The 60948-nt window shown below is 56.1% G+C and overlaps 1 protein-coding gene across 1 annotated transcript; it reads right to left on the minus strand.

Moving 5' to 3' along the window:
* Window positions 1-4751: 4751 nt before the first annotated feature.
* Window positions 4752-54400, minus strand: VAPB (VAMP associated protein B and C). The gene is made up of 6 exons (XM_045833535.1): window positions 54229-54400; window positions 26384-26536; window positions 13918-14021; window positions 10900-10980; window positions 8898-9074; window positions 4752-6221 (listed from the first exon to the last, which is right to left on the minus strand). Exons 1-6 carry the CDS (start codon window positions 54284-54286, stop codon window positions 6063-6065), a joined length of 732 nt encoding a protein of 243 aa, XP_045689491.1. The 5' UTR covers window positions 54287-54400; the 3' UTR covers window positions 4752-6062.
* Between the last annotated feature and the right edge of the window lie 6548 nt (window positions 54401-60948).

Here is a 60948-nt window from a genome sequence, read left to right on the forward strand (position 1 = left end):
GGTGTTTACTGAGGAGAAACGAGAACGAAGAGGGAACCTGTCCGGTTTCCGTGAGCCCCGGCGCTGGGGACCCCTGAGGAGGGAGCTCCGGGGCGGCAGCCCCACCTGCGGCAGCTGGGGGCGCCCCTGCGGCTCATCGACATGCACACCGGCGTGCGGGGTGGGGAGCCGGCCGGGGGACTGCACCCACATGCATTAGCCCAATGATTAAATATACATCGGCGCCCGTGGGATAATAAAGTAACGGTAATGGGGCATTGTCACAGGATCAATGTTTCCGGGTTTCAGAATAAACATGAGCGTTTATCTAGCCACAGAAACTATTATCCCCCCTCCACCCCGCTCTGCTTTATTCAACTGACATCTTTTAATCAAAGCGATCCATACTGTGGCCGCATTCCAAGGTATCGTAATTGCCAATATTTACGGCGAGTTAGATAATAGCTGTATTTTGGTGGCTAGCTCTTTCGTCCCTCCCTCTGCCGATCGGAGGCTGACATTTTCTAATGAATTAGTTCCATTAGGGGAAAAATCCGAAGTAATTATATTAATCCGGACAAGCTCTCACCCACCTCCACCGGCTTCGCTTGTAACGAGCGTGCACGGCCGTGTGTGTGGGTGTGTGTGTGTGTGTGCATTTGCGTCATCTCAATTTTTCAGAACACCTCTGTAATGAAAATAAATTAAAACGAGAGCTTATTTGTCAGTGGTGTAGATAAGGACGGTCCTCCAAGGGAGGTCTGGGTCCCTCCATGGGGGGGGGTACGGGGGGGCCTCGAGTGCCAGGGCTGATGCCTGGGGGACTTGGACGAGGAGGGGGGTTTGGGGATCCGGCCGGAGACGCTCTTTCCCAGCCTCCCCAGCCTGTCTCTCCAGGGACTCTCCTGGTCGGGGTCTGCTCTTACCGGCTCCCCTGGACTCGCTCCCAGATTGGGGAGCGGTCCGACACCAGCAGCCCAGCACACTGAGCATTTGCTCCCAAACCCCCAGACTCGCTCCCCAGGAGCACAGGACAGATTATCGGCCGTGGGAAAAGGGGAAATGAATCTCTTCACTGTCTGAAGTGTGTTGTGCCAAAAAACAAACAGCGCCTGAAGGAGGGTCTCCCACAGAGACTCCCACAGCCTCCCACGGTCACCTTGAGGATGAGGTCCGATGAGCGAATGTCCCGGAAATGCGCAGGGCAGGGAGGGTGTAGCGACAGCAACTCTGCCCACGAGGTCCCCGCACGCACGGCAGCTCCGCCCGAGGAGGGTTTGAGAGGAAAGGCCGCCAGCAGATGCGGCCAGGGGGCGGGCCCTCGGGTCCCGTGGGACACTCGGAGGCCCTGCGGGCCGGGCTGGCTCTGCGCCCGGGCCCCGGAGACCCCCCTACTCTCCGGGGAAGCAACCCAACCCCATTGCAGCAAGAGCCACAGGGCCCAGGCCCCCTGCAGGTGGGACTCTTCAGTGGTGACTCGTATTCTCTCCACGATTTCACTCAGCTCTTCCCGCCCCTCCTCCAGCTACGGGGGCTCCACGGGAAGGGGCAGGGGAGGCCGGCCGCCCTGGGGCCGAGGGGACCTGGAACCGCTGGCACGGGAAGCAGGGCCTGGGACACCCATGTCATTCACGTGTTCAAGGTGACTTTGCAGCCTAGGTCCCCTTTCTCTCCTTCCTTCTTTCCTTGTAAACCAAGGATGTCACAAACACGGCAGAACCAAAAACTTGTCAACGGGCCAGCTCTCTGGAGAAGGGACCGAGAATGACAAACGGCATGATGTGCTGGCGTGGCCTCCCAAGTTTGCAAATAGGAGATTAGCGTGTGAAAAAAATAGAGGCACCATTGGAAACACAGGGAGCTACTTACATGCGGTCCATCTGCTGCGTGTGCGCACGAGCACGCACACACACACACACACACACACACGGAGCTCATTTTCAAATTAATCTGCAGGGCCATTTAGCCCTGAGCTATCACCGCATTCAGTTCTGGCTGCTCATAGCCCGCGCGTCCGGCGCGGGTATCTTCCGACAGCAGACCCGTGCGTGGGGCTGGTCTGGAAGCCTTCGGGTTTTCGCTGATCACTAGAAGTTCCTCGCTCCACCCACCCCCACCCGCTTTTGTTCTGGGGGTATGAGCCGTGTCTCTAGGCGTCCACTGTCCACCGGTAAAAATCAATTTTGGCTTTATCAGTATTTATGACTGCTGGTGCCAGCAGTTTAGGAGGATTAAAGAGGGAAAACATGCAAACGAGGGGAGAAAAAAATTAAAGACGGGCCTTCACGCCTACGATGCATCGTGCCGAGGGAATGTCCGTTGTCTGTTTAAAAATGCAATCAAATAAAAACGTATGGGACTCTCTGTTACTGCGTATGTCCCTTAGGACTCAGGAGCCCGGTGGCGGGCGTTTCTAAATCAGGGGCACCCCGCTCAGGGGTGCTGCAAAGCCAGCGGCGACCCCCCTGCCTGCAGCGCCCAGCTGGGCTCCCGGCCGGCACCCTTCCCAGTGACGGCCTTGTTGTAAGCTGGTTCGTTCCAAGGATCTCTCGCCCTCTCGGGGGAGAACGGACCAGGGGATAGGACCACACATACCCCTCTTGGCCTTACTCTCGCTTGTCGCCTCCTTCCAGAAAAGACCCTCAAAACGTGTGTGCCTCCCTGGGGTCCAGCCCTCGAGTGTTCTGGCTCTGCAAGCCGCCCTGAACCTCAGTGGAGCTGGCTCCTCCCACAGCCCCTTCCCACAGGCTCTGGCCCGCCCCACCGCCCGGGAGGACTCAGAGAAGAGCCCTCGCGGCCCCGGTCCCCGGGTGACCCTCCCCGGGGAGCTCCCTCACCCCGCTCGGCCAAAACGCCCACGAGCCCATGTGCTCACCAAGTCCGAACCTCTAACAGGGAAAGACTTTATTTACAGGACATCGAGTTGAAAAGAAGAGACGACTTTGGATTCTAAATTTTAATGTCTGGCTGCAAACAAAAGGCCCACTCCCACCTGCTCCTGGGGGTCCATGAAATGCTAAGTCACGTTCACAACGCCAAGCAGAGGAGGCTCCCCGGGCACTCCAAGGGCGGTCACGTGAGGGAGGGAGGCCCCGGCCTCAGGCCGGACCTGCCGGCGGCTGCGGTGGAAGGAGCTTTATCGGAACACGCAGCAGGCGTGTTCCTCCTTTCGTTCCCAGCCTGCAGCCCCCGCCAAGGGGGGTGGACCAGGACTGGGCGAGGCCCTCCCTCCCCATCCCTCCCTCCGAGGCCGAGGCCGGGAGCTCCCAGAGGCTGTGTCAGCATCGCTCCGCTGCGGTGCCCACACCTGCAGCGCCCACACCTGGGCCAATCCTGGTCCGCTCACAGCACACTGACGGGAGAGGGCACATGCCGCCTCACGGCTCATGCCTTCGGCTCCCGGGACCCACGTGGAGAACACGCCGGAGACGGACTGACCCCTGGGCGGCCGTCCCCGTCTGCGAGCCGAGTGCCGTCTGAGTGAGAAGTGGGGGGCCCCTCGGGCAAGAACTCGGGGTGCAGAGGGGACCATGCACGGTGAAGACAGGATGTTACCGACTGAACAGCTGGCAACTCCCGCCGCCCCGAGCCTCCCTGGAGGTCCCAGGATCGCCGGGGCCAAAACCTCGGGCCACCCTGCCCGCCCCCCACCCCAGGCCCTCGGGAAAGTGACTCAGGGTGTGTGACTTGTGAGAGCAGTCTGATTCGTGTGGAAGTTGAAACCCACGCGCCTGCGGCAGCCACGCTCAGCACACCTCCCACCGGTCTCCTCCGCGGGACCCCTTAGCCCAGGGGGCAGGCTCTTCTCCACCGGGGGCCAGGTGCGGGGAGGCGACCAGCTGCTTAAGATCTTCCGCAGTTTCGTCTTACGCTCAGTTTAAGCTACCCCTTCCCGTGTGCGCGCGTGTGTGTGCATATAGACATGCACACGAGGACAGACCCTGTATGTTCCCTTACATATATGATGACGTATGTATGTTCAATTAAACATGTAAGGTCTGTCCAAAGTCCAGCCACTGCTAATACGAGAACAGTTTGCACGGCACCCATGTAACCTGGCGGCCAAGGAGAGTGGGCTGGAATGCACGTGTGTGGACAATGGCGACTTCACTGTACTCGTCAGTGGGGGCGGTAGAAGCTGTTGAGTGAGCCTGTGCACTGTGTGGTCGCCACATTCAGAATGACTGAGCGAGTGACACAGAGAACCTGCGTCCGATTTTGCATTAAACTTGAACGTTCTTCTGCGGAAACTATTCAGACTCAGGAGGCTGCAGCCACGGGCAGCTGGCGATGGGCAGCTTCACCACGACAACACACCCGCTCACGCATCACGTCTCGTGCAGAGTTTTCTGGTGAAACATCAAATCACCCAGGAGACTCGACCCCCTACAGCCCAGATTTGACACTCTGCAACTTCTGGCTTTTCCCCAAACTATAATCACTTTTGAAAGGGAAGAGATTTCAGACCGCCATTGAGGTTCAGGGAAACACGACGGGGCAGCTGATGGTGAGAGGGAGGACGGTGTGGGGTCCCCAGGGGCCTACTTTGAAGGGGACAGAGGCGTCACTCTCCTACGTACGATGTTTCTTGTACCTTCTTCAATAAGTGTCTCTATTTTTCACAGTACGTGGCTGGAAGACTTCTGGACAGACCCCGGACAGATTTTCTCACAAGTAGGACGCACTTTAAGATCAACCTTCTGATGACAAAACAGTGACAACGTAACAGCAACAAATCCTCCCATGCAGCAAATGTGACAGAACGACAAAAGAATTCTTAATTTGGGGGTTTTATTTTAATTTTTTCTTTTTAAGATGCTACACAGTCAAACAGAAGTGGAGTGGTCTTTGCAGCACGACCCCACAGCCCAACTCCCCATCACACGTGACAGACGGACGGACAGACTGACCACCGGAAGGACCCCTCTCGCACCCCTCTGCACTGGACCACTGGCTCCTTCTCCTGACGCCCTGCCTCAGCATCCCGCCCGCTCCCCGGTCCCGACCCCCAGCCCGGCGGCAGGAGACGAGCCCGGGGCCAGGCCGGGCTGCGTGCCGGAGCGGGAGCGCTGGCCGCAGGTTGCGGGGGCCTGGCGCCCCTCTCCTGAGAGAGGGCAATGCGGAGGGGACTGTCGCTGCCGGGAACTTCCCTCCCCGTGACAGTTGTGAGTTGTTTGTGCAGAGAAATCCCTCCCAGCGGCCGCCCCCCAGCCTTCCAACGGACCGCACGCCCACCTGCACACGTGCAGGGCCCCCGGCCCTCCGGCAACGGTGCTGGCTCCGGCCAGCAGCCTCAGGGGGCACGGCTGGTCTCGGGCTGCAGCATTCGTTATAATCTTGTGACAATAAGAAAACATGAGATGAAATACATTAAATAAGTTAAATATGCGTTAAATGTCTCTGAATAACAGCTCAATCCCACTACATGGACCAACAGTAACTCAGCTTGGTCCCTTGAAGAGAACGAAGCACTGACTTTCCTTTCCCAAGTGCTGGGCCGCCCGTGCCCACTCGCGCCCCCGCCCCCCGCCCAGCAAGCCCGTCTGGCGCTACTGCCGCCGCCGCAGCTCAGGGCTTCTCGGCCCCGGCTCTGAACACCAGCCCCGGGAGCCGAGGGCCCGGGCGGCCCGCGGACCAGCATCCTGGGGAGTGCGAGCGGCCAGCGGGGTGGCTGTGGAGGGGACGCACCGCCCCCACGCTGGGCTCCGCCCCCCGAGGGCCGGCGCCGCCGGGCAACAGTGTCGTGTGTTCAGAGAGGTAATCCAGCAACGTGGACCAAGCCTACAAATGTTTAAAATGACATTTACAACATGCCATTATTGTCGTTTAATCATGGTTTCCCTCATCATTAACAAAGGTCATTCTCTTCCCCAATCACGGACTATACATTTTTTACTTTCTAGGAGATCGTTACATTATGTTACATTTGTGTGTGTGCACGCGCGCGCAGGGAGGGGTAATTTAAAGGCAAGACCTGTGAGATGTCATCATACATTAATTTCTTTTTATACACGGTTGTGGCGAGTTTCAATCCCGGGCATGGCGGGCCCACCGCTCCCGTCCACCTCCCGCGCCCGCCGCCTCTACAAGGCGATCTTCCCTATGATGACCCCGACGATGAAGAACAGGACCACCAGCGCGAGCAGCCGGGTGCTGAGGCCCTCCTCCTTGCCCGGCGCGGCGGGCGCGGGGCCCGGGCTGTTGCTCTGCGCCGTCTTCCTCTTCCGGAGCCCGTCTTCCTCCTGCGGGAGCAAAGGCACGTTTCAGGACGCCCGCGCACTGGAGGCGGGAGTCACGCGTACGGCCGAGCACGGAGGGCTCGCACCCCGACTCGGACCACCCCCTCCCCCCCGCCGTGGTGTGGTCCCCTCCTCACGGGGAAGCCCACGGGGGGCCGGCCGGAGGCCGCTACGAGACACCGCCCCTCTCCTCTCCGGTCCCCCCGGGCACTGCCATCAGGGTCCCCCCTGGGCGCTGCCGCCAGTCGCCTTCCCACAGCCTGGACCCAGGCGGGGCGCTCCTCCGCCCCCTCTGCTCAGAGACCAGGGCTCTGAAGAGGGTCCGGCCTGGGCCCGCCCACGGCCCGCCCACCTTTCTGGCCTCGTCCCGGCTGTTCCGCTGCGCCCACAGCCGGCCCTACAGCTGGCTGGATTTTCCCTGTCCACGTAACGGGACTTCTGGAACACGGAAACGTGACTAAACGTGATACGTGCATCTCAAACATTCTCTGCACAGCGCACGGATCTCCCAAAGAGGCACCGTGCACGTGCACAGACACTCGGCACGGCCCCCCAGCTCTGCAGACGTGCAAGGAGCGGGCCGCCCTCCGGCCCCACTGCGCGGCTGGCCCCGCGCTCCGGTGCGTCAGGCGCACCGCGGGCTCCCGAGGCCACTGCTCCTCCGGACCCACACCCCGACCGCCCTCTCCTCTCCTCTCCCCCTTCCATCCCCTCCCGCCCAGCAGCAGGGGCCTGGCAGGCCCTGGAGACGACCAGCAGCCAGTGCACCGCGTGGACCCAGGCCCGGGGGCCGGCTCCCTGCCGCGGCTGCCGTCTGAGGCCGTGCGCGGTCTGTGCCCCGCGCGGCCCCAGTGCTAGCAGGGCGCCCCTGCAGGCCAGGACTGCCCCCGTCTGTGCCAGGCACATGGCAGGGCCTCGGGAAATGTGTTGACCAAGTAAAAGAATGAAAAACCACAAAACAGAAAATCAGTGTCTGGCAGGAGAAAGAATCTTCTAATGTCAAGAATGGTCTGGGAGTATTTTCAAGGTTCCTGCTTGTGGGCATGGCCAGTATCACTGCCTGGTGACAAATGACCAGTGATAGTCCAGTCCCTTCAAAAACAAAAATGGGCACAGCCGAGTACAGCGTCTATTTTACTGGGTTTGTGTAGAAGCTGTTTCTACCCATTCATCACTTTAGATGGCACAGAACTGTTCTGAAGAGAAATGCACTCAAGAAGAGGCTTTAGGCACATCTTAGACTCTCAGCCGAAAAGTGAAGTGTCAGCACGGTGACCTTCCCCCGGACGCTGTCACTGAGTGAGGGGGTGAAGGCTTCTGTAGAGGAGGGGCTGGGGGCCGCGTCCGTCCGAGGGAGGGGAGGGCCGGCCAGTGGAGCTGCGTGTGCGCCGAGCGCCTGGGGCTGCGGGTTCAAGAACGAAACCCAACACACTGCTACGTGCGTGGGGGGCGTGACCAGGGTGGGGGGTAGACCCCTCTCGAAATTTCAGCTGCAACGAAGTCCCTGTGGTCAGAGATGAGAAACGCTCTCCTCGGCCCTGGCTGGCGCAGCTCAGCGGACTGAGCGTGGGCTGCGAACCAAAGTGTCGCAGGTTCGATTCCCAGTCAGGGCAGATGCCTGGGTTGCAGGCCATGACCCCCAGCAACTGCACATTGATGTTTCTCTCTCTCTCTCCCTCCCTTCCCTCTCTAAAAATAAATAAGCAAAATTTTTAAAAAAGAAAAAAAAAGAAACGCTCTCCTCAAGACCAAGTCTGAAACGACTCACTCTCGGAGCTGAAGGAGCCGTAGAGGCGTCTGGTGACCGGTGCTCCGGGGACGCCGTGACCGCGAGGCTCCGGCTGGCTCGGGTCCCACCGGCCGTTCCCACGCTGCACAGGCCTCCCGCCACCCCCCACGCTGCCTGGCCCCGCTCCTCCTTCCCCGGCCGCCTGGCTGCTCTGACAACTCCCCACCTCCAAGCTCCACGGAGGGGCCGCGGTGTGACGAGGGCCTTTGGCTCAGACCCACCAGCATCGTCCAAAGTCAGCCCTGCACCTGCGTTCAAGTGGACCAGAGGTCAGAACCGGCCCCTCAGAGAGAGAACCTCACCCAGTGGGGACGGGGTGGGGTTTGAAAATGGGAATGCCAACAACCATCACTGTTTTAATTTTGGTCTCGAATCTTACTTTCAATTTACACAAATGGAGGGCGGGAGGGCTTTTTTGTGTGTATTTTTGTTTTTTTAACAAGGGGATAAGAGTTTAAATAGTTGAGAAACTTCGGGTTCTTGATGGGGGGAGGGGAGGTGGTGTTCCAGGACTCTGAGAACCGAATGAAAGCTACGGAACTTCTTCCTGGGAGAAAAATGTGCAAACACAAACTCTACAAATTCAGGGGTTCATCAACTTCCCTATCCCAGATCTTTTTAAGATGTTGTTTGTTTATTTTGAGAGAGAGGGCATGGGAGGGAGAAAGAGAGGGAGAGAGACACCGATGTGTGGTTGCCTCGCGCGCCCCCTCCTACTGCGGAGCTTGGCCCACAGCCCAGGCGCGTGGCCTGACCGGGAATGAACAGGTGGCCCTTCGGCTCGCAGGCCGGCGTTCAGCCCACCGAGCCACGCCAGCCACAGCCGCCCCCCAGACCCTAGCGAGGCGGCCCCACTCCCTGGGGACCCGCGGGGAAGGAGAGGCCGTTACCTTGAACTGCCGGTTCTCCTCCCGCAGCCGCTGCACCTCGCCCTGCAGCCGCTTGCACTCGTCCATCAGCCTCTTGACTTCGGCATCGTCCAAGGAAGAGCTCAGCGATTTGGACGCCACTGGTGTTTCTGTCTTTGGTGCAGTTGTGGATATAATTTTATTTATTTCTACATCATGCTGTTCAGAAACACAAACGAAAGCCCACGTGTCACCGACTACGTACTGAAGGGCTTCTCACACACAGTAAGGCGGAGCTCAGCCACAGCGCGCGGGCAGCGTCTCCCGGGCACCGCACGGCCCCGCACTGACCTCTGAGGCAGACCCCTCCATCTGGTATCGTGACGACCCAGCGCGGCTGACCCCAGAACTCACGCACGGGGCACACAACCAAGTTCGGCCGGGACCGGCACTCCCAGGACAGAGAACCGGGCTCCGTGTGCTGTGCTGGCGGGTTCCTGCCGTGCAGAAATCAGCACACGGTGCCTGTGCAGGCGCAGGGGTCATGGACCACAATCACGGTCACCGTGAAGACATGAACGTCCCCAGGACCAGCTGGGCAGGGACGGGAGGCCACAGACGGCCCGGAGGGTGGCTCCCTGCATGAACACGGTGCCGGGAAGCTGGGGGGCGGGGCAGGGGCAGTGCCAGTGCCGCAGGGTTTCGGTCTGCGGGGGCACACATGCCCCCCTCGCCTCCTGCGTGAGGCGCCGTTTTGAGGCTGGGGGGGGTGTCAGTGAGGCGGGGAAGGGTGGGCGTGGAGGCTCGGCTGTGCTGGGGTGACACAGTACCTGGGAACCACTCACCGAGTGCCCACCTTGAGTGTCCAGGTGGCTGCTGGGGGTGTGAGGTCCCGTCTGCAAAACTGACGCAGCACAGAGCAAGGACCAGAACACAGTCCCACAGCGTCCAAGGCCGCCCCTCACACGACACACTGCCCAATGCAGAGGCCCAGCGCAACAAGGCGCGCTGACGCCCGGGCAGGGAGCGTGGGCCACAGGCCCAAAGCGCTCCCACAAATGTGGCAATGTTTGCAAATGTGGCAATGTGGCAAAGCGCTCCTACAAATGTGGCAATGTGTCTTCCAGGGCAATGATCTCAGAGCACTTCCGTCACCTGAGGCCAGCCAGGAACAGCCAAGAGCACCTGACACTCTGCTGAGACTTCCAATTGTGTTTTTAATGCACCTGAAAGTTCTCGGACTGGTCTGAAGGGAGTCCGTACCAGCACTTCAGTGTTCTGCCCCTAGGCTGTACACAAAGGGAGAAGGGGGGAGGGCCCAGAGGAAGCTGCTCCAGCGACTCCCCCCTCCTCACCCCTCCGGCAGCCCAGGAGACTCTCAGTGGGGGCGACCGTGCCCCTCGGGGCACACACGGCAGTGTCAGGAGGCATCTACGGCCACCACACCTAGGGGTGCTGCCAGTACCTGGTGGGCAGAAGCCAAGCGTCCGAGGAGACCCAGGCCAGCCCCACGACCGAGCGCGGGGCCCCAGCGGCCGCACTGTGCGGCCGAGAAGCCCTCCCCGAGAAGGGGTGCCGGGGAGGGAGTGCGCTCGGGGGTGCAGAGGTGGTGCCCAGGGGCCGAGTGGGCTGGGCACCCGCAGGCAGGACTCCGTACAGCGGTGAACCCTCCGTGTTCACCGCCCGTCCCGTCAGCCTCTCGGCAGATGGCAGACCACTCCCCGCCTGCATCTTACCCCGACTGAACGGTGGCTGGTAACTCTGCCTGGTCCCAGACACTCTTTGGGCTTCGTAACATTTCAACAGCCAACAGGCTGCACTTTGCAAGGGGAAAAATTGTTTCAATTAGTTGTCTTTCTGTACAAGTCTTTCAAAGACTGATTTCATGCGGGCCCACTTATTTGTCGACTTCAGCTTTTTTCCCCTTCATACATCAGAAAGAGGAAAATAATTTGCCAACTTAAATCTTGGTTTTGCAGGAGATGGTATGCAAATAAGTATCAGCTTGCAACATTCAATTACTGTTAACTGTAAACATACTTACTGGTTTATCGTTTTCTGCTGGCAATTCAAACACACATCTAAGTTTTGAATCCATAAGGTCTTCCGGTTTTGCCTCCTTCCACTAAAACAATTTAAATTTAATAATCAGGATATTATAAAGCTGCTGGAAGAATAATTTTCTTCCTATAACTGACAATTTCAGAAAAACACTCTTAATGAGAAAGTCCTGATGTATGTCAAATAAAGAACCAGGTCTGCTGAGATTCCAGCATCTCCGACAGGACAAGATTAAATACACTCACTCTCCTGATATTCAGTGCACACCGCAGACCCCGGCCGTGCCGCCTGACCCCCGGAAGCCAGCCAGCGCCCCGCCCGCTGCCTGTCCGCAGGCAGATGTGGGGCGGGGGGCCCACTGCGGGCGTCGGGGGGCCAGCGCTGACCCTGGCTCTTCAGAAGAAGACAGACCTGCTCCGCAGGCACTCCCCGCCCCGCCCCGCCCCGAGGAGGCGCATCCCGTCTGGGAGGGGTTCCGGAGCCGCTCCGCCAGCGCCCGGCAGGGCCTGCTGGCCAGCACGCGCCTCTCCATGGTGCACCCCCCCGCCACGTTCTGTCCGTGTGGACAGCTCCCCTCCTCTGGAAGCGGACGGTGGACTTCGGGTGTCCTGACAACTGCAGGCCGACTGGCACGGCAGGGAGGTTACCGCAGGGAGAAGGGACAGCCCCTGCCGCTGCCCAGGGCCATGTGGGAGGCAGCCAGAGAGAGCAACACAGGCACCGGGGGCCGAAAGTGGGAAACGAGTGGGTGCCTGACAGGGGCCGCCCGAGAAGCCCCGGCGACCCCAGCGGGACAGCGCGCCACGTCCCAGCAGCAGTCAGCGGGGACGCTGCCAACGCGCTTCTGAGTCTGCGTGCCTGTGCGCACGCGCGTGTCAGGGCACCGGGCAAGGGCTGTGCCCGGACGGACGCTGGGGCCACCGGGAGGAAGGCTGCCGGCCGGCGGGACGCTCGCAGGCCTCCGGCCCGCTCAGAGCGTCGCCGGTTCCCTGAGAAGAGCCACCGGGGCCAAGGTGCTCTGACGCCAGGGAGGGCCGGTCGTCCCCACCTCAACCCAGGGACCCAGCGCAGTGTCGCCAAGAGGGAGGGCCCACCAGCACTCAACGCCTCTGACACGACACACACGTGCCGTCGCCCAGCGGCTCTTCCCGCCGCACGACCTTCGGCCCGGGTTCAACCCCGAGGAAGAAACTGCGCAGACGCAGAGTGCGGGGGTCTCCAAGCCCCTAGCCTGGACGCTGAGGCTTCCAGAGCCAACGAGACAGACGAGGCCGCGGCTGCTCTGCCGGAACAAGAGCTCTGGACCACCCGGGGGCCCACGGAAAACCGCGGCAGCGTGGGTTTCTCCGTGACCGCAGCGCTGCGGGTCTCTCCCGGGGCTGCACTAGCAGCGCCTGCCGCACGGAGACCGAGACCGGCCCGCCCTGCGGCACGCGGGGGGCACAGCGTGCGCCCCACACTCGGTGGGGGAGAGGCCGCGTGACAAAAATGGAGTGGGTGTGGCAACATGCCGGACGGTGAGTCTCGGTGAAGGTAACGTGAGTGGTTCCTTTGCCATTTTTTCTGTACATCCAAAGGAGATTAATGCTTTGACATGAAGAAGCACGAGGCTCTCCTTGTCAACAGTGGGTAGGTCAAGGGTGAACAACCTACAGGGCACTCTTCACTTCGGTACGTCCAAACACCTCACGCGGCGTCCTTCGCACAATGCCTCTCAGACGGCGGCAACGGCGAGCACTCGGGGGCGGGCGTCCCCTCCCCCGCAGACCGCCGGCGGCGCCACACACAGCACCTCCACAGCACCCGCGCGCCCACCTGGCCGGCCCGCAGGAGCTGCCCGGGGCCGCAGCGCCAGCGAAGGCCGACCTCCGTGCCCCAGACACCCGCGCCCGCGCCCCGCGCCACGAGCCATGTAGCACCAGCCGGCACGCCGTGGCCGCAGGCCGTCTGCGCCTCCTGCGCGCCCTGCTCCCCTCGATCGCCCCGGCCCACCTGGAAGGGCTCCCCGGCCGAGGATGCGCACGGGGAGCGGTGAGGGCCCCAGCCACGCTCCCGTGAAGAGGAAGAGGGCGCCCCGCCACCAGCCCCTCTGGGAGCCCCACCAGGGGCGCGTCCCGCGGGCACTGCCCGGCACCCCACGGCGCGGGCACGGAGACGGCCGGCCTCCTCTCCCCAGACGAGCGGGAAGGGCTGCGTGCTGAAGCCGGGCACCGCAGCGGTGCGCGGGGCAGGCCTCGGTACCGAACTCACGGAGGGCGGGTGCGAGTCCCAGCCCGCGAGAGTGGGCCCTCCCCTGGGACGCTGGCCGGGCCCCTGGCGGGGGCTGGCGGGCAGGAAGTGGCGGGACACGCCGGCGGCCCCGCCTTCCCCTCCCAGCTGGGAGCGCCTCCTCCTCCACTCCAACGTGCGACGCTCGAGCTGGCCCTGGAGTTCCAATCATGCTCCTTCCTCCAGAAAAATCAGTAACAGGGTGCCATTTATTTATTTTATGAAAATGAAGTCATCTTATTTTTAACAAAATTAAACATGCATTTAAGCAGAAAAAAATGGAAATCTAAAAAAAAAAAAAAAAAAAAGAATCATGCTTACCAGACCCAAGCAAAAAATAAACAAACACATAAATAAATCAAGCATGGGCCGAGGGCACTAAGTTTTGAACTCTCACCCCTCTGGACTCTGGTACCGGGTGGGGACCCTTTTCTGTGGGGCCCAGGGTGGGGAAAAGGGAGAGAACCCGCAAACCATTCAAGACATAGCCCATCAGGACAAGGAAGTGCTAGGGGAAACTGAGGTAGAAAAGTCAGAAAAGAATAGTATTCTGGGAAGTTACATAAAATGTTAAAATCAAAATTTTTAGAAAAACCATAAAGACAGTCAAAGTGCAGCCCCGCCCCGGGAGCCCCGCCCCCCCGAAAGCAGGCCCGACACACTGGAGCGCATGCACCCACAATTCCGCACCTAAGGGGAACCACGGAGAAAGAAAGAAGCGTTCCGTACTTACTACTGCTTCCATATCAGAAGTGTCAGTTGGCGCAAACATAGACTGAACCATAAACTTGTGTTTACTTTTCTCATTGGGATCATAATCGAAAGGCTGTAACATCACTGAGAAAGAAAATAGTTCATTAGGAGCGTCAGACTTGGTTAGCAGCAGCCAGTTGTCAACACTTGCATGTTGGCCGTACAGCAATTTACCCCGTCCCCGGAGCCCGGCGGGCCCCAGGGGAGTGCGCGGGCACGGGGACCAGCACCTTCCCCGCCGCTCAGGTCCCAAGCCCCAGCCCTGCTCAGCTGGGTGACTCGCCCGAGGTCCGAAGCAGGAGGTGGCGGGATGGGGCCTAGGTCTCCTGAATCCCGGCCCACCGACCACGCAGCCCTCACGGAGAGGGGAGCCAGGCGGACACGCCACAGGCCTGCTCTGCTCCGTGCCCAAGTCCAAGGTGGTTATGAACTCCGTAGACCAACCCGAGGCGCGTGAGGAACTGCGTCCGCTGCGCCCGGGGCACCTCGCCCCAAGGCTCCCCCGGAGGGCCGCACCCCATGCTCCGACCAGCTCCCTTAGCACACATACCCCTGCTCGTATGCCGACGGTTACCTTAAAACATGGCACTTGCTACAAGGCTCTGCCTAGCCACGCATCTAGGTAAAGTCTCCGAAACACAGCGCGTTCGCACGTGGGAAAGGCGCCCGGGCCAGGGGCTCACATGGGCGGGGCCTCCCCCACTGCCGGTGACCAGGCTCCGTGCTTCGGGCCGCCGCCTGCTCTCAGACGACACAGCTGAAGCACAGAGAGGTCACCTGCGGAGGAGAGCGCGCCCGGTGTGCATGGTCTGCCTGGAGGGCGGAGCCCTGCCCCCTCCCCCGGAGGGGTGTCCACACCCCTTCTCTGGGTGCTCAGCAGGGCTCTCTTCCCCGCGAACCCCACCTCAGGGCTTCCCCGCTCCTTATTCCAAGGCCTCGGGACCAGCCGTGCGGCCCCGCAGCAGGTGAGGGGCCGCGCCGGGGGACGGCACACGGAGGGAGACGCACGGAGGGAGATGCACGGAGGGAGACAGGGAGACGCGGGAGCCCAGCGATGTGCGCTGACGCGCTCAAGGCCACGGGGTCGACAAAGAGCCAAGTGCAGCCCAGCTCCCCTCTGCCACAAGGGTCTCTCAGCTGGACACGGGTTCCCCCTGCACCCCGGGCCCACACACCTTACAGAACCCGTATGATGGAGAGCAGAAACACAAAGACCCTCCACCCCTCCGGGGGTGCAGGCACCCTTTCTATCTCGGGGACAGAGGGGCCTGGCAGACCCCGACGACGCAGCGGTGCACAGTGCGCACGGGCAGCCGGGCAGCTCTGCGGCCCACACCCCATGGCATGCTCCGGGCTACAGGGGCTGTGCCAGGAGGCTTCAGGACAGAAGTCCGTGGATGTGCAGCCCTTTCAAACCTTGGGGCTCGTACACACATGGCACCACGTCTAGCTACCAACAAAGATCACTGAAATGAGGGTGTTCACCCAAGAACCTGAGGCCCGCAGGGCGACCACCCGCAGAGGGAGCGAAGGCCACTGCAAACGGGGCAGGCGCAGCGGCGACCCCCCCACCCCCCACCCCTGGGGAAAGCGGTCCCCACTGGCAGCTCAGGGCCCGGCTCCCGTGAGCTGGCAAGAGCTCTTCCAGGCAGACCTGGGACCCGGCGGCCCGGCAGCAGGTCAAAACCAAGCGCTCGTCTGGAAGCTACCTCCCCAGTGGCCCTCCACCTCCAGGGGGCAGGGAAGATGACACATGACCACCTCGGGGGTCGACGGGGTCTTTCTTGGACAGGAAATGTCAACTTCGTTTGCAGGCGGGTCACACACAGTCTTCAAACCATGGTCACACCGATGTTCATTTTTTAAAACTTAGAGTGAGCTGGGTTTGAGAATTTCAGGTTTTTGCCTGTCTGCGACGACATCACACTCCAGCACTTTCGTGGGTGGGAAACAAGCAAACTGTCCCACAGACACTCCACGCTCAGCAGGGAGCGGCCCCTGCAGCAGAAACCGCCCCTTCCTGGCCTGGCCACGCGGAGGCCCTGCCCTCTTGTCCGGAGAGCGCCCGGGCGGACCAGGGTTACTCGTGGGGGCCGCCGCCCGGAAGACGAGAGCAACGAGGCAGCGCCGCTCACTTTCAGAGACGCTGGCTCTTTAGCCCGACCACACTGGCCAAACACAGAACTGCTGGGTCCAGAGGACCTCAGGCCCCCCCACTGCACAGCCCGGGAAGCTCTGCCCCCTTCCTCCGGGCCGTGCAGGTGGGAGAGAACAGCCAAGAGGCCTCTGCCCGGCCAGACCGCCGTGCCGAGGAGGGGAGGAGGGCACCCTCACCAGTGCCCGCCACACGCGAGGCCCCACCCACACCGGGCCTATTTCGCAGCCGTCCCATCGAGTGCTCTCAGCGCTCCGGCGAGGCAGCCCGTGCCCGCATCTTCTGGACGAGCAGACCAGGGCTCAGGGAGGCTGTGCGCCCGCACTCGGGGCCCACGCCGGCGTATCAATGGCCAGGCCCGCCGGCGCTCCACCTGGCTCTGCCTCCAGAGTCGGACCTCCGCACCACAGGGTCTGGCAGCCAAAGTCATCCGCAGACCCTCAGGGCCCCCCCACTGGGAGGCCCATGAAGTCAAAACTGCACTCATGAAAACACCAAGGAGTTACGAGCCTTTTCATCTGTGCCGACACCCCGCAGTGCCGGCACAAAAGCGCTGGGTGAACGGCGAGCAGGGAGCAGACGGCGAGCGCCTGTGGGGCCGGCGTCCTCGTATCGGGCGCGGCCACACACGTGTGGCTCCTCCAAAAAGGCCGCTTCCCCTCGGGAACAGCCCCGGCGGAGCTGTGACACAACGCCACGCCCTGACCACGCCTGGCGGCACACCGTCACCCTCCGCCCAGAGAGCCGGGCGCCGTCCGGGGGACCCCTGGGCGGCTGCCTCTTGGACTTGAGAGCCACGCGACTCGGGCCCGGGCCTGGGCAGGTGCGTGCTCGGGCACGAGTGCCGCGAGTCCCTCCACGCGAGGAAACGCACGGTCGCTGGGGCCGGCGATACAGCCCAGGCTGCCAGGCAAGCTCGGAAACGTGCTCCGGCCTCCAAGAGCTTCCCGGCTTCCCCGGCACCTAACCACCCTTCCAGGGAGGCCAGTGGAAATGGTGGCGGGTGTGACTTTCTTGTCACGTGACGACATGCGTCAACACCAGGCGACCTGTGTAGTTCAGCTAACACGGTGTTACACAGCCCAGCCGAAAGTGCGGGAGAGCAGTGCACGTTGTTAGAGAGCCGAGTTCCAGCAGCTCCCGGACGCGGCCTCCGGCCCGACACCGCGCCGAGCCTCGGAAGCGCCCTCACCCAGTGCCGCCGAGGCGTCCGCGAACCACGCCCGCGGTCATCCGACAAGGCTGCCGAGGTGCTCGCCCCGGCTCCGACTGCGCTCTGCGGGGCGTGCGGCTCCCCTCCCGCTCGGCCGTCCGTCACCGGGACGGGACACCTCGCCACGCGCGGGCGGCCTCCAGCGAGCCGGGCGCTGGGGAGGTCTGCAGCGTGTGCTCAATGGCACCAGTCTCCTCGCCACGTCTCGGATGGAACTGATTTATTAACGTGGTTACACACGAGTTAATACTCTTTAAACGTCTCCGTTTCGTTTGCAGTGCGGCGGTGCGGACACAACGCACACACAAAGCCCCGTGGGCCGCCGGCCAGCCTTTGAGAGCCTGGGGCCTGGGCCGGAGGGCCCGAGCGCTGTCGCTCCTCATCGCCCCGCCGCCCGGGGTGGGGGCCCTGCAGGAGGGGACTGCCCTGGTGACCCGGCTCAAGGAGGGGCGCCCCGCTCAAGAGAAGCTGCGGTTAAGAGAGAAAGCAGCTTCACACAAACCCAGCCTTGAGTTCTGGTACGGACCGGGACTCGGTGGCATCGGAGCGCACATGTCCCTCACCGGAAGGGGACAGCGTTCCTGTGCCGTTCCAACCAAACCGCCCTGCGGCGGCCGGCCCCCACGGTGCAGGCCTGAAGCCGGGGGGTCGTCTGCACTCAGACCTCCATGCCAAACGGGAATGTAAGTAAGTGGGTAACGGCGTGACCAATATCCACCCCCTTAAGGGAGCACTGGAGACAGCCAAGGTGGCAGGTCCATACCCCTTCTGGCCTTGACCAGCATGGCTCACCAGGTGAAAGGTCGCCGGTTCGATTCCCAGCCAGGGCCCACTGCCTGGGGTGGGGGCTCAGCCACCAGCTGGTCGGGCGCACAGGAGACGCAACTGATTGACATTTCTCTCCTCCTTTCTCCCTCCCTTCCCCCTCTCTAGAATAAGTAAAATCTTAAAAAGTATATCCATCCCTCTGCAAAGGTGGGCACTTGTGAGACGTGAACACAGTGTCCAGCACACCAGGGAGGCCGGCGGGAGCGGAAAACCGAGCTGCTGGTGAACCACCAGGACCACGGTGGGGAGGGGGGCACTCAGCCCCGCCCCGCAGAAACGACTCTCCTCCTGCCTCGAACAGAAGGAGGTGGCGGCTGCCCACCAGCCCTCCTTTCCTTCGGGGCTCCCGAGTCAGCGAGCAGGAGTGAGGGCCGGCGGCCCAGCGGCCACCCGGCCTGCACCACTTCCTAGGCCCCCGCGGGGCCGGCGCCCGCCTCGCGGCCCCCAGCGCACGCCGGAAGTCTGTCCGTCTCGGCCACTGCCAGCGCGCGTCAGACTCAATGGGCTCTGCCCTATTAGCTGGAGCTTTATGAGAACATGACAGAATAAATGCTGTTAATCGTTTGTTCTTTCGGCTCCGTACATGCAAATTGTGACAGAAATTATGTACTTTTTCCATGACAAGCTATAAAAGAGCTTCCCATTAACTTAATTTATTTCACTTGAATACCAGAGACACTGATGATAAAACCCTCTTAAAAGAACCATCTATCCTACTTTTAAAACGTATCTGCTGATACTACGTTAAAAAGAAGCCTGTTACCAGGAGACAGCCTGGCGACCCGGGCGCCGCTCGCCAGCATTAACACCGTGCGATGCGAGGCCGGCCGCACGCACGGCGGGAGTGGGGTCCTGGGAGGAAAGGGCTCGGGGGTCGTGAGGCGCTGGATCGAAGGGACCAGACTTTCTTCAAAAGAGAAGAAATGCAGACTATACATACACTTAACTCTCTCTCTCTTCTCTCTCTCTCTCTCTCTCTCTCACACACACACACACACTTTGGAGAAATGATGACTTGATTAAATGCAGCGTAAAAGCTTCCTGTGAGAACCCAAGCAAGTCACACACCATTTTCACCTGCATCGTCGTGTTAACAGAGCTAATGAATAAAAGTCTAACGAGCACCACAGCGCGTGCTTTATTACTATTATTTTATCTCAGAATCTTATCTTCAAAATGTCTCTCCTTGTTTTATGTGACCAACCTCAGCTCAGGCCCCCACACGCACCTTGACTCTCCAACCCCGACCCTCCCAGTCTCTCGCGCAGCCAGGTCGCATCACCCTGCAGCCCCGTAAGCCCACAGACGGCCCCTCCCGGGAGGCTTCGTCGCCGTGGCGCTCCTCAGACCAGACCCTCCCACTTCGCAGGGGAAGCCCGCCGGCCCACGCCTGCACAGTCTGCTCTTCGCAGGCCTCCCAGAACGCAACCCAGCAGAATGCAGCCCCTGCTGGTCCCACAGGTGTGTGCCTGGCGCCGGCCCCAGCCCCACCCCACGCCCAAGGGTCCTGTCCTTCCTGAGATCTCCTCTTACCACGCTGCCCCTACCCGGCACGCTCCCCTGGCGGTCCCCTGCTCACACCTCAAGAATCCCACCTGTTGGGGCTCCACCCACCACCAACTGAGAGCTCCTGCACGCTGGCTGGCAGGCCCGGAGAAGGGCCAAGAACACGCACTGCTGACACGTGCCCTGCTGACCCGTGCCCAGCGGACGCTGCCCTGCGGGCCCCAGGAGCCACCCTGGAGCACACACGCTGCCTGCCCTGCGACCCCAGCCCCGGGGCCCCGGCCGGACGGAGGGCCCTCTCACACCCCCCTTGCCCCGGGGACCTTGCTCTGCCGGCCGGCGGGCCGGGCTCCGCACACGCCTCAGCTCCTCCCCACATGTCCGCCTCTTGCACCGAAGAGACCGCGACCAGGACCTCACGCCACGATGTCCCCCATCCTGGGGACTCACCCGCAAGGGACTCACGGCGCTCACTGGGCGAGGGACGTGTCCCCTCTCCCCTGCCGACACCCGCGCTGCCCCTGGAAGCCTCCCTGGGGAAGCACCGAGAGAGGGACCGCTCTGACCCCCAGCCGCCAGCGTCTCCTCTCTCCTGCTGCCCGGGCCACTTCCGTCCGGCCCCGCAGGGCAAGGCCCCGTTCCCAGCCCGCCCTCTGGCCACAGCTGTCCTTCCTCCTTCTTGCCCCACGGTCTGCGCATCGAAAGGCTGCTCTCTGCCAAACGGCACTTTTGGTGTAATAATGAAGCCATAGCTCCACGGTTTCAAACTAATCAAAAGCAACCAGGGCTCGGGACCAGACCAAGACGCCCCGCGCTGACACGACCCGGCGATGTCACTTGATGTCACTCCAGCCTGGAGCGAAGCAGCCGGGCACCAGCTTCCACTGCGCACCCTCGTTATGGGTCCACTTACCATGTCCTTTGGGGGTCTCAGGACACCGAGACCACCACTACTTCCCTGGACCTCTGCCCGTTCAGGGACCCACGGAGGGGACTGTGAGTCTAGCAGGCAAATAATTAACGCTACCTCTTTCTGAATAAGTTAACACTGAACTCCATCCCTGTGTCTTCCCCAGGCCGGTAAAGCCCGCCCGAGAGCGCCGACCCCTCCCAGGCGAATGAGCCCGTCCCGCAGAGAAGCCCGTCCACGCAGAGATGCACATGCGGCCGATGTCACCGGAGGACGGAGTGTGTGTGCCCCGCACAGGCTCTGGTCGGAAGACGGGGCTCGCCCCCTCTTTTTAATGAACACCTCTAAAAACATACACACCTCTTCCAGAGCTCCGCACCCCTCCGGCCCGCCATCACCGCTTTAGAGCGGAAACAGTGCGACCTCTTCCGCCCCGCCCCCCCCCGCCACCGGTGCGCGGGGACACCCGCCGCACCCCACGTATGCCCCAGCGAGGCCTGCGCGCCAGGCGTTCCGGGGCCTCGCGGCGGACACGCAGAGGAGGGTGCCCCACCGGGGCTGCAGCCCCTCCAGGCCCCTCCTGCGCTGCCCAGCTCTCACCGCGTGTTCGCGGTGGGCTCCTGTCCGGTCCCCGCTCTGGCCACCTCTTGCTGCCCCCCCCCCACTCTGCCGTGTGACGGGTAAGTGGACAAATACCCAAAGAGCTGTAACGAGTGAAAAGAACGCGACTTTGTGCGCCCCACAGCCTTGCGGGTGTCTGCTCTGCAGCCGCGCCCCGGCGGCGCCGAAGGCACCTCCAGCTCGGCGGGGACACCCCGCCCCCATGAGCCCTGCTAGCCTTCGAGAACGGGCGGGCCACATCGACTGCATCACACTCAGAAAAAGTGAGACAGAATTTATCTTGAGAAACTTAAATATTACAGTAAACTTGTAAAAAGTCTTCAAAAGCAATAAATAAGCTTATTTTTTGCTGGTAAATTCTTCTTATAAAACCAGAATTTTTCATGTGCTGAAAACGATTAGAGATCCCTGTTAAGTGTGAATGTCAGCTGTTCTCATCCGAGAGCAACACACTTGGTTCAGGAAAACCACTTGTAAAATGTTTCCCTTATCACAGACGGCCGTTCCGAAGCAACGATCACACAAACAGAAGGGCGCCGTGAGGGTGCCCGCCCCGCCCCGCCCCGCCCCACAGTGGGCTCTGCCCCGCCGCCAGTGGGGCAGGGTGGGGGGTGCCCGCTGGCCCTCTCTCTGCGGGCCGTGTGCTTCGTTCGCTCTGGCGCAAACAGCCCGAGTGCCGCAGTCCCCGGCTGGCCGGTCCGGAGTGAGCAGGCAGCTCCACTAAACCGCATCAGCAAAACCTTAAAAGATTAATTGTCAATTGCAATACTACCCAATTTACATTAATTGACCAATGTTTCCATCCAAGAAGAGTTGCTGATATTCATTGTCCTCGGGATTTTACTGGAAGAACTTCATGCCTTAAATGTGATTGAAATAAGTGCTGAAAAGGGCTCTATGTCAGGAATGAATACTGCTCCTTAACTCTTTGAATTTTAATTTAAAGTACAGATTCAGACACTAGAAGATTTGTGTTTGTTTGTCTGTAACCATTTTCAATCCCCAGGGTACACTTAGTAAAGTGTATCCGCACCTAAATATTGGCATCTTTAATGACTCTTTCCGATGCCCCTCCCATTACACAGATATTCTGCATTTCTAATTTGCGTGGTACACAGGCAACCAATGTGCATAATTGCACTGCAAACGGAAGCGTGCTCGCTACTTTAGTGAAATTAGAATTCAGTGAAGGTTATAAAAATATTAAACTTAATATCATATTACAGGAAGCCTAAGTATTTTTGATGGGCCCATAATTTTACCACTTCACCTGCTATATCCGCTGGCAAACATGGTTTGGAATATTAATGGAAAACTCCCTCATTATTAAACTGCAGTATTAAAAAAAAAATCCACAACCACTAACAGCTTACCACAAAGACATTTTCAGAAATTATCTACCTTAAAAATATTTTCCCACTAGACAGTTCAGAGAACAGATTTAATTTTGTACAACCCCCCACTGTTTCAAACAACTCATTAATTCAAAAAGTTCTGTTTTCTTTGCATTTAAAATCTCAGGGGGGAAAAAAATCCAATCTCCTTTTCTCCGATCTCCATTTAACTGTGCCGATTTTGCTGAGATCCAGACCTGAATAATTCAAAACCATCTCTGGTAGATGGTGTGTATCAGGTGTAAGTGGCCAGAACCACGGCCTTCCGGTCCACCTGCCGAGAGCGGAAGCACCTGTGCCCCTCCCACTGCACAGCCTCACCCAGGGGGTCCAGAAGGGGGTCCAGAAGGGGGTCCAGAAGGGGCTCCTCATGGAAGGAGGGGAGACGAGCCCCTGAGCAAAACAAAGAACAAGGAAAAGCTCAAATCACGGACCGAGTGACCAGCTCCAAAATGACAAAGTTCATAAAACAGAGTTGTTGTTGTTGTTTGTAAGAACCCGATGAGGTGATTTTTCATCTTCTGAAGGAAATAGCATGCAAGGTCAGAATCTGGACTTTTGACAAAAAGAAAATGTAAGTTTCACAGCGTGTGTCTTCAAAGACAGACATGCGACAGCTGGAGGTTCTCCCTCCCGTGTCGCACCTTCAGTCCCTCGGGCCAGCCCCGCAGCTCCAGGGGTGGGTGCCACCGGTCCCCCTTCCTCTGCAGCCCCTGCCCTCCCCGAGAATGGCGGGTAATCTCCCCTAACAGCGGTGCGCCCTGAGGGTGTTCGGGAGTGGGAGAGGAACAATGCCTGAGTGGCGCCCTTTGCAGGCAGGTGGCGGTGCGGGTGTGTCGCGGGCAGCGCCGCGCTGGTAGTATCTGCAGTTGACTCGACGGCCGCCTTTCCATAGGTTCTATCTGAAAACCCACTAGCGGCTTTTCACTATACAACAAGTGCAAAAAATATAAAGAAAAAAACACAAATTTCTTCTTAAAATTAGAAAAAGCCCCTAAGTTACTGAGATGTATGCAATTAGAGTGTTTCTAAAAAGGCAACGCAAGCACGCACACTCCACCCCCCACCGGCCAGTTCCCGTGGCGGCTGGCAGAAGCCCTTCTCTGCAGCGCCTCCAGCCGAGGGCGCACGGCAAACGCTCCGAACTCGCCTGGTTGCGGATGAGAAAGCTACAGCCCAGAGAGGTTGATGGCCTGGCCAAAGATCGGCCAGCAAGTTAAACGGCACAGCTGGGCTTCCTAGTCAGGTTTCTGGGGACCCCAAATCCAGTGACCTCTGAGCTGAGTGGATGAGACCACGCTTGGCCACGAGTGCACCCGGGAAGAAGCGAAGGCTGGTCTCTGGACAATCTGCGTGGCTGGCCTCCTGAGGACGGCCTCTTTCCCTAAGGACCCGGGTACACCGCGTGTTCCCCGAGATGGCATCACGTAACTGCATTTCAGAGGACCCTTGAAAAAGCACAGTGCCTTCAACCCCAAGATATGAATGTCTAATAAACGATACAGTAAAACTGCAGCACATGGGCGCCAGCCCCCTGTGCCCATGGGCGAGAGTGTCCCAGAAACGCAGCGACATCTGGCCTCACCCACACGCAGCTCGAGCACTGAAACAGACACACACCGAATAAAAGCTAAGGAATCCTTGTCCGTGTGCAAACAGCTCCTGTCTCATCTAGGAGGAAGACCCGCAGAGGCACGGATATTTCATGACTCAACCGCTTCCCCCAAGTCCAGTCCACGCTGAGCCTGGGCACTGCACGTCTGGTACCCGCCTGCCCGCGAGCGGAGGCCTCCCTGACACTGCCGAGGCAGCTCGGAGCCTCTGGACCGGGAGCCAGGGCACCTGGCCCCTGGCATCAACTCTGCCACTCATCACCCAGGGACTCCAGATGACCACGTCCGCCCTCTGGACCTTTAGTTCTCATCTGCCCCAAGAGGCCACCCCCGCAGTGTCCTGGTCTTCCTTCAGCAGTAATCATAAATCAAAACAAGTGCCCGGGGTCAGTTATTACTTTAAAAAGCATTTCTGTGATGGAGAGGGATAGATCTTTCTAGAAGACACACACACACACGCACACACACACAGAACATCAGCAAGCACAACTACACTGTACAACTGCCTGTTGAGATTATTTTATCCAGAAAGCCGTGTTGCTACTCCCGTATTTACTGCGAAAATTGGTCATTCTCATCTACTGACAACCTCTGCTCAAATGTGGTATGGGCAAGGAGATCGGTGGGGAAGAAAAGTCAACGGAAGAAGGGAATGAAAGATGTGGCTGCCCTTGATTTCAACAGAAAAATGGAAACCAATGTGGGTTTTTATTTATTTTTCAAGACTTTATTTATTTTTAGAGAGAGGGGAAGAGAGGGAGATAGAGAAGGAGAGAAACATCAATGTGTGGCTGCCTCTCGCACGCCCCCCAAGGGGACCTGGCCGACACCCCAGGCATGTGCCCTGACTGGGAATCGAACCGGAGACCCTTTGGTGTGCAGGCCGGCGCTCAATCCACGGAGCCACACCAGCCAGGGCCCCTCCCTCCCTTCAGTCTTGCAGCGCGCTCCCACTCCCAGGCAGAGCCTGGCCTTCGGAGCCAGGCACAGTAACCCACGTCCTGCGGTCCCGGGCCTGTTTCCTGAGCCCTCCATCGCCGGTGCCCTCCTCCCAGGGCAGACGGCAAAAATTACGGGGGAGAACATGTGCACTGGCCCAGCACGCTGCAGACCCTCAGTGAGTATGTGGGCTCCTACCTCCTGACCTCTCCTGGATAAGAAGTCAGTTCGAGGGTGCAGACCAGATCGCGCAGCCTCCGGGAGAAGCGCACGGGGACAGCTGGTGCAGGTGCGCCGCGACGAGGGAGACCAACAGATGCAGGGAGCAAGAGTTTGCAGAGCGATCAGATAATGAAACACCTCCTATCCTTCCAAAGAAGTGAGTCATTTTCTTCTAGGTGTCAAGTGAATAGCCAAATGTATCACAATCAAAATCTGTCATGGAAAAAGCCAGCCAGGTACCCATTCCGAATGAGTAGTGGCTTCTAATGCTACGGAACCCGCTGGGACACGGTCTCCTGGCACTCAGAGGATAAACACACACCCCCGCGGCTCCTTCACAAGCACAAAAGCATTCTTGGGTCCAGACGTTCTAATAAGCTGAAAGTTTATTTCATTTCTAAAATACATTCGACTCAAACCCATCACTTACATCCCCTTAATTCTGAAATCCAATTCTCGGTTTGGGCACTTTACCAGCATCTTTTCAAAAGTTTGACTTGGGAAAATGCACGCACTCTCCGACGGAAGGGGAAAAAGCCATCAGACATGCACAAAACTCACACCCTTGACTATATTCCAATTTCCTCGGCCCTCGTCTCCCCGAGCTTCTCACAACCAGTAAAGTGCAGTTACCAATCATTGGAAATGACACGAGCTTAATGTCAGAAATCATTTAGCTTAAATAAGAAAATAACTCCATTTAGCTTTCTCCCGCAAAGTAAAATTAAGTTTGTTTAGCCCTTTTTTATTTATTGCCAAAGGGCAGATTTAATTTCAAGGGAGTGAAAACCAAACTCATTCTGGAGTCTGAAGTTACCACTTTAATTCTGCTCTACCCACGGAGGCACAAAGGCTGTAGGCATTAAACCGAAGAAGCTTTGGCTGTGGAAGAACGACAGGTGAGTGGGGCCCACTGGGCTGGGAGGGCTGGGGAGAGACGTCCGCCCTCCTGCTCCCCTGCACTGCCAGCAGGAGCTCCAAGAAACCCCACCGGCTCCCGGGGCCTCGGCAGCCCGCCCCTCCAGCCTCCAGGCTCCGGACTTACCGGACACATTAATCGAGGCCCCCGCGTCGATGATCCCGCTGTTGGGCCTCACGCAGTACCTGCGTGGTGCCGTGGTCTTCACTTTGAAGCACACGTTGCGGTCTGTCGGGTTGGCGAGCTTCAGGTTGGTGGTGACAACGTCGGTGAAGGGACCTACAGAACGAGAGACAGAGACTGACCGGGGCGCCTCGCGAGGAGAGTTCAGAGACGGGTGTACAGTCCAGGCTTGGGCGGGTCCGGAACACGGCCAGGGAAGGAAGACTCGAGGCCGACCGGATCCCACCGCCGCAGCAGAGGGGAGCTGAGGGGAGCGCACTCGCGAGGACAGCTGAAGTCCACGGCGTCCTTGCCGTGCCACCGTGCCACCGAGCAGGTGCTCGGACAGGCCTCCCGGCCGGGGGGCTCCTGGGGCCACAGGGGCGGGAGCCGCGCCACCGTCCCTGTCCGCGTGTCCAGACTAGCGGTGGTCGTCGGGCGCTGCCCCGGAGGCTGGGCCCCGGCCCGCGCCGAGCGCCGGCGGCAGAGCGTGCGGACAGCGGCAGCGCGAGAAAGGCCTGGAGGTGCCCTGGTCCGCACGCACGGGACCGCGTCCCGACGACGACGCGCAGGCCCCAGGCGCCGCAGTCCCGCGGGGCGGCCACCCCTGCGGCGTCCTGGGCCAGCCACCCAGGCTGCTGGGGAGACTGGGACGGGGCTCGGTGCCCTCGGGGTGCATTTTATTGTTATTCATTCATTTTCCACTTTGTTAGATTTTTTAATTAAAAAAGTAAAGCATGCTTCCTACCACAAGCCAAACGATAAAAGATGTACGAAGAGGAAGGTAATAAGCTTCCCTTGCCCCCCGAGGTGACAACGTGGGGGACTTTCCACACCGTCCATGTTCACGCGAACAGTGCGTGCATGCGTGGGGGGGGGGGACAAAAACAGGACCGCGCTGCCCACGACACCCTGACGCCTGCTTCTCCGCTGCGTGCCGATCCGTGGCGAACACCTGACTGCCGGGTCACTGAGGAGTCGGGCGGGAAGTGCGAACTGCAGGACCTCTTAGGCCCGTCTCAAACGTCTGCCTCTTCACCGTGTGAATCCGCGGTGTCTTGTTTCTCCAGGCGCGCTCTTCACAGTTACGAGGAGGTGGGGAGGGGTGGGCAGGGGCGCGCCCACCACCTAAAGCGTACACAGAGCTGCTTCACGAGGTGTTCCCTAAGAAACCAGCCGGCCCCGACACTCGAACCCACAACCTGAAAACTTTGCAATGAGACTCTCAAGCCCCCGAGGACAAGGGTGATACTCTCCGGGCTCCTGTATCGCTGGGGCGGTTCCTGGCATCTAGGAAAGGGGTGTGTCTCTATGGAGACACATACACAGAGATGCACGCACCAAGGAGGAAACTACCTCATAGATTACCGCTAGCTAAATTAAAATCTCAGGCTGCTTTCGCTCCTCCAGAGGTGCTCAGGGGATGAAAAATCAATGTGATATGGGCTTAACTTAAATATAAATTAAGAAATCAATAATGATAGAAAGGAAAAACGAAAAAGAAACTCCATTCCGAACTCAAACAAGCCACCGCAAACTACGGCAAAGCTGATTCGGAGACCGTGACTCTGCTCCAGTGTGACTGATGTGCGCCTTAGGGGACAGTCCAGGCAGCGCACGGACTTCACATCTGCTTGTGTGGGACCGTCTGCAGGAAACGCCAGGCGAAGCCAGCGACCCGCACCCCGCCGGCCGTGCTGCACACAGACGCACACCTCTGGTCCCCAGCACCTGCGGCCCCGGCGCCCCGCGGGTCAGGGCCACACCCCTCGCACCTGGCGTCCTCACACTCACTTGCACTGCAGGTGACCTTCCTCCGGCCTCTCACGCCCACTTCCACGGGCAAACGTCAGGTCTTCTGAGGTGGATTAAGTGCCACGCTCAACTGTAGTGTTTATGCATTTCCTACCATTTCATGTGTGCAAAAGTGTGCTACTGCTTTTACTGGTTCCGCGTCCTTGTGCGTGTGTGCACGCGTCCAACGAAGTTTAAGAACAAAGGTGTGTGTGTAGCATGTGTGTATGTAGGAAAGGGAAAGGGAGGAAGAGAAACAGATGTCCTAGTGAGACCACAACTGGTCACTCTCGCACACACGCCGACGGGGACCAGACCCCCTACCCAGGCGCACGCCCCACCCAGGAGCTGCACGGACGACCTCCCCCTTTGTGGGCGGTGCCCGGCCACACTGGCCGGCTGGGGCCCAAGTTCCTCAGTGCACCGAGCTTCGCCCCCCTCACGAGTCCTGTGGGTTGTACGCGCTGTTTTGTGCGGAGTGGTCATTTTCAGGAATGCCCACGTCACATTAGAACGGAGCCCACTCTATCAGTGGACCCTCTGTCGGCTCACCTTCCCCGTAGGTCCTGCCCCCGGTCCTGCTCGCGGGAGCTGGCGAAGCCCTGAGAGGGAGGCGCCGCGCCGGTGCGGCTGCGGCCAGATGTGGGGCACGGCGGGGCCTTGGCGGTGCGTCACCAGCGGACTCCAGCACAAACCACCCTCTCTGCACACCCTACGCCGTCACCCCGTCGAGAACTACAAGTTTATGCACGAGGGCAGGCACCCTGTGGCCCGAGAGGATTTTCAGCTACCCTGAGGGACAGCCAGATGCTGACCACACTCCCTCCGTGGATCAAGTTCTTGGCACGAAGGGCGAAACAGGACGCCTGGTGCTGAGGCAGGGGCCGGGGGTGCAGCCGCCCTGCCCTGCCCCGCCCTGCCCTGCAGGCGTGCAGCCGCCTCGGCACTCGGGGGGACGGGCGGGCTCCGCCAGCCTCGGCTGCTGTGGGCGGAGATCACGTCAGCGGCAGTGAGAGAAAGGAGATACTGCTGGACACAACTCCAGTTCTCAGGGTCAAAGAGAAGAAACCCAGAGACACACTCACCCCAACCACACCCCCCCCCTCCCCCGGCCCTCACCCGGACTCCGCGTGGGCCTCGCTCCCCCTCCAAGAGCCTCACAACGACACCAGGGGAAGAAGACTGACAAAAGTGTGTGTCTTTACGACGACGCACCGAGAAAGGGGTGGGCTTTCGGATACAAAGCCGCAGGGTAAGGAAGGAGCTCCTCGCCGACAGTGCGAAGGTGGTTTGCACACAGACTCTCAGGTCTTCACGCTTTCCGGACGCGAGCGGAAGTCATCGGTCTCCACCAAGCGCTGCCTCAAGGACACGGAGGCGTCTTCAGACCACAACGCCCACAATCGGAAATTACCCACAGACACTAAACCCCCAGATTTTCCTGGGTTTGCAGTCTACGGGGGGCGTCACACAGGGACGCTGGCAGGAGGCCCTCGGATGAAACGGAGAGTCCCCGCGTCCCGCCGGTTCCAGGGCCTCTTCCCCCCACCCGCCCTGCCGGCTGGGGGCCTGGAGTTTCAAAATACAGGGGAGTCCTGAACATCACAGATAGGTCCTGCCACTTTAAGAAAAATGACATATAAAGAAACCAATTTTGCCACAGGCTAATTGATATAAACAAGAGGTCAGTTCCTATGGCATCTCATCAACATTATAGCGAAAGTACCTTGAACAAAACGACATTAATTGAGGAGCTGCTGTATCTGTTTATCCCTTAACACTGACCTTTTCTTCCAGGTACTCCATAAAAAGGGAAACCAAATTTAACTGTAAAGACTAAGCTGTTTTTGGAAACTCCCCCAGTTAATCTATTATACAGCGATCTAAATACTGACTGTTTCAATCTGTACGAATCACATAAAAAGTAATCTAAATTATTAAAAGATACTACTTGTGGTAATAAGAAAAAATAAATATCCCAGATTGCTCCTCAACACTCAATCATGGGCCTTAAGTACTGAGGATTTCTTGGGCTTTCATAGGTTTTCATTTGTAAAAGTCTGGAGGGAAATATACTGAAAATACAGGGCCCAGGAGAAGTAAGGCCGGCTTGAGTGTGGTTGGCAGGGTCATAGTATGGGCGTGGTAATTTACAGTTTTCATGTGAACATTTCACCTAAAACAACATTACGCTGTGCGTGAATGTGATATTGTTATGTTACAGAATTGCATGCTTATGATTTTGTGATGAGAGATTTTGTAATTAAAAAGGGATTTCATTTGTACCGGACCCTGTATATGCAAGTGAGCAACGTGACTGGTAAAACAGCAAAGTCTCACGAGAAAAAAAATCACGACATTTTATAAAAACAGGCCAACCCTTCTCTCCCCACCCCTGGCAATTTACTCGAAGACTTTTATTGAAAATAAATTCTATTCAATTTGAGTAATTATAGGAAATAAACCATGTTAGACTTCTCCTTTTCCCCTGTATTAATGAATTAGAATATACAAAAACCTCAATAAAAATGATGTAAGGACTTATGAGCATCATTCAGATTTTTACTAGTCACTTTCGTTCCATAAAACTGCCATTTCCATTAAAGCATCATGTAAAAAATGGGGTTTTACTATACCAACATGCATATTTATCACCAGTGAGTTTGAACAGCGCTTATACAGTGCAGAGTCAATTTTACAAACTGAAATCTCCTTCCCAAGTTAGACTTGTTTCTTTTTAGAGATGAAAAAGGTGATTAGGTATCTCTAGCACATACTTTTAATAATTTTTCTTTCTAATCTTCTATTCTGATTTCAGATGTTTATATGAAATTAGGAACTAAGCATCGAAAATGTGAAACAGAGGTCAAAAAATGAAGCAACAGGATTTTGGAAGAAGCTGGGACCGTTACGCACATTTTTAGTCTTTCTTCCTTTGGACGACGGGACCGACGGCCTCCAGGGCCTGCAGGGCGCGTGCTCGCTGGGGGCGCGCTCTCGGGGAGCAGACGGGGACGAACGCCGTCAGGGAGCCCCACCGAGTCCCAACTCCTCCACGACCGGGGAGCGAGGCCACCCGCTCAACCCAGGGTTCCGCCCGGTTTGGAGATGAAGCCTCCGAACCTCTGGCTGTAGAGCTCTGCGGGGGCTGAGGCGTCAGGAGACACTCCCAGCCCCACTGAAGAGTTCACTGGAGAGACCCACAGGCTCCTAGAACTTACACAAAACCACCCACCCAGGAATCCGCACCGGAAGGGCCCAATTTGCCTGTGGGTACAGGGGGAAGTGACTGAAAGTTGGTGGAGGGCCAAGCAGGCGACATTGTATCCTCTCAGACCCCTCCCCCAAGACAGCACCACAACCCAGAACGTGGTTTGCCCCACCCAGGTGAACACCTAAGGCCTCGCCCCTTAGTACCTAACAGGTACGCTGAGACAAAAAAATACGGCCCAAATGAAAGAACAGATCAAAGCTCCAAAAATAGAACTAAGTGGTAAAGAGATAGCCAACCTATCAGATGCACAGGTCAAAACACAGGTAATCAAGATGCTCACAGAAATGGTTTAGAATGGTTGCAAAATGGAGGAAAAAGTGCAGGCTATGCAAAGTGAAATGAAGAGAAATATACAGGGAACCAACAGTGGGGGGAAGGTAATCGGGACTTATATAAACAAACATTCAACCAGAACAGAACGAAGAAACAAGAATTCAAAAAATTGAGGAGAGGCTTAGGAACCTCTGGGACAACTTTAAATGTTCCAACACCTGATTCATAGGGGTGCCAGAGGAAAAGAAGAAGAGCAAGAAATTGAAAACTTATTTGAAACATAATGAAGGAGAACTTCCCCAATCTGGCAAAGGAAATAGACTTCCAGGAAGTCCAGGAAGCTCAGAGACTCCCAAAGAAGTTGGACCCAAGGAAGTACACACCAAGGCACATCATCATTACACTACCCAAGACTAACAATAAGGAGAGAATATTCAAAGCAGCAAGAGAAAAGGAGACAGTTACCTGCAAAGGAGTTCTCATAAGACTATCAGCTGATTTCTCAAAAGAGACCTTGCAGGCAAGAAGGGGCTGGAAAGAAGTATTCCAAGTCATGAAAGGCAAGGACCTACATCCAAGATGACTCTATCCAGCAAAACTATCATTTAGAATGGAAAGGCAGATAAAGTGCTTCCCAGATAAGGTCAAGTTAAAGAAGTTCATCATCACCAAGCCCTTCTTATATGAATGTTAAAGGGACTTATCTAAGAAAAAGATGAATAAAACTATGAACAGTAAAATGAGAATAAACTCACAACTATCAACAACTGAACCTAAACAGAACAAAAACGAAACCTAAGCAAACCACTAGAACAGGAACAGAATCACAGAAATGGAGGTCACACGGAGGGTTATCAGTGGGGGAGGGGAGAGGGGAGAATGGGGGAAAAGGTACAGGGAATAAGAAGCATAAATGGAAGGTACAGAACAGACGGGGGGAGGTTAAGAATAGTATGGGAAATGGAGAAGCCAAAGAACTTTTATATACGACCCATGGACATGAACTAAGGTGGGGGGATGCCAGTAGGAGTGGGGTACAGGGCAGAGGAGAATAAAGGGGAGGAAAATGGGACTATAATAACATAATCAATACAATATATTTTTAAAAGTTTTTAAAAATTTAAAGGAAAAATAGCAGAGCAGAATTTTTAAAAATAATTTATTTATTTTTAGAGAGAGGGGAGGGGAAGGAAAAAGAGGGAGAGAAGCATCAATGTGTGGTTGCTTCTCAAACGCCCCCACTGGGCACATGGCCCTCAGCCCAGGCATGCACCCTGACTGGGAATCGAACCAGCAACCATTTTGTTGGCAGCCCAAGCTCAGTCCACTGAGCTACACCAGCCAGGGCATAACAGAATTTTTTTTAAGGGTTAAATATTTAATTTTATTTTTACTCAACCATTCAACTAGAAAGATTATATATATTTATACATACACACGTATATATCTGTCCGGGAAAAGTCCAGCCATTGTTATTACGACGAGAACCATTTGCACGACATCCATGTAACCTGGCAGCCAAGGAGAGTGGACTGGAATGCGCACGCGTGAACAATGACGACTTCACTGTGCTAGTCAGTGGGGCTGTAGACGCCGCTGAGTGAGCATGTGTGCTGTGTGGCCGTCACACTCAGAATGACTGAGTAGAGAAATGAATCTGCATCCAATTTTGCATTAAAAGCTTGAACATTCCTCCGTGGAAACTATTCTGATGACTCAGAAGGCTGCAGCTATGGGCAACTGGTGATGGGCAGCTTCACCACAATGACACGCCCGCTCACGCATCACGTCTCGTGCAGAGTTTTCTGGTGAAACATCAAATCACCCAGGAGACTCGACCCCACTACAGCCCAGATTTGACACTGTAACTTCTGGCTTTTCCCCAAACTACAATCACTTTTGAAAGGGAAGAGACTTCAGACCATCAGCGAGGTTCAGGGAAACACGACGGGGCAGCTGATGGTGAGAGGGAGGACTGTGTGGGGTCCCCAGGGGCCTACTATGAAGGGGACAGAGGCATCGCTCTCCTACATACAACGTTTCTTGTACCTTCTTCAATAAGTGTCTCTATTGTGCATATTACCTGACTGGATACTTTCTGGACAGACCACACACACACACACACACACACACACACGTGTATATATATGTAACGCAAAACCACAGAACTACTAGAAGTTAACAACAACAACAACAAAAATTCTAAATAATCTTGGATTTAGCGATGACTTTTCTAATACAACACCAAAGGTACACTCCATGAAAGAAATAATTGATAAGCTCTACTTCATTAAAATTAAAAACATTCGCTCCATGATGGATACTATCAAGAGAGTAAGAAGAAAAGCAGGAAGCCCTGACCGGTGTGGCTCAGCGGGCTGGACACTGCCCCGCAAAGTGGAAGACTGGGGGTTCGGTTCCTGCTCAGGGCACACGCCTGGGCTGTGGGCGCCGTGCCCGGCCGGAGTGTGCGCGAGCCGTGCCCGATCCACGCTTCCCTCCAACGCTGACGCTTCTCATCCTCTCTCCCTCCCTTTCCCTCTCTCTAAGTATAAGTAAAATCTAAAAGAAGAGAAAAAGACAAGCAAGCCACAGACCGGGAGAAGATATTTGCAAAAGACATTATTTGGAAAAAGAAACCCGTATGTGATAAAGGACTGCCATCAAAAATATACAAAGAACTCTTAAAACACAACAATAAAAAAACAATCAGCCTAATTTAAAATTGGGCGAAAGATCTGAAGAGGCACCTCACCAAAGACACACAGATGGAAAGTAAAACACACAGATGGAGAAATATACAAATAAAAGATGTGGAACATGTCATTAGGAGGCTGCAAATTATAACAGGGATGAAACAACGAAATGCCAATAAACACTCACTAGCACAGCCCAAATCTGCCCGCCTGCTGCGGCGCAGTGGACTGGGTGTTGAGGGCTGGTCTGCGAGAGACAACAGACCCACCCTATCGGTCACACACTGATGCTTCTCTCCCTCGAGAATAAGTAATAAGCTCCCTCGAGAATAAGCTTCCCCCTCTCTCTAAAAATAAGTAAATAAAATCTTAAAAAAAAAAAAAGGAACGGCCAAAATCTGAAACGCTGAACACTGAACGCCAGCCAAGACACGGAACAGGAGCTCTCATTCGTTGCTGATGGGCATACAACGTGGCACAGACACTTTGGAAGACAGTTTGGCTGCTTCTTTAAAAACAAACAAACAACAACAAAAGCCCTTACCATACAACCCAGCCATCGGTCTCACTGCCTGGTATTTGTTCACACTGCCCAAACTGGGAGGCACCCGAGATGTCCTCCAGAAGCAGGTCTGGGGCTAAACCTCGGTCCATCCAGTGGGGTGTCATTCAGTGCTAAAATGGGCCATCGTGCTCAGACATGAGGAACCTTACATGCATATTACTAAAGAAGCTAATCTGAGAAGGCTACATCCTGCAGAACGTTCTGGAAAAGGAAAAGATCCATGGTTACCAGGGTTAAGAGGAAAAGAAAGGCTAAACAGATGGATAATGAATCTATTCTGTATGACACCATAGTGGTGAATACATATTACGCATTTGTCAAAATCCATGAAATACACAACAGCAACACTGCCCCTGATGCGGACCAGGGATCCTGGGTCACAGCGATGCGTCAGTGTGGGCTGACCGACTGGGACAAACGTATCAGGCTCGTGCTGGGTGCTGACAGTGAAGGGGCCAGCATGCGTGCTGGGGTCAGGGGCTTTTAGGAACTCTGTGCTTCCTGCTGCATCTTGCCACGAACCTTAAACTGCTCTAAATGCCCTCCCTCCTTTTTTTTTTTTAAGAGGAAGAAAAAAGAAGCTGGCCTTCATATTAATTCGCTTTTGGTAGCACCCCCAACATTTCTGATATTAAATATTATTGAAATTTTCAAATATGCATGTATATAAGTGAATAAATAACATATGTAAATGAGCGAGATGCTTTCTTTTGCATAGAGATTGCTTTCCTTTCCTTTTTCTAGAGTTCATAAAATTCTGGTGTTAGAAACATTCTTCCTTTGCATTATGCCTCCTGATGTAGCTACAATACTTTGAAACTCAAATTGTGTATGTTATCAAGTAAGTTATACACACCAATTTGATATATAATCTATCAGGTCTCAGCTTTCCAGATATAAACTTAGTTATTAGTTCCACAACAGTTTTTTTTTTTCACTGTGCATAAAAAGAGCTGTATTTTATACTCTTGCAAACACAATTTAGGTACAATATCTCTCCCTTCTTCAACCTTTCCAAAAAACAAGTTACCGTGTTTCACTTCAGCTCTGGAAAGATTACCTCCCGGGAAGGTAATAATGTGTCCCCAGAAGCCTAGGGCTGCGGATGGATTTTGTTAAGACAATAAAACCATGCTCGGGGTTTCAGTGCAGTATGCTCTGTGCATGGGAAGACCACATTAGGACGGGGGACGGACAGGGGAGAGCAGAATCTCACAGACACCCTTCTCACCGGCCCTCTGGCAGTCTGTTTTCATGCGGCGCGTGCTCCTGCTTCCTGCGCTCTCCACTCGTCTGCAATGCACCAACCCTCGCATATTTCTTCCCTTGTTTATGTAAGTCTTTCTCCTCCCGGAACATAAGCTCCACGAACAGAGACTCTTCTGTCCCCCTTGTTCACTACTGACAACCAGCACCCAGAACACTCCCAAACACACAGCAGACGCTCAGGAAACCGGCCGAACGAGGGGACGGCCACGCCGCACTTCTGTCTATTTTGAGCCGAGGCCCTGCATGCACGGCCGGGGGCCGGGTGCGCGGCCACGGAGGCTGCCACTGCACCCTCTCCAGCATCACCGCCCTTCGCATCTTCAGCACAGAGCTGAGGAGCGACTCACATCCCATGTGTCCCCATCCGGGGCAAACTTCCACGTGAGGCTGTTCCTGTCCCACTCATCCCTGGACGCCCTGAGCCCAGGACAGTGCGACCCGTGCATGACACGGGCGCAGCAGATGTGCACAGCGTGCAGCCACGCCAGCCTCCCGAGAGGCGGCCCGCCGCTGCCTCTGGCGCGCTTCCTGCAGCAGATGCCTGCTCTGGGACCTGGGCCCGAGGTCATGAGGAATCTGTGTTCACTACAGGTGGGAGGTGGTGAAAACGTTCCCCGTGTCAACAATGCTTTTATCGTTACTAGCCTACAATAACTTTGTTTAAAGTTGCCCCCTCTAAAAAATGGGAAAAGAAATCGCAGTAACAGATATTCAAAGAGGGCAAGCTCTTAAATAGCCATGAATTCAAGAGTAAGGACACTGGGAGGAGTTTTTTAAAAAAATCTATTTTCTTGATTGAATTGTTAGCTCACACATTAAATCAATGCTTTAGAAACAAATAAAGCTTTGCAACCAATGTGTTTTTAATGGCAGACATTGGATTCCAATATTTCAGCAGAAAGCCTAATTGTGGAGCTCTTATTTTGAAATAACCACACATAAAGAACCCTCACACAGACAGAACTTTCCTGGAGACATCTTGGACTGCGATGTGTTCTGAATTAATAAAGTAACCTCCTTGATATCCTCGGGAGACAGCCAGCAACTGAGAAACATCACACCCGTTATTACAGCAAGAGAAACCAGCACCGCGAGCACTCCCTAACGATGCCATTACGGGCACACCGGAAGCCGGCCTTTCAGACCACTCTCCCGCGCACCAGGCGCCTGGCTCCTCCGAGCAGCAGGAAACAAAGCCGGTCTGCCATGGGGGTAGGAAAGGCGGTATGGAGGCCCAGTGGGTGAGAGCACTACGGAAGATCTAAGATGGAACTCGGGAAAGCTACCCCAAAAAGTCATAATGCTAGACAACAAAGAACAGCCACGGAAACTAAAAGATACCTGTAGCTTATGCTAGTAGACAAACCATCATTATTCAGAATATATAAAGAACCCTGGTTAATAGTAAATGTGCTAAATCCCAAAAGGTGCCCTTTTTGTCACTGAATTCACCTAACATTCCTAATTTTTCTTCAAACAGTAAATTGCTTTAAAAAAATCACGGGCCGGCTTTCTGGGCGGTTTCTGGGGGGGTGCCCTCGGCCAGAGCTCCTCCTCCACATCGGACCCGCTCACTGCTTGTGGGCATGCGCTGTTTGTGAACGCAGACGGGTGCCACATGTGTATCTGCTGGTTTCAATTCTGTCATGTTTCACTTCCGGCCTTCGGCGTGGGTGTGGCAAACCGGGCTTTACTCTCAGTGACGCGCTGGCGACGGCGTGTCTGGTAGTAGCCGGGAAGTAATTCCGTAGCTGAGTTTGCACCCACTGCACACGGATCATTCCTCATTTGTGCCGTGACCCAAATTTCCAGATACCACGCCACAGAATAAAGTTCCTCATCGTTAGGTATAAAACAAGGTGCTAAATCCAATGGGAAAGAACGAACTAGGTCTGCATTCAGCAACAGGCGGGTCTCACGAACACGCTCAGCCACGCGTGCCACAGTGCTGCGTCACGCAAGGGAAGAAACACAACAGCAACCGTCACACCAGCTCCCTCTGCAGGGCAAAAAGAGAGAGGGGCGCAAAGGGGCAGATGCGGGGGTCAGACAAGTCTTTAATTCTCAGTGAAGTTTATTTACTAGAGAATGGTCTAAACAAGTATAACAAGTTACTAAGAGGTATTCTGAATTCAGGTGTTGTTTATTGTATTGTCTGTATTTCTCGGCACTTAACATCTTTTCCACGTAGGAAGAGCTACCTGCACTTCACGGAAGACCCAGGCAGTGTTCCTCCGGGGGGACCCGCTCGCCGGAGCGCCCGCCCGTGCGAGGCGCGGCCCTGAGCTGGGGGCGCTGGAGAGCAAGGGCCTGCACTGAGCACAGAGCAGCGGCAGTCGCGCTAGTTCAAGACCAACACGAACTTCAATTTTTGACCAAATCCACTGTAAGAACTTGGAAGACGAAAAGCCTTTACCCACGTACAGATAAATACTATGACTGTTTTTCTATAATGCAACACTTTTCCTAAATAGAAAAACAGCTACAAGTATTACGTGAGGACTCAGGTTTCACTCAGCAGTAAGACAGATTGTAGTGCAGCGCGAAGATTATTTTAAAACAACAGCACACCTGACTCGTATGAATTTTATACAGCATTTCTAAAAGGATCTTAGACTATTTAATAAACTGAATGTTTTCGATGCACAATCTTTACCCCACTAACAAACATCTAGTCATTTTTCTCTATTTAGAAGACCAAAATTTGTGATTACAATGATCATAAAATAAACAAAAAGATAAGCAATATTCCACTCCAAATAAAATCCCACCTAAATCAGACGGTGGCAAAGCACGAGTCATTTCGTTCCGACGAAGCAGGAGCCAGCACAGGCGCTGGGGAGGGGCATGAGCGATGAGGGGAGGAGGCCCCGGGCTCTCGAGCCTGTGGCTGTGGTTTCAGCTGGACTGAGTTATGGACGAACAGTGTGCACCGGGCACACACAGTTGTTGCCGGTGGAGGTGAGGACGTCCCCCACAGGTCGGACCCTCGGTGGGGGTGACAGACTCCCACCAACGGCGGCGTGTCCCAACACGCAGCAGACACACGTGAGGCACGCCACGCGTGCACTCCGTGCGCCCAGGGGCCAGCGTGAGTTTTCGGTTTGTGAGCAGTGCGGAACGGCAGGACGGGGTGGCGGTCCGTGCGTGACCTGTCCTGGCTCCCTTGCAGGGAGAACCTGCGTGGCTGCGCGGGTGCGCGGCACGACCGACCAGGCCCACAGCTCCTCAAGCCAATTCAACAGGGGCCCGGGGAGCATTCTGTATGTTCCCTGCCTTCTCCTTCAACAGTCATACTCATTCTCCAAAGTTCTGCTCAAATGCCTTCTCTTTGGAAGAGGCGTACCTAACCCCTCAGTCAGAAAAAAACTGCCCCTCCCCGCCCCGTGCCCCAGCCACGGGCAGAGGACCTGCACCTCCGGGCGGACCACGCCTCCCGGTTCACAGTGTCCACACTGCACCCCGCGACGTGCCACTCCCGTGCCCAAACCCACTGCTTCCCGACTCGGGAGAAGCAGCTGCTGTTCACCAGAACGCCTGGCCTCCAGTGGTCACCCTGGTCCTCTCCCCTCCTCTCCCGCCGCCCCACACTTAACCGGCAGCAAGCTCTGCCCACTCCGCCTCCAGGATGGAAGCACCTCTTAGCGCCCGCTCTCCACTGCCGCCACGCTGGTCCCCGCCAGAGTCTCTGCGGGGCTCTCCTGCCCGGGTGCCCGCTGTGCCTAGGGCTTCCACACGGCACCCCGCCCCCAGACCTCCCCCACCCACACCAGCCGTGTCCTCCGAAAGACGGACCCCTGCTCACAGTCCTCCGCAGCCCCCATCTCCCGGCAGGACCCACAGTCCTCCCCGAGGCCTGGAGCCAGCAAAGCCCCCCGGCCGCCTCTCGGAGCCCACCCCTCTGGTACTGCTCCATCCCTCCACGGCGGGAACAATGACCTTGTTGGCCCTCGAATACCCAGGCTCGTGGCCACCTTGGGGCGTGGCACTCGCCTCTCCCTCTGTCTGGAAGGCTATTCCCCCAAACACAAGTGTGACTTGCACACTCATTTTACACAGGGTCTCTGGTTCAGACGTCACCTTCTCAGAGGCAGGGCCCACCCACATGTCCTGTGTCTTTGGGGCACAACCTGCTCCCAAGCAAGCCCTTTACCCTGCAGCTCCCTCGTTCAGCACCCCCAACTCCGCAGCACCCCGGTTCCGTGCCCCCTTTTCATTCGGTGCCCGCCTTCCCCAAAGGGTATGCTCCTGAGGGAAAGGTTTCATCGTGGTCTGTCAAGTTCTGGAACGGTGCTCGGCACTGCGCGGGCACCCAGTGACCGGCACGCAGAGTGCCAGGTACCGCCCTAGGCCTCTGGCTAGAGCCACCCCTGCTGCCCCTGCCCGGAGCCCTGGGAAGACAGGACACGGGCCTGGGGGCCGTTCCAGAACCCCCCAGGGCTGACGAGAACGAGTCTCTGGGGCCAGGGGCTCCGGAATGACGCATCTTGACAAAAACTACCAGATAACAGCGACAGCAGTGGAACATTTACCGGTGCCGGGTCTGCCCCAGGCCCTGTGCATGGGTCGGCTCGTGCAGCCCCTAGAACTCCCCGTGGTGGGGACTCGGAGGAGGCACAGAGAGCCCCTAGAACCCCCCGTGGTGGGGGCTCAGAGGAGGCACAGAGAAGGTGAACAGTTGGTCCAGTGACATGGGACTCCCGCGCAGCAGACCCAGGACTCACACCCGAGCGGTCTGGCCCCCGCATGTCCACTCTGAACCGCGGGGCTGCGCACTGCCTCTCCACGCGCCCAACGGCGGACCACAGGTGACGGGCGATGCTCTGTGAACACGGGAGGGCGGGGAGGGCGGAGAGCTGAGCGCCGAGGAAGCCCGGGGTCTGGGGAGGGGAGGCACACCCACGCTGACCACAGGACGGCCTGGGGTGTGCGGTCCCAGTGCCAAGGGCCCCGACAGGGGACCCGTGTGGTCAGAGTAGCAGGGGCTCGGGGGAGGCTGATGAAGCTGAGAAATGGGGGTAGTGGTGTATATCTTCTTATGCTTTTAAAAGCACACACGTAGTTTAAGTAAGCATAAATTGTGAAAGCGGTCTTAAGCATACCCAAGTCTGCCAACGAGCTCTACATGAGGAAGTGGAAGGGAAAACATTAAAAGTGGTTCTAGGAAGGTAAGTGTGGGGAAGGAAAATGGGTTTCCCTTTTTTTGACCACGGGCTCTAGAAAAAGTCCTCACTGCCTCTGCCAGCATCCAGTGTGAACCAGAGATAAAACACACGTGTGCGTGGCACGTCTGGGTGTGCATCTGAGTGTCTGTCACTCGGGACGGTTTGAAAACACTGCACTCGTTAGAAGAGAAAGTATCAGCTGGGATTTTCTCCGAAAGCATGGCCTGATTTTGAAAGGCTTTGATTCAGCCTAAGAGTTTTGACCACTAACCCATAAGAACTGGGAAGTCGAGGCATGTTTTAAAACAAAGAGATGACATGATCCCATCTCAGTTGTAGAATAATAGCTCTGAAGACCATACACAGGACCGTTCGAAGGGGGCGGGCAGCAGCGAGGAGTCAAGAGACAGAAGGCTGGGGGGTGCGGGGGGGGGGGCAACACTCCGGCGGGAGAGGGCCTGCGCCCGGGCCGGGCCGTGGCAGGGCGGGAGCGCAAGCAGCAGAGGGGCACTGCGGCAGGTGCTGGAGAGCAGGGACGGAGCAGGCGCGAGAGGCGTGGGAAGGGGATGTGAGGTCTGAGTTCGGGACTTATGGCCCCCCGGCGGAGTGCCAGGGCCATTCCCAGGACGTGGAAGACACCGCAGGGGACCACAAGGTCGAGCGCTGACGCAGGTGGGGCACACTGAGTCTGCGGGGCTTTCGAGACCACCCGATGGGCAGGGGCGCGCAAGGAGCGGGCGGGCGGGCGGTCCCGCACTGGGCGGTTCCAGTCTGCGCTAGAGCTGCAGGTGGCGCCAGCGAGATGACGCGCAGAGGAGCCTGGGCACGCCGAGGGGCAGTAAGCCGATAAAACCGTGCAGTTTGCAGGAAAGTCAGAGCCAGGTGTCGCAAAGAGACACCTGGGGAACTGAGAGGGTTTCAGTGGAGGGGTCAAGTCTCAGAATTGAAAGGAAAGCGACGACATAAACGAACAACGGAGACTCGCTGCTTAGAAAAATGTAGCTGTCGTAGGATGAAGACTGGGCATCATTAAGGGGGGGACCAATCTGAAGGAATGGGATTTCTCTTCAGGAACGGAAAACTTAAACATGTTTACAGGCACTGGACAGGAGTGAGGAGAAGAGAAATTCAAGGCACCAGAAACGGAGTCTGACGAATGGGGCCGGACACCACAGAGGACCAGGCAGGTCTGAGTCAGGAACAGCGCGGGCGGAGCCGGTGCTGACCCCGAAGTCCCAGGGGCGGAGGCACGAAAACGCGCGTCTGCAGCCGAGAACAACAGGCCGGCACTCAGCAGGAAGGTCTGCGCATGCCTTCTCCAGGAACTGCGTGCACTGGGCCCGCAGCAGCCTGCCACCCACACAGGCCTGACCGCCCCGCACCGCGGCAAGCTCCCTCCTCCCCTCCTCCGTGCGCTGGGGCCGGACACAGGTAACTCCCTGCACACCTGCGGTGCGCCATGCACCGTGCCAGGCCCTGGGGCCCGGGGACAGAAGACACGGTCCAAACAGGGCAAAGGTCCTGCTGATTACTGGGGAAGGAAGCGCCAAACCCCCTCACTGGGACGAGTGTGGAGGCACGGGGGGGGGGCGCACCGTGCGTGGACAGTGTGGGCAAAGTGGCCTCAAGGAAGTGAGGCGGGCTGGGCCGCGAAGCGGGGGCAGCAGTCGAACGGGGCGCGAGTCACCACCCCGAGTGCCGGACACACTGCCGCCCGAGCCCGCGACCGGGAGGAGGGGGAGGCGGGGCGCAAGCGTGACAACAGAGCCAGGGTGACAGGCGCCCACGGTCTTCCGGGTCTTGTTAAAGAACTTAAACGTTATTCGTCTGGCGCTGGGCAGACACTTAATGATCTTAATCAAGCAAGAGATAAGCTCCGATTTGCGCATCTGAAAGTGCCATCAGTGTGGAGAGGAGAGAGGGCTCAGCCGGGAAGACCAATTAAGAGGCCATCACAGCCATCAGGGGGAATGAGGCAGCCGCAGAGCGGATGCAAGAAAGAAGGGGCGGGCCTGAGGCACGGGCTCTCGGAGTTTGACAACTGTGCAGATGTGGGTGCCACTCGATGAGCTACAGCAGGGAGAGCAGGTCTGGGGAAAAGAAGTGAAACAGAAGGACAAGGAGTACAGTTTGGGCCATGCTGCCGTTGAAGTACCCATGATCCTCCTGTCTGGGGCCTTGGGTCGGGCCTGGGTCATCCCTAAGTGATGACAAAGGCCAAGGGTACCGGTGGAAGAGCTCCACGCGGGGGGAAAAGGAAGACAGGGACGCAGGGAGAGGGAGAGGAAGACAGAAAGGAGAGGAGTAAGAAGAGGGGCAGAGGGAGAGCCTGCAGCCCCCAGCCTGCACCACCAACAGGGCTCCACGAGGAGTGGGCCCACGTGACAGGGGGTGGGAGAAAGCCACGGGAGAGCGGGGAGGGGGGAGGGAAGAGCGCTGAGGAGTAGGATGGCAACAGGCGGCCGCACTACAGGGCGCGCAGGGCGAGAAGAACAGAAGCGCAGCGGCGGACGTGGGGACGGGTACAGGTTCAGCTCCCGGCAACGACTTTAGGAGCAGGCGACGGGAGAGCGTGGAGATCGAGGCCGCTGTCTTCGAAGCTCGCTGGGATCAGCAGTGGCAGACGCGACTGAGGAGCGGCTGTTCTTTTTTACGGTGGAAGGGACGACGCTCAGCGTCTGCTGGAAAGGCCTGCTCGCCAAGCACTGTGCTCATGTTAGGTACATAGAGGAGAGAAGGAACAAAGAGCCAACAAAGACATCTGTTTAAAAACAATGATGAAACAAAGTAAAAGACCCACACGCACTGGCCCAGGGTTCTCGGGACTCCTTGGGTGACCTCTCGTGTTCTTCCACCTCTGCCGTTGTCTGAGCAAAGTTGGAGGTCCGCCGGGCCCCACCCCCACCCCGCCCGCCGGCTGTGATCCCCCGTTCCTCAATTACACGGGAAGTTTTGAGTGCATCTGCAGATTCTCCAAGGAGTGATTCACTGCTTTCCTTCATCCAATTAGTAAAGCAGTGTCTGACTTTAAAAAGGTCAAAAAGCACGGAGTTAGATTTTCAGAGCAGTCCATCAGGATACATTTACATGCCAACAAATCAATCCAACCAACAGAACGAGAATTCAAATAAGCCTCTGCAAGGACAGACCTTTGGTTTTCCAGCAAATCCCTCTTTATTCTCGCCTAGGCTCTGCTGCAAGCGTTCACAGCAAACACTGAAAAGATGGCCAAGTCGGGGCTACAGCCCCTTCTTCGGGGTCACTCTGAGAAGAAAACAATGATGAGAACAGAACATATTCTGTCAATCCCTGCTGGTTAAAACTGGAGAGACGAAGTCCGTCGGAGCTGGCCCTCTGGCGGGGAAGACGAAGCCCCCGGTCCACGAAGCCCCCGGGGGGCGGGGGGGAGACGTGGGCAAAGCCTGCACAAGACACGCCGACCGCAAAACGCGAAGTGACGCAGAAAAACGGGGCGAGAACCCCCCCAAGCACACTCGGGGAAGCTAAAGGAGCGGCGTGCTTCTGCACAGGAACGAGAGGGCCGTGAGCGAAATGCCGCACGTGCAAGCCCACTGCGCGAGGCTCCAGCTGCTGTCCTCAGGGGGGCTCCGTATTTCTTCTTCAGATGAAACAAACTGGAACCTCTCAGAGTCAGGGCTGGAAGAAAAACCAAGACGCACCGAGTTCAAGCCTCCCCGTCCAACAGAAGAGAAAATTAAAGCTGAGGAGGTCAGCTGAATGCCCTAACTAAGCAAGGGCAGCCACCTAAGCCCCCTTTGTCATGCAAAGCACACGAGCTTCCAGAGGAAGGTGGAGACTGACACATTTTTGCCAAGTCCTCGTCCTAGGTTCTCTCTCTCTCTTGCTTTCTTCCTTTTTAATTTATTGATTTTGAAGAGAGAGGAAGGGAGAGAGGAAGGAAAGAGGAAGGGAGGGGAGGAGACTGGGGAGAGGGAGAGAGAGAGAAACATTGATTTGCTGTTCCACTTACTGACGCATTCATTGCTTGTTTCTGTATGTGCCCTGACCAGGGACTGAACCCCCGACCATGGCTATCCAGACACGCATGGCTCTAACAAACTGAGCTAGGGCAGTGCTCTAGTTTCCAAAGTGGAGATGATAATACTGAGTTCTCAAGTAGGTTCCACTCCGTTCCTTCCCCTCTTCCTGCTGCGCTGTCAGCGCTGAGTGCTGTAACTAAAAGGCTAAGACAGTACCCAACTGCCCCACATGGCCCTGATGGCAGACGGAGAGAAAATAAAGGCCTTCAGGCAGGGAGTGCAGTGCCACAAGGGAAGGTGCGGTGTTAACATCAGCACACAGTTTTCAGTACAAATGCATGACGCGACTGAAAGTGGCCGAGTTAGGACACAAGTGCTTGGGGGGGGAGCACTGGCAGAATGTTTCGGTCAGTCACTCTAATGTTCCAGAACTCTGTACTCCGTGCAAGCAGTGCCAAGGAGGCCATTACTAGATTACATTACAATAAGCTCCTTCCTTCTTCTACCTCATTTCTCTTTAAATCCTTTCTCCATTCCCAAGGTCCTATCCCCAGTCCTTTCATCTTCCTAACAACATAAATAAAAAAAATAGAGAGCCTTCCTAGTCAATCACACTCCCATTCATCTTTTAAGGGAAGAAATATAGTCAACATAATGACAAAGAACATGGGCTTTACACTCAAAACGGGCCCTGGTTCAAATTCCAGCTCCACCTCTAACTCAGGTGCACAAATCAGGAATCCAAGCATCGCAGCGGTAGCCCCTTCCTGGGCTCGCTGCAGAATTAGAGGAGCGTCCACAGAAAAATGCCCAGCACGCAGCAGAAGCCCGCCCAACCCCACATCTCAAAGGGCACCTTCCCCGTGAGAGCCGAACCAGGAAGCGGAACGGACGCGGCCTTCCTGAGCCCTAGCGGGGGGAGGGCCGCTCCGCATCCTCTCTCGGAAGACGGTGCCCACGCCGGCCCGGCCTCACGGCCATGCTACCACCTCCCATCGGGCAAGATGGGGCCGCCGGTCCGTAAAGGAGCCCTGAAAGAGGGAGTTGTGAAAAAGGTCCAGGCTCAGTACGTGCCCGACTGGACGGTCATGCATCGTGCACACGGTCACTCCATCCACGCGTGTCTCCCACCCTCCCCAAGCCGACCGTCTGGACGTCAGCTTTAAGGGAAATGACCTCCCACAGCGTAAGACAGCACTTTGGTCGTCCACCTTGAGTTTACTCTCCCAGCATCAGAGAAACCCCTAACCTTACCTAACTCACCTTTATCCGTCTCTCCGCCTAAGGCAGGGGTCTATCAGGAGCACGCGGGACTACAGGCCTGGAAGTTTACAGGCCTGTCCAGTTGAAGGCGGCACCTATAAAGTCATTGATTCAGACATCCTTACCTAAATAAGCGCCCTTTCAGACGTCTCCACTTCCCGCTTTACAAAGCTGCAAGCCTGCCGAAGTCTTCACAGCACGCGAGTTCTGCCCTACCCCCAAACGCAGCAGCGGAACCGCAGAAACTACTCTAAGGCTAATGTTTTATAAGTGCAGCCATTAAACACCATCAAAATCTGATTTTTAAAAAAGTGAATATTCACCAAGTAAATAAAAAAATGATTTGGAGCCATCCATCTGAACTTTTTAAAAAGCATGGGAAGAAATCCCTCTTAAAAATTCCACAGAGACTAATCCTTAATTAAGTAATGCTCTTCATAAATCACCCTGACAGCTACTAACACGTCCTCAACGGTGTTAAATTCTACAGCTCCCTCCCCCAAAAGCGAACCCCTTAATGAGTCCATCTGAAAGAGCTGGTAGGGGTACACCAGGAAGAATCGGCTTCAGTGCAGATACACCTGGGTTAAACCTGACCCACTGCTTACCGCTGTGGCCTCACCCACGGGCAAGCTACCTAGCCACCAGCAACCCACCTCACGGGACAGTGACAGATTAAGTCAGACAAAGAATGCAATGCATTTCCAACAGACCCTAGACTCTGTGAACTGTGTTCTGGAAATTGAGCATTTATCTTCTAGAAATGTTCGTTGTTCCCTTACCTTTCCCCGTGCTTTTCCCCCGTCCCCGCACCTTTCTGCAAAACAAGCGCCAGTACCCCTGGGACCACTGCTCTTAACTCCAGACCCAAACCACTGAGGGTGCGGGGGAGCCCACCACTCCCCCCACAAGTGTGCCTCTGTGCCAAGCCCCCGAGACTGTTTCCTCTTCCTCCCCACGCTCTGAGCACCCTCCATCCAGCCTTGAAAGACAACCCGGAAACGCAGGAGCCAGAAAGGCTCCAAGCCACGTCAGAGCAATTCCAACCTCGGTAGATGGCCCGGGGATCCATCCTGCTATCTTCAAGTAGGACCCAAAAGACAAGAACAACACTCTCAAACTCTTCCCCCGCAAAAAAACTTACAGACGGCCCCTGACTTCCAATAGTTCGACCTAGGATTTTTTTATTTAATGATGGTGTGAAAGTGACACACATCCAGTAGAAACCGCGCTTTGAATTTTGATCTTTTCCCAGGCCAGCACCATGCAGTGCGTCGCTCCCTCGCGGTGCAGGGCGGTGGGGCAGCTCTGCCCGACTGCAGCCGACGGCCGCGCCCCGCGCTCGCCGGGTGTGCCAAGCCGAGCTCCGCTGTTCGGTCAGGTTAGGCGTGCCAACTGCATTTTCTACTCACAACACTGTCAGCTCCCGACGGGTTTATGAGAACACGACCCCACTGTAAGTTGAGGGGCGCCTGTATACCCCTAACCTCCTTTGGCCAAATAAGCTAAGGCTGCAGGAGGCTGCTAAAATGCCCACTGCACGCTAATTCAAACACACTACTGGTGAGTGCACGCCCACCAGCAACTCTTCAGGTGTCCAGCTGGGTGTGCACGCACGCACGCACACACCCAAAGCCTGGCTGACACACTACTCGACACAGATGAAGAGAAATACTAAACTGCCTGTCAAAAAACGACTAGGATAAGGACAAAAGTGGAAAGGATGAAGGAAAACTCTAAGAAGCTGTACCTGTAGTGTCGCTGTTTTGTGCGGTAATGCTAAAACATCACTGAAAGCGGGCCTTCAAGGGTTCCCCACAGGACCATCCAACAGTCTGAACAATTTCTTCCCGTGCAAAGGGGGACCTCAAAACACATCAGGGCACTGTATCTAGATATCAGCAGTTTCTGTAAAAACAACACAGTTAACGCTTTGAAAGACAGACATTCTAGAGATACTATTTGCCAGACTGATGTTTTTTTAAACAATCTTAAAATGACTGTCAAGTTCAGTAACTTTGTTTCCCATAACAAAGCTCTTTAAATAACTCTTGTTTTCAAAAAGCCAGCACCCTGGACTGTCAACTAAAAACCCCGAAGAAGGCTCGCCCGCACTGAGCAAGGGCCACCGCATCCCGGAGCCGCTCTGCTGGGACCCCCTGGAGGGGCCTGGGGTGACGGAAAACGGGGGAGCGGGCTGGGAGCCACAATGCAACTGTGTCTGACACAGCCCGGTGCAACGTAGCCGTGCACAAGGCCCTCACTGTGCTTCGTCAGAGGCCCTCGCGGGCAGCCTTGTCCTGACCAGCGGACCTCGGCACTCTCCGCGTTCCTCCCCACCTCGTCCGCGTTCCTCCCCACCTCGTCCCCGTGCAGAGAGCTGTGCTCATTTGTCCCAATCACGGCCGTCTTTCAGATGGCAACTTTTCCAAAGACAAATGGAGGGTGTGTGAGGCAATCTTGGAGACGATTCCTTATGCAAAACTTCAAGCTTCAGATTCTAAAAACGGAGCCTGAGGGTGGTGTTTGACCCCGGCCCCCACCCCGGCCCCCCGCCCCCCGTCCTCACCTGCTTAGTGGTAATGCTGTGGGGTCGAAGCTCTCCGTGCTTTGCCGTCAGCACTGGAAGGAAAGACGCTGCATAACTTTAATAAAAGGTGCTATTAATGATGTTTACAAGTTCCTCTCCTCAATAAGCATCAATTCAGACTAACTGCTTTCATAAACCCACATGTGGATGCAGAAGCCCCAGGGAGTCGTGAAGGCAACTGCGATGCCCGTCCCGCCCACGTGCCCCAAGGAGCCTGCACGGCGTCCCAAGCACCGTGAGCACCGCCAGGAGCTCGCCGCGTGCTCCTCAAGGAGTCAAGCGTCAAGACAAGTGAGTGGCTGAAAGGAAGGCAACTTCTAGTTCTTTCTGTCTCCCAGCAACAAAACTCCTCTAAGTAAAGAGTCTGATCTGTGGAGATACAAGCCTGACCCAAGTTTAGCAAGTTTAATGCCATTTGCTTCTGATGAGCAAGCTGGTGACCAATGAAATAAATGGGGACAGTCTACGCGGGACAGCTCTAACCCCCCTCCATAAAGAACCTCAGGCACACCGCCGACACCCTGTTGTGCCGTCAACCGTGGTCATGCAACGTAACGGAGATCAGTGCTACACGGAAACCAGAGAATCAACGCTGTACTTAGCATCTGAAAGATAATTACTGCACTGAACTGCCTGTATGTACAGGGTTTTAGGTCTCTGCTTCCTAAACAACGTGAAGTTACACATTACCGTGTTTTTAGGACCATAAGATGCACCTAGGTTTTAGAGGAAGAAAATAGGGAAAAAAATCTTGAAGCAAAAAAATGTGGCAAAATATTTAATAACATAAATAACTTAGCACCCCCCCCACCACAGCGAGCCAGGTAAGCTACATTCAGACTATAAGACGCACCCCCATTTTCCTCCCAAATGGGTTGGGGGAGCGTCTTATAGTCTGAAAAATACGGTAACTTAAGGGGCAAACTCGTGATTCTACATAGGCTTTCCCTACACAAAAGACAGTGCCTCCGACCCACGTCCCGTCTGCAGTGCTCACATTCCGTTCCCTCCCCAAGGTGGTACCCAGCCACACCAGTCCATCGGCAGTACCCTGCCTGACATCCACAGTGACCAACAGCACGGCCGCCGAGACTTCTCGAAGGCCTCTGGTTTGGTCTCAGAATAGAGCAAAGGTAATCGTGTCCACAGTTGGTTTAAACCTTGACCCCTCAGCTCGGAAGGCTGGCTAGAGGTCATTCCCACGTGAGAGCACCACGGTGGTGGGAGGGCCGAGAGACGTGCTAGGATGTGAAGGGGGCCGAAGAAGCTTGGACAGTGACCAAAACACAGAAGACGCACTGTTTACCGTGGATGCGATCTGAGGGGAGGGGAGGGAGAGGAGAAAGAAGAACAGACCCCTGAAAGCGACTCCTTCAGGAAGCTCTCCGGGCTGGGCAACAAGCGGGGCCTCGGACAGGGGATGGGAAGGCAAGCACGAGGCCTCGGAAGGAGTGAGACCGACAGGAGGAGCGACAGGGCAGAGCACACGCATCACAGGCTGGTGAGAGCCCTCCGCTCTCCCGGAAAGGCTCCGCACTGACCGAGAGCATCTTTCCGTCTCACCGAGGCCGGTGCCGCAGCGTCACGCCAGCATCTTTCTCCGGACCCCGGACCCAGTGCCGCACGGTGCCTCCTGTGAGACTGGACAAGGTCGTGCAAGTCTGTGTGTCTGTGTTCTCTTCTGTCGTATCTTTAACTTCGACGTCATCCAACAAGATGCCCAAGACCAACTGGAACCCAACATAATCCCGTATCATCTTAGGCTGCACTTAAAAGCTGATTATTGTTTCCTTTGGGTGACAGGTGTTTTAATTATTACCTAGCTAGCTGAAGTTAGCGTCCAAGTTTGATTCCCCATCTAAGTGAACCACCCAAAGTCAGAGTCACCCTGAGTGACCTGGAAGAGACTAGATAGTTCTCGTCCCGAAATGAATGACCTCTATACAGCAAGCCAGGGTACCGAGCTTCTGCTCTCATTTAACTGTTTTAGTGATCAGCTCAAAACAAACAAACAATCTCATCGAGTGGTTTACACACGGCTGCAGATGCCTCTCCTGAAGTCGGGAGCCAAGAGCCTTCAACACACTGACACCACGACTTCTCTTGGACCAGTGTCCTAGCAAAAACACCCAGAGACTGTGGCCATCATTACTTTGGCCAACCCATGGCCAGAGAGTCCCCTCTTCTCCACTCTATCTTTTAGGTAAAAAAGCTGAAAGGATGAAATCAACCGTCTAAATCCAAGCACCAATCTCTGTATGGTACTGTGTGTTTACAACACCTTCTAAACAACAACTCGGCTTTCACGGGAGGCCAGGTAACTGTGAGCGCCGTCCCCGTCCCCAGGGCCGCTCCCAGGCTCCCAGGAGGGAAGTGGCTGGCCCGTGGTCAGCACTGGGGGCGGGCGGGGTGGCTGAGGTTGCAGGGGGTCGACCAAAGGAGGACCGGGTGAGGACAAGCATCCCAGCATGACCTTGGACACCAGAGGCAGCTGCGCGCAGACAGTCTCAGATCTGACCCCGGTCTACCAGCCAGCCTCTTCTCCTTTACCCTGTGACCCCCACGGACGCTCTGCGTCCTCCTGCAACTACGGGGGCGCCCCAGGGGAGCCCGGGCAGCCAGCCTTCACATGCACTTCCCCTATCTGACGCGCTCCCCACCCATTTCTTCTTTTAGCTGCCTCCATCTGACCTTTAAACTCGGCTCAAATGACACCTCTTTGAGGAGCTGGCCTCCTTATTGCTCTCAGAGCTCTCTGGATTCCCTTACATCACTGCACCGCCCTGGCCGACTCTGCCTTCTGTCCCCTGCCCTGCACCTCAGCTCTCGGGCGGGGGGCTGAGGGACAGTCAGGGCATGCATGTGATGGGACTCGCCTTCTGCTGGTCCCTGACACATGGAGCGGGCACTCAGGAAGTGTCTGCGGGCGACACGAGTGGACGTGCTGATTCCAACAGCAGCCACGCCAGGCTTGCCGCCACGTTCCCTTCAGCTGCCTGGGTTCCCTTCCCAGCCTGGCCCCTCTGGGCCAGGAGAACATCACGTAAGCTACAGACCCTCCTGGAATTATAATACATGCTGGGTTTTGTTTGTTTTTGCTTTATTTTCATGTTAAATGGAAAACCTCTGGTTCCCTATACATTGGGAGTCACTCTGACCCGCTCCCCTAGGGGGCAAAGTCACAGCTACCATCAAGGAGTGCTTCCCAGGGGTCAGACAGTGCACTTGTCAGGAGCACGAGTGAGCTCCGAGGTCGGGGTTCAAATGTGCCCTTTGCCAACTGGGGGTGTGGCCAGCATCCGGTCCACCAGTACCTCCTGAAGGAGCTCCTATGTGGGCAAGTGCTGGAGACAGAGCGGGGCCCGGCCCTTCGACCTGCGGCCCGCGCCCATCACGGCAGCCTGTTCTCGCCCTCACGGCACGGACAGCTGTCGGAAAGAGTCTCGCCTGCCACGTGTCCCTTTGTGTGAACAGTAAGCTCTGTGACAGCAGGGACCTCGTCCATCTGGTCCACTGGCTGCCGCTCCAGGGCCTCAGCACACATGTAAGAAGGAACCACTAAGTAGAGCGAGGTCCCCGCGGCCCATGGTGCTTGCATTTTGCCGGACAAGGTAGGCGTGGGGGGGAAGAAACATGAAAACTACCACACAGGGGTGTCCGACCCGCAGCCCACCGCGGCGTGCAGCTGAGGAGGACTACGAATGCGACCCAACACAAAATCGTAAATTTGCTTACAACATCATGAGATTTTCTTGTTATCACGTGTGCAGTGTAGTTAGTGTCTGGCCCAAGCCAACTCTTCTCCCAGTGTGGCGCAGAGAGGAGGCAAGGTTGGACACCTCCTACAGCAGGGGCATAAACGCATTCCCCCAGCGGCCACATCAGCCTGCGGGGCGCCTTCCCAGGGCCGAGTGTAACCTCAGGAGTGTGCAGATGTAACTCCTCCTTAGCTAGGGGCAAGGAGCTCTGAGCGGCGGCTGGGAAGAAACAAGCTGCCTGCGGGATAAAGCAAGGCAAAGGGCGGATTCGGCCGCCGGCCTTGTGCTTGCCACCAGCGGCCGAGGGGTCCCCACTGGGAAGGGCCCGGGCTTGCCGCACACGCTGGCCACACACTAGGCTTCCTCTGGCTTCTGCTCCACGCAGCTCTGGGGAGGAAAGGCATCTCCCACCCCCGCAGCTTGCCAGGACCTGCACCAACATGGGCAACAGGCTGAGGAGACCGCACGAGGAAAGCGGGGCCACGTCCCGTCGGACTCCCGCGGAGGGTCCTCTCCTTCAGGCGTGGCCCAGATCCCTGCTGGACTCGCAACGTGCGCTGGGCACTCGGCAGAGAGAGACCAGAGCCTGCCCTCATGGAGCTTCCCTTCAGGTGCAGAAACACTACACAGCGGGCAAGGCGGTATTTTGGAGGCAGTAGGAAGTGCGTGCTGACACCGCACCGCGGGCTACCGGGGAGTGACTGCACGTGTCCAGGTGGGGTGGCCGTTCGGAGCAGACCCCTCCGAGAGGGGGGTGACAGCTGACCTAAGACCCGAAGAGGTCAACCTCGCGGGAGAGCAGCGAAGAACCTCGCGGGCAAAGCCAGTCACCAAGGCTCACACGCACGAGCGAAATCCCACAAACTCGACAGTAAGTTAAAATGGCAACTGTGCCGAGTGGCTGGAGAGCGAGGCGCGCACGGGAAGGCTCCGGGGAGGAGGAGTGACACCGCCTCCCTCGCCCGGGCACCCGGGCGCCTGGCCTTCGGGTGCAGGCGGCCCTAGCCACTTCGTGGGGCCCGGTGCGCCCGCGCCGTCGGGGGCCGCGGGCCCGAGGGGTCCGACGTCACCGCCGCGCCAGCCGGTCCCTCCGGAGCGCGGGAGGGGGCGCGGGGCGGCAGGGCCTGGCACTCGGCCGAAGACGGCCGGCCTCCGGCTTACCTCGGAATTTGAGCTCGTGCTGCGGCTCGAGGCTCAGGACCTGCTCCACCTTCGCCATGTTCCTCAGCGGCGGGACACCTCTGGCGGGGAGACCCCTGAGAGGTCACCTGACGCGGGAGGAGTTAATGCTGCGCCGCCTTTAAATTTGGGAAAGGGGGGGCCGGCTGGGGGGCGGGCGGGGGTCGCTGCGGGGTGCGCGCGGAGGGGGGGGTGGCCTACGCGGTGCAAGCGCAGGGGCGGAGGGCGAGGGCGAGGCCGCGGTGCCCGGCGAGCGCACGGCACGCACGCAACGACGCACACAGCGACGCACGCACGCACGCACGCACGCAGCGGTCTGGCTGGCTAGGACCTTCGCGCAATCGGGCGGCGGGAAGCTGCGCTCCCGGAACTGCTCTTGGGGCAGTGCGCAGGCGCGACGCTGGCCTCGGGGGCGGGGCTGGAAGGGGCGGGGCGGGACGCTGGACTGGAGGAGGGGCGTGCCCAGGAAGTGCAGGAAAGAGGGCAGCCTCCGCGAAGATTGTTTTTGCAGTGCCCGTGGGGACCATCAGTTGTGTTAAGTGCTTTATTCAATAATAATAATTAATAACAACAGACTTCCAATTTTCCCCTGCTTATGCAGTGCCAGGCACTGTTAGAGACCTTGAATAATAATGAAAGTACCATTTATTCTCATTATAAATATGTTTATGGGTGAACTATGCGTTCTAGGCACTGTGACGTTTGAACGCCAGTAAGTGTAAATAGTTGCCAATTATTGCTTGTTTATTTTGTGCCACTCTGGTGAACGCTTTCAATAACAACAGCAACAGCTAAAATGAAAGCTATGCTACATTACATGTTGACTATGTATCACCAGCAGTGTGCTGAATGAAACCTTTACTAATAGATGCAACAAATATTTAGAAATGCAATGATCAGAAAAGTTGACCTGGTTCCTGCCCTCTCTCAAGAGTCTACTGGAGAAACAGCCTTTGAATCAATAACCACACAAATAAGTTATGTGGTTATAAAAGACAGGGAACCCAGTTTGCTTGGCCTCAAAAGTGAACACGACCTCATTACTGCCCTCTAAATTGTACTTCATTGTGTAATGTTTACTACAGAAAATGTGTGTTGATAGTCTGCTGTATGTAACAGATGAAACGAACACAGCAAATAGGTAACAATGTTCACTCTGTATGGTGGGCGCATGTTCTTTGTACTATTCTTCCTGCTTTTCTGTATATTTGAAATTTTTCATAATAAAAAGTGGTTGTTTTAAGATGATCTTTGTCTTTTAACTAGATCATTTGGTCCATTTACACTTATTATATTTACTGATATAAGTGAATTTATTTCTACCATCTTATTTTGTGCTTCCTATTGGTCCTGCCTATTTTATTTTCCCACTCCTTTCTTGTTTCTTTAGGACTGATATGTTTTTCATTCCATCTTTCTTTTTTACATACACTCTATTTCTGTTGTTGTAGTGATTACCCTAGAAATTTTGCCATGGCTACTTACAAAGTCCAGTTTTCAAAATACCTTGACTTGGTTTTCTCAAAGTATAAGGACTGGGATACTTTAATCACCCATTCTCTCAATTATATGCTTTAATCGCAGTGTATTGTAGGTTTAGTCTTGTCCCCTTTCACCCCATGAGTTATTATTAAGTTGTTTCAGACAGTCAATGTTAGTTTAGACTCAAACACACAGTTACCACTTTCTCTGCTTATCTTTCCTTGAATCTCAGACCTCACAGCCAGGGTCACTTTCCATTCTATTTCAGCAAGGGCTTGTTGGGACAGTTCGAGCAATGACAGTAAGTCAGAAAAAATTCCAAATACTTTGTATTAGCTATTCTTCCCTCACTCCCTATGCCTTCAGTGTGGACTGTGCTTAGTGACATTCTTTCAAAGAGTACAGTACGAGAAGTAGAAGAATAACAACTCCCAAAGGGACACCTGGCAAACAGCCCCCCCAGCTGGGTGACCGCACTCAGGCTGAGACTGTGGACCTTGCTATGGTAGGACGAGAAGGGCACTTGGTCTCTGGGGTCTTTCCCCCCAGAAAGGCCCACAATCCCACTCTAATTATAAGGAAAACATCACAAAACCTGAACCGAAGGATGCCCTACACCAGAGCTGAGCAGGACTCCTTCAATGTCAAGGTCATCAAAAATAAGGAAAGTCTGAGAAACTCACAGCCCAGAGAGCTGAAGACCAGATGTCATGGGGTGTCCTGAATGGGGTCTGGGAACAGAAAAAGGGCATCATGGGCAACACCAAGAAAACCTGCATAAAATACGGACCAGTTCAAAATGGCATGTTAACGTGTGAATGGCGGCTCGTCAGTTGTGGCTAACGCACTCATCGGTGTGAGACGTTGACCACAGGGGAGGCTGGGTAGGCGCAAACTCTGCTTCCTGTCTGTGCGACTTTCTGTGACTCCCAAACTGTTCTCAATTAAAAGTGTATTTAAAATATTTTTATGGGCTCTTCAACTGCCTGTGTTGGTGTTCTCAAACCCTTTGGTAACCACGTGCAACGTGGAACCACGGGGAGCAAATGGATGGCTCTGTGGGGTTCGTGTCTTCATCTCGCTCCATGTCTAGCTCTGGAAACGCCACCACCCCCGGCGGCCCCAGTCCCACCCGTCCTGTGCGGCCTCACTCGCTCCTTCTCGCGTTCGTTTGCCCGTCTGAGCAGATACTGCCGCCTGAGCTGCCTGCAGTGGGGCGCATTCAGCCCCAGCCACAAAGAGCCTCACTGTTTAGTGAGCAGAGCTGAAAGAGAAAAAAAAAAATAACCCAAATAATTACAATCTGTGATAAATGCTGAAATAGACGAGAAGAAAGCTGCCAAGAGGCAATGAACTTGACTCTTGGGGCTGGGAGAAAACCTAAAAGCTCAGAGGTATTAGAGGATAGTAGTCTTGGGAAAACAGTAAGAAAGATCCTGCCACACAGAAAGGAGGGAGGGGTCTCCAGGTGGAGGAACAGCATGTGGAAAGGCAAGGAGTTAAGAAGAGTTTCTCAAATTTACTTGGCTTCTGCTCTGCATTAGGCAGCATATTAGAATAGGTGTCAGTTTCCTGTGCTGCTGTAACAAGTCACCACGAAATGCGCTGACGGACAGTTCTGGGGGTTAGACGTCTGAAACTGGGTCATACGAAGCTAAGGTCTGTCTGCACCCCGGCTGGGGGCTCCTCATCCTTTCCAGCCTCGGGAGGACGGTGAGGTTCCCGGACTCGGCACCTTCCTCCGCCTCCAAAGCCAGCAGTGAACCTTCTCCAAACGTCTTCTCTCCTGGACCTCTGTCGCCATCCCACTGAGCGGGGGGCCTGTGGGCCAGGCACAGCACCGAGTCCTTCGTTCCCATGAGCTTTTTAATCCTCACAATGTCAAGATGAATCATTTATCCCCACTTCAAAAACTTTTCCTTTAATTTTAAAAAATGTATTGATGTTAAAGAGTGAGAGAGAGAAACGCTGATTGGTTGTTCCACTCATTTATGCATTCATCGGCTGGTTCTTGTATGAGCCCTGACCGAGTATTGAACCTGCAACCTTGGTATAACAGGACGATGCTGTAATCGACTGAGCTACCCAGCCACGGCTTACCCCCGCTTTACAGAAGAAGACGCCCTGAGAAATGGAACCAGCAAGGGCCAGGGGAGGAAGGGCTTTCTGTTATGCTACAGAGTCCAGATTTTGTCCTTGGACACCCTTGGCTGTCCCAACATTTCTATACAGAGGAGCAACATGGCCCACGGTATTGCTTTTTAAATCCATTTTTTGTGTTTAAATTTAAAAAATGTATTTCTAAGTAAACTATTTCTGCATGGATTTAAGATTTACAGAGGAGTGGCAGAGGTCGGACAGAACTTCAGCGGGCCCCTCGCGCGGCTTCCCCAAGGTGATCGTTGCACTTTGCCGCCTCATGACCGTGGAAGCAACCCCGGAGCATCGTTATTAACTGAACTGCAGACTGTTCTGCATGTCCCCGGCTTTCCCACAAGGCCCTTCCCCTGTTCCAGGATGCAGTCCAGGACACCACACTGCATTGTGCATACTTCGCAAACTCATTTTTCACAGCGCTGCTCGGAAAGCAGCCTGGGGGGCGGGCTGGTAACAACAGCCGAGCCCCCAGCGACCAAGTGTCACATGCCGGGCACTGTTCTCGCAGGCTCATGGGTGTCACTCGTACATTCTCATCACAGCGAGACGGCAACATTATCATCTCTGGTTTACGGAGGAGGAAAGGAGCGCAGGGAGGTTTAGAAACCTGCTTCTAAGGCCCCGGACAGCTTGCTAGTGAGCTAGAGCATCGTCCCAATATGCCAAGTTCATGGGTTTGATCCCTGGTCAGGGCACACACACAAGGATCAGCCAATGAATGCATCAGTAAGTGAACAACAAATGGATGTTTCTCTCTCCCTCTCTCTCTCCCTCCCTCTTCCTGTCTCTAAAATCAATAAAAAAATAAATAAATAAACTTACCTAAGGGGAACTAGAAGTGGAGAAAAAGACGAAATAGAACACAGGGGCAGAGGAGGGGCACGTTTCTCAGAATAGGGGCCATGGTAGGGGGGCATGGTGGGGGCCATGATGAGGGCCACGGTGGGGGCCATGACAGGGCCCATGGTGGGGGCCATGATGGGGGTCATGATGGGGGTCATGGTGGGGGCCATGACAGGGGCCATGGTGGGGGGGCACTGTGAGGGCATGAGGGTATGAAGGACACCCTGGAGAGTCCCAGTGGCCCTGCCACAGGCCCTTTGCCCTCACCGTCCCCTCCCCTGCAGCACTCTTCCCTTGGTGCCTTTACATTGCTACCATCACTGGACAACTTGGATGCCTGAGCATGTCAGGCACTGTGCTCGGTGCTGGGGGGGTGTATGGTGGGGGGGCCACACAAGGTACTTCTGCACAGGTGGGAACTAACCTCAGGGAAGGAGTCCTATGCAAAGGTGACGGTGGGTGCGAGTGAGCGGGGCTGGGCGCCGTTCTGGAGGGCTCCCTGACCCTGCCGTCCAGCCCCGGCCTCCATGTCCATCACAACTGCCTTTCCAGAACATTGCCAAGGTGGAATTACTTCTTTTTTAATTTATCTGTTCTCTGTCCCTGCACTAGGAAGCAGCTTTTGTACGTAATCCATCCCTGAAGCACAGCAATGAATGGAGAGAAATGAATAAGGAAGGAAAGGAAGGAAGGGAAGGAGAGGGGAAGGGAAGGAGAGGGGAAGGAAGGGAGAGAGGGGCGGGGAGACCCAGGGTCACCAGGCCTTGAGTGTCAGGACTGGCTTGCACACAGGGCTTGTTAAAACCGTCGCAGACACCGCAGCTCAGAATTAGCATGGATGGGGGAGGAAGCTTGCAGAGCTGGCACTCCCCCACAAAGGGGGTGCGGCCCTGTGGCCCATCCCGGCCCAGAGAGGAGCCCCTTCAGTCTCAGGCAGGAGAACGTGCGGGGGCCGCCCGCTCCCTTGAGGGTCGCAGTGAGGGAGGTGCTCATCGGGAGGCCTTGCGGGGCTGGGAGGGAGACCGATGCTTTCCCCCTCACCCCGGAAGCAAGTGGTGCCCCTCCACACACCACGGCACCCTTAGTTCCTTACTCCTGACGGTGGGTTCTCGGTCCCCATCTCTGTGCCTGGCACATAAAAGGTGCTCAGTAAATGTTTGATGAAGGAAGGAAATAATGTAATTGAAAATTTGAGGGGTCGGGGAGTTGGGAAGAGAATCTCCTAGATCCTTAGGACCCCTCCCCAGGCACCTAGAAGGCCACATTTGCATACAGACCATTGATATTCTAATTACAAATCATTGGTATTGATTTATTAAGCAGATCCCCAAAGGATCTCTAGAAGGTAATGAGATCCCACGCTCCTCCGGGGTAAGGCAGGCGTATGTACCTTATTGCTCTCCCGCGGCAGCAGGAGGCGGACCTACCTGTCAATGTTTGATGAGGCAGGGAGTGAGCAGGTGGGGAGTGCTTATGGGGTCCCCACAGATCACCCCAGTATGTTGGGGTGGGGAAGCAGGGGGTGCACCCATGTGTAGGTCCAATTCGCACACCTCTTTCCCCCCAGGCTCTAGTGAATTTTCACTGTGTGGCCTCCTTCATGGACGGAGGGGCGCACTGGCTGGGCCCTGGGGGCCAAGACACAAGAGACACGCAGCCCGCTCTGTCCCTGTCCAGCCAGGAGACGAAGCAAACCAAGACAGAGTCCACTGGCCCTGCCTGGGAGTGGCTGGGGGCTGGGGGTGGTGGTCTGTCCCCAAGTCACCGCAATTAAATGATATAGTAAGGTAAAAAAATTTAAAAGTAAAACAGATCATGCAGCCAGCGAGGAGAGGCAGCAGTAGGAAGCTTTGCTGTTTCATGGATCTAATTTGGAAAGCCTGTGCTTGCTCTGCAACCGCAGCTCCGAGTCCTCCCGCCTCCGCTGTCTTCCTGACCTGCCGGCCACCTCCAGGGCCCCCCGAGAACAGAAACCCTGCAGCAGCCTCGGCTTGGCCGCCAGTGTCGGAACAGGGGGGTCCCTGGGTGCCTGACCTCGGGGAGCAGAGGCTGGGCCTCGCGGAGGGAGGGACAGAGAGGCAGGGGGCCAGGGGGAGGCAGTTTCAGGTTGGTTTCTCTGTCTCCATCTCCAGGAGCACGCAGGGCCACGGATGCTCCAGTGAGGGCCGTGACTTTGCTTTTCTATCCGGGCAAAAACGAAAACAAGCGATTACACTGTGC

Source organism: Phyllostomus hastatus, unplaced genomic scaffold (assembly GCF_019186645.2).
Source record: "Phyllostomus hastatus isolate PE091 unplaced genomic scaffold, TTU_PhHast_1.1 phas_contig_17, whole genome shotgun sequence".
In the NCBI taxonomy this organism is placed as follows: Eukaryota; Metazoa; Chordata; class Mammalia; order Chiroptera; family Phyllostomidae; genus Phyllostomus; species Phyllostomus hastatus.

Excerpts from the sequence above, each read along its gene's own strand:
- VAPB (XM_045833535.1), bottom strand. The coding sequence starts at position 54,286 with ATGGCGAAGGTGGAGCAGGTCCTGAGCCTCGAGCCGCAGCACGAGCTC. Across the intron at positions 26,537-54,228 it reads GCACGAGCTCAAATTCCGAG|GTCCCTTCACCGACGTTGTC; the intron begins GTAAGCCGGAGG and ends CTCGTTCTGTAG. Across the intron at positions 9,075-10,899 it reads CAGCAGAAAACGATAAACCA|CATGATGTAGAAATAAATAA; the intron begins GTAAGTATGTTT and ends GTTTCTGAACAG.